The sequence below is a fragment of the Balaenoptera ricei genome, chromosome 12, assembly GCF_028023285.1.
Source record: "Balaenoptera ricei isolate mBalRic1 chromosome 12, mBalRic1.hap2, whole genome shotgun sequence".
Lineage (NCBI taxonomy): Eukaryota > Metazoa > Chordata > Mammalia > Artiodactyla > Balaenopteridae > Balaenoptera > Balaenoptera ricei.
This window is the reverse complement of record NC_082650.1, coordinates 28,743,609-28,811,030: the sequence shown is the minus strand read 5'-3', so window position 1 is coordinate 28,811,030 and position 67,422 is coordinate 28,743,609. Positions and strand designations below refer to the sequence as shown.

At 37.5% G+C, this 67,422-nt stretch overlaps 1 non-coding gene across 1 annotated transcript; it reads left to right on the top strand.

Moving 5' to 3' along the window:
- The first annotated feature begins 47,883 nt into the window (after nucleotides 1–47,883).
- Nucleotides 47,884–47,990, top strand: LOC132376469 (U6 spliceosomal RNA). Its single transcript, XR_009506307.1, has one exon. It is a non-coding gene; the product is annotated as a U6 spliceosomal RNA (small nuclear RNA).
- Nucleotides 47,991–67,422: the final 19,432 nt, after the last annotated feature.

Sequence of the window (67,422 nt, the reverse complement as noted above, 5' to 3'; positions counted from 1 at the left end):
AGCGAAGAGTAGCCACCACTCGCCGCAACTAGAGAAAGCCCGCACACAGCAACGAAGACCCAAGACAGCCAAAAATAAAAAAAGAAATAAAAATCCTTCTATTTAAAAAAAAAGATTAAAACATGATAGTGTTGTGACTTCAGCACTATAACTTTCTGCTGTTCAGAGTCCATATGCACTTTCAAGTCTTTCAACAGAACGTTACACTAAGTTCTACAACCCCATCTTTATTACCTTCTGATTCCTAGTTCTAGATTATAGAACCATCAAATTATCTTGGGAAGTATGGGCACATATTCACTTTTTTTTTTTTTTTTGCTAAATGAAAATTCTTAGTAATGAAATAAAAATGTACATCTCTGTATACGTATTCAAGACCAAAAAAAAAGAATTGTGTTTTTTTAATGCTGTGGAATGCCTCTTTTCGTGGTGCCTAACATAATACATTGACCTCTAACGCTGTCAGAAGTCCAGCTGAGGTCACTAATATTTAAGAGCAATGATCAAAACTGTGTGTGCCAATTATAAAGGGTTGCAGCCCCAAACCCACCCTTTATACTTGGGTTCGTGTTACTGGGGCTGAGACTCTGCAAAGCACATTCCTCTTTTGCCATCTGGCTCCCTGCTGGGCTCAACCAACAGAAGATGTTAGAGGAAGGCAGGAAGGCTGGGGCTGAAGAAAGGGCTTGCTCCTTCCTGTCGGCTTCCTGTTTCATTGGTGTTGTCTCAGCAAAGGGCTCTCATCCTGGCAGAGGCAATGATTCATCTCCTGTCAGCCTCGTGGTGTCCCACACTGGTACAACCAGGGCCCAGTCAGGAAAACAAAAACAACACCAAGTTAACGAAATGAAAGATCAAATACGTATTTGAAAACTGAAAAAGCGAGAGGGGGACACTGAGGTAAAACAGATAAGCAATCCCAGGGAGCAGCTGCCACCCAAAGGCTAAAAGAAAGAAGGAGGAGTTATCAGAACCTGGAAGCCTCGGACATCCCTGGCGGTCCAGTGGTTAAGACTCCGCGCTTCCAACGCAGGGGGGCGCAGGTTCAACCCCTGCTCCGGGAACTAAGATCCCACATGCCATGTGGCGCTGCCAAAAGATTTAAAAGAAAAAAAAAAGAACCTGGAAGCCTAGAGGAAGGACCCAGCAGAGCCTCTGAGGAGGAGCCATGGCTTGTTGGTGCTGAAACTCCAGGAACTCAGAGGAAGAGGTTCATGGAACTGGGACTTAGCCCTGAAGTTGGAGCTGCTGCCTGGCTGGTACAACATGTAGAAGAAAAAAAAGTCAGTTTGAGCCTAGACTATGTCCACTGTTGTGATTCAGGGATACCTAAGTATCTTTACTGAGCTTTTGAGATTTGCCTAAGAGAAGTTAATTTATATCAGTTGATATATTTGTTAGTTTGCTTCTTTGTCTATTTCTTTGTTTGGGCTCAAGGAGGAGGAAATAGATTTTAATGATCAAGTGCCTATGGAGAGAGATTGGAGAATAAAGAGTATGCGTGGCATTCAAGTCCCAGCTTGGTCTCTTTGACGAATTTGGAATCCTATAAGGAGACAGAGAGAGAAAATGTAAACAGGCTTAAGAGAGCATATCCATGAAGTCTTCATAAAACACAAGGCACTAGGGATACCTCTTAGATTTCCACATGACAAAGTGTATCACAAACTGCAGGGAATGAGTGCTCTGCACCCCAGTTTCTGGCAAAAACACAGTGCCACACTGGCGTGATAAGAGCTAAATTACATATGGTGGTGTTCAGCACACAGTGGTACCATTGCAATGCTGAAAATCAGAAAATCAGAAAATGTGTCTAATAGGGAACAGAGTTAAAGATGTAACTCAGAAGAGAAGTTCTTCCACAAATCTTAGATTCTTCCCTCATTATTCTCTACTGTACAAACAGCTTTTGAAGTAACATTTTGATATCTCAGCGAGGCATTCATTAAATAGCTATTGATATTTTCAGTTTAAAGCACAAACTCTTGTATGAGATTCAGAAACCTCTGTAGGTTCCCATTGATAATACATATCCCTGGTGTGAAATTTTGATGCAGTTAAAATGTGCCAATTAAACTAGACATTACTAATTATGTGAAACATGGGAAACACAAATCACAAATATTTAGGCTAATTTAATATCATGCTTGTACTTATGATATGCTTCATTTTGGGGGTTCTTTCTCTCACTTAGTCTCTCATATATAGAACCCCCAAAGTCAGCAGCTTCTGTGCATTAAGCATATGTTTTACTATGAAAAGTAGTGTGCTAAAATGTTTGAAAAGGAACATGGAAGCTGTGCCACCAAATTCTAACCATGAATTTCCTTAAGAACCCTTTAATCTTAAATTAGACAGAGCAAGCCTTTACAGATGCTTTTCATAGTGTCTTCTTCAGAATTTTTATTAATTTAAAGAACATTAAATGTCTAATCATGCTTTGGGGTATACACGAAAAGATATCAAATGCAACAGAACATTTTAAAACATTCTGAAACATCACCATTCCATATGCTGGAGGGCATATTGCAGAATTACAGTGAATTCTTGGGATCGTGGTTTCACTGAAACACTTTTTATACTAACAATGGTATTTAAGCAGACAATCTGTTCAAGACTTCTGCTTGCCCAATTATTTACACTCTAAGTCTAATGTAAGCCTGACACATTTATTTCTGTGAACAGCAAGTATTTTGCTATAGAAAGAAGGTGTTTGTAAGCATTGCCACATGGTTCTAGGGATGTCTGAGTACAGTAAGAAAGTCATTTTTTTAAATTAGAAAACAAAGGCAACGTATAGACTAGAAAGAAGCAGTGTTGATTTTTGTTGTTTAAAAATGTTTTAGGAATTTTTACATTGCTTTTAACTTAAGACACAGAAGATGTATAGTATAAAAAGTAATTCATTTTTTACATAATAAAAACTTTCTGCCTGAGGTTGAAAGTATACCTCAACCCATAGGCATACACACATGCACGTGCACACACACACACACACACACACACACACACAGCCCCTCAGCAAAGGTCAAAAGATTTACTAGTTAAAGGCATTTAAGGAAATCTCTAATTCCTAACTGATCACTAAGCCACCCGAGCAGAGACTTTAGTGGCCACACCCAACAAAACATACAGACCTTATAGAATTAGTTTGGAAAGTCACTAAATAAACAGACAGCAATAGCGAAAACAACAAATCCTTGGATTTCTAGATTTCCAGAGTGGCCTTGTTATATTATTTTAAATGTCCAATTTTCAACATAAAAATTACAATACACACAAAGAAACAGGAAAGTATGGCTATTACAGGGAAAAGGTAGTAAATAAAAACTGTCCTGAAGAAACAGACTTCGGATTGCCTAGACAAAGACTTAGATCAGCTATTACATATATGTTTAAAGAACTAAAGGAACCCATACTAAAGAATTACAGAAAAGTATGAGAATGATGTTTCATCAAATAAAGAATATCAACAAAGAAGTAGAAATTATAATAGATAAACCAAATAAAAGTTCTGGAGTTGATAATTACAATAACTGAAATAAAAATTTCACCAGAAGGGCTCAATATCAAATTTGAACTGACAGAGGAAAGAATCAATGAACTTGAAGATAAACAGATTGAGATTATCCAGCCTAAAGAGCAGAGAAGTTGAGAGAATGAAAAAAAATAAACAGAATCTTAGAGACCTGTGTGACAACATCAATTGTACCAAGATAAATATAGTGGAAGTCCCAGAAGGAAAGGAGACAGAGAAAGGAGCAGGAGGAATATTTGAACAAATAATTGTTAAAAACTTTCCAAATTTGACGAAAAACATTAATCTGCACATTCAAAAAACTCAGTAGATCCCAAATATGATAAACTGAAAGAGATCAAGACCTAGACAAATCATTGCCAAACTGTAGAAAAACAAAGATAAAGAATCTTGGAAAACCAAGAGAAATGTGACTCAACATGTACAAAGGATCTTCAGTAACTATAACATTCTGACCTCTAATCAGAATCTAATAAGGCCAGAAGGCAGTGTGATAACATATTCAAACACTGAAAGAAAAAGACAGTCAACCAAGAATTTTATGTCCAGCCAGAAATGAAGAGGGGGAACTTCCCTGGTGGTCCAGTGGGTATGACTCCATGGTCCCAAAACAGGGGGCCTGATTCAATCCCTGGTCAGGAAACGAGATCCTGCAGGCATGCGGCAACTAAAAGTTCACATGCCACAAATAAGAGCCTGCATGCCACCACTAAAAGATTCCGCATGCCACAACTAAAAGATCCTGCATGCCGCAACAAAGATCCCATGTGCTGCAACTAAGACCCAGCGCAGCCAAAATAAATAAATAAATAAACAAATTTTTTTTTTAAATGAAGAGGAAATTAAGACATTAAAAAATAAACAAAATACAAAAAATATTAAACGTAGGCCTTCAAGCTGAAATGAAAGAACACTAGATAATAATTTGAATCCACATGAAGCAGTAAAAACACCAGTAATGAAAAATATACAGGTCAATATAAAAGACTACATACATGCATTTTTTTGGTAATTCTTTCCTTCTCCTATTTGATTTAAAAGACAATTGTAAAAACAACAATCATATGACTGTATTGATGGGCTTATAATCTATAAAGATGTAATTAGTATGACAACACTAACACAATGGAGAGGGAGGAAGCAGAGCAATATTGGAGCAAAATGTTTGCATACTATTGAAATTGTCACTCAATACAAATAGATGGTCTTAAAACTTACATGTTAACAATAATCCCAAGAAAACCACTAAGGAAATAACAAATATTTATATATATGTATGTATATATACACAACAAGGGAATTAAAATCTTAACACAAGACTATACCAATTTAACATAAAGGCAGGTGATTATTATCAAATTTCATTCAACTCTTTGGCTTAATGTGGTAAAATTAAACCACTGAGTTCTTACTTGTCAAGATGACCATAAAATTTATCATGGAAATCAAAGCAGTTTTGAGAGTAACACAGGACATTATTAATAATTATGTCAGGACAAAAGGCATAAATAGGAAAATCTCTGGTTAACCAGTATGTAAGATCACCCTACTTCCCTACTTTTAAGAGAAATGTTTAGGTATTTTGAACGATCAGTTTAATTATACTGTATCAAAAATTGTTTTGGCTACTAACTCCTAGGGTAAATTGGGCACGATGTTTTAACATTCTGGTAATCTGGTTATGAAAAATTACTTTTAATGATTTAAATATGGCCACTACCACCAAGTAAATATTTTGCTTGGGATTGTGTTGGTTCTATAGATCAATTTGAGGAAAATTGTTTTGTAAGTTTTCATTGTACAGGTCTTGCAATATATATTGTTAACCTTACCCCTAAGTATTTCGTGCTTTTTATGCTATTGTAATCTGTATGTTTTCAACTTGTTTACTGCTATTGTAGAATGGATTTTTGTATCTTGACCTTGTATTCTGCAACCTTGATAAATTCACTTATTAGTTCTAGTAATTTTTTATAGATTCATTTTACCCTGTCATAAGGCTAAAATTTTAAATTATTGATATTAATGCTTGCTACTGGTAGGGATACCGGAAAATGGTATTTGAAAAAGCAAATATTAACAGCTTTTTGGAAAGCATTTTGATAGCATCTATTAAAATTTAAATTAAAATATACATATATTTTTAGCTCAGCAATCTCACTGCCAGGAATCTATTTCATAACCTGTATAAGGATACATGTACAAAGATGTTGATTGCAGCTCTCATTTGTAATGACAGGAAATTAAGTGGATATAACCAATAGGTGAGTGGTTATGTAGTGGTATATCCACCCTTTTTTTTAAGCTAGCTTAAATGGGTTTCTCAGACTAATGGGAAAAACCTGTTTCAGCAAAGGACTGTATAGTACACCAATAATATTTCATTTCCACATCCCATTATGTATTTGCTGAAAACTATTTTAAAGATCTATTACTGTTCAGTGAAATCTTTTTTATTCTTTATAAAGCATTGCCTTGCTGTGAGAAGAGGTATCCACAAGTATATATTCCTTCTGAATTTGCATACTGAACTTGCAATTTTTTATTCAATTGACAGTGAATATTCATAACTTATTCAATAGAACTTACTCAAATACAGAAATATGCTTATTTACACTACGACTAACTTTTTTTAAAACTCTGGTATTTATCACTCCTCCATCATTAATTACTTAAAAAGAAAAACAAACAAACCAAAGAAAACTTTATTCTGACAAGTGATGAGATGACCATGATTTCCACATACCTCCTTCATGCACACTTTTAGTGTTCATATGCAATCTGAAATCATTCATTATATCACTATGTATCATATTAAGTGCTGATTGTTATTGCTCTATAGATTTTATTGCTCTTTGAAGAAAAACACAAATACTTTTCTAATAAAAGTAAAAGTAAAGAAGTAAAGTAAAGAGGTGTTATGGTCAGATCTTATGCAAGAGCATCAACAGCAGACCATGGTTATCTTCCCAAGGCTTGACATACGAGAGGACTGATTTATAGCAGATTCTTGGAACAACTACTATCTGGACGACTTAGCAGAGAAAGTGAAATACAAAGACATAAAGAAACTCAAAAATAAGCCACTTTTGCATAGTCATTAACTGCAGAGAATATGGTTTGTGCTCTTATGAAGAAATTATTTGAAACATCCGATGAAGAGAGGAAGCCAGAAGCAGTGACAAATGTTTCAAATGGGGTCTTACAGAGGGTCACACAGAACGGACTGGGGAAAACAGGCTGATTATTTATTTCTTTTTCTGTGTCTTAAAGAACGATAATTACAACAAAATCTCTTTTTCCTTTTTCCTTTACCTAACATCCCCTTGCCTAAAATGTCCTTATTCTGCTGTAGTGCCCTGAATTTCTACAGTTAAACTCAGTTCTCAGAAATATTATATTTCCTCATCTTTTGCCATGAACCAACGAGTTCATATAAGAATAAATTGAAAATTAATGCTAAGTACATTCTTTAGAGATAAATAACTTCATCAGCAATCCCACACTACAGCACAGTCTTATAAGAGCTCAAAATTCTTGGAACCAACTATTGGTCTAATAGTTAAGGAAACCCTCCAGCTTACTCAACAAAAATATTAGCTTGGTTCCTGCTCTGAAGGAAATATACAGTAATAATTTTATTGAGTATTTTCATTCATTTGATTAGCATAGCCAGCTAATTTCAATAAATATAATGGCTTAGAATGAATATTTCCTTCAATCTTTTGCAGGTTTTATTTACAGTTGCTCAACCCTTCATCTATTCAGAGGGAAGATGCCAAATAAATATTTACTGAAAATCAATACATTCTAACTGTGATGTAATAGCCATGAAAACGTCCTAATTAGAAGTAGTGTTTATAGTATTAGTCAAATATAGGAAACCATAATTTTATGAAGAGTGGCAAAAATAAATGAATGAATAAATAAATAGATGGATAGATAGATAGACAGACAGACAGACAGATAGTAGTTTCTGAAATTCAATCTTCACTCTAACCTGCTGAGAATTGAATTCATGCTGCAAATTTAAAGCATGGACCAAAAAGAAAAAAAAAATCAAAATTAATGAAAAATCTTGTAAACTTGGTGGAGATGCTGCAATCATCAAAATAAGTAGCAGTAAAATCACCGTAACTTAGAGCTGCCTTTTACTAAAAATTATATGTAGGAAATATTTCATCAAGAAAATCGTAAGAAAGAAAAAGAATCTATGTGATAGACTTTGGGTTGTCAAAGCAAAAATTATCCACGATAAATAAGAGGTGGAGGATGATGATTACAATCCATTTTTTAAAATAAATTTATTTATTTTATTAAATTTATTTTTGGCTGTGTTGGGTCTTTGTTGCTGCGCGGCCTTTCTCTAGTGGCGAGCAGGGACTACTCTTCGTTGAGGTGCACAGGCTTCTCATTGCGGTGACTTCTCTTGTTGTGGAGCACGGGCTCTAGAGCGCAGGCTCAGTAGTTGTGGCGCACAGGCTTAGTTGCTCCGTGGCATGTGGGATCTACTTGGACCAGGGCTCGAACCCATGTCCCCTGCATTGGCGGGCGGATTCTTAACAACTGCGCCACCAGGGAAGCCCACAACCCATTTTTTTAAAACAGTGACATTGGTATACATCTTTGAGTCAAACCTGGGACTCCTCTTCCCTTACAAATAGATAAAGTAGGCTGTAAAATTACCTCCAGTTAAGCTCTAGGCTTAGGCCTGGGGCTTAATTTCAGAAGATTTGTTTTACACTACCTTGGGGCCTGTAGGGGAGCCCCTCAGCAGAGGGGGTGTCTGGGGTGGTGCATGCTGATTTGACATCCCTGGCACATCCATGTCTACAGACAGACAAAAATGCTGCTGCGGATTGACTCTGAGGATGGCCTGATCAAGATCACCTAATTCAGGCTGATGTTTTAATGTGTTTTACATATGCAATTATACAGTAGAGAGACAAATTCACCTGCTTTCACTTTGCTTTCACAGAGGTAGTTCTCTTAATGCATTTTCTCTTTTTGTTTATGTAATAATTTCCTCTGGGTTGGCTGGGTTCTAAATTTATTATGATTTTGGCAAAGTTTCTGAACTTTGTATTTCTATATTACACACCTTGTGTCTGTTACTACTGTTGTGGTTCTACACCCTGGACTTTAAAGTCTCAAAGATAATCACGGTAAGTCAACATCAGCGGCTCTGTTTAAAATATTTCATCAGCAGGAACTCAGCACAGATAACCTTCCCTTGAACACCCCAGGCTCTCAGAAACCCTTAAAGATCTTTATATTTAAAAGAGGTGTTTAAAAAAAAAAACCCACCTATTTTTACTTAACTTCAGCAGCATTTGAAAGAAGATAAGGAAATTTACTCTGGACCCCATCACTTGAATAGTATGGTTACTTCATTGTTAAAACTAGGAAAAATTAGTCTGAGATTTAGAAAGAGCAACTAAATAATTTAGTCCAAATTCTTACCCATAATGACTAGAGTATGGGAAAAAAAAAAGAGAGAAACAAAAATACTGTTTTAACATAGTAGAAAGAGTGTAGGCTTTAGAGCCACATATAGTCACAAATCCCTGCGTAAGTGCATTTTGTGAAGCTATTTAATATCATTACGCTTCAGTTTCCTTATCTATGGAATGGAGATGATACCTCCTCCATGGCATTGCTGTGAAGATTACAGCATGATAGGTGAACTCTAATAATTGGCGCTCAGTATACACTCAATATACGGATGCTGTTAGTATTAGGAGGGGCTCTTTCTGTTCATGGTATAGACAGTGGTTAAGAGCTGGATCAGGGTGTTTATAATGATTATGTGGAAAGACTGTGTTCTGTGGTGATGTCATGGATATAGGAATTAAGACAGAACTTTCTAAACCTTTTATGAGACTCAATGAAAAAGAAAGAGCTGGGAGTGTTGAGGGCTAAGTGTCAGGACAGCGATGGTTAAATTAATGCAGTGCCTGATGGTTGAGCACACCTATCTTCTTCCCCTTCCCAGCCCACAAATCTTAGACTACTGTGTGAGCTTTGTACCTTCCCGCATGAGGCAACTAAGATCTCCCACCACAGGTCCCAGTTGGCATATCTCACCAATGACTCTCACCAAATAATACTTGTGTCCTGCCTACCTTCCACACCTCCTAGCCCTTTCACCACCAAAAAATATATATTATATGTTTTCTTTCTTTCAGCAAAATATTCTGACAGTCCACATACAATTGCATTCCAAACCTAAGTTCCGCTACTTTAATAATGATAGTGTGTGTGTGTGTGTGTGTGTGTGTGTGTGTGTGTGTTTCCGTGAGGGAATTTTACCTCTATAAACCATATGGCAAAGGGACAAGACAGAACATGAGCCACAGTGCACATGGGAACAAACAGCCAGACATGAAGACAGACGGCGTCACAACAACTCAAGAAGCTGGCAGTTTCTGGGCTTCTAAAGTAGAATAATTTTTTTTTAACTAGGCAAACCACAGCTACCTGTGTGGTTGGTGTGTACCTAAAGGCCATGGCTTTCCTATCATCTGATCTCACACAGAGCTGGAGTGCTTCCAGTGAGCAGGTGCCAACGGTCCCTGAAAGCCAGTTTTTAAGAGACCAAAGAGGGGTCAGAAAGACACCTCCAGCTGTTGTCTCAGAGTGATACGCTTTTGAAATCGAAAGAAACCCAGGTTTCCCGAGAAATTGCTATCAAGGTTGAACAGAGATTCCAGTACACAAGCAGGAAATTTACCTGCCATTTATCTTTATTGAGCACCTTCTTTGTACTGTGCGCCTCCCCATCTTTGTCTATTTAAATCCCGCTGTTTCTTTAAATCTCAAGGAATCATCATTTAGTACGGACTTTCCTTCCTTCCCTGAAGAGTTCAAATCCTCCTTTTATACACGCTGGAAATACTATTTATCTCTCCTTCACAGCTCTTACTACAGCTGAGTTTTACACTTATATTCTTCTTGGATTAACATCAGTCTCCTTCACCAGTTGTAAGCACCTCGGGAGCAAGGGACCGTCCCTGACTTTGGTCACCTCCATGTATATCCACAGTGTGTAACAGGCACTCAATATAAATTTGTTAACAATTGAGGATCTTTTTGTTGCCTGCAGTCTTACATACTCTTAAGGTAATAGCTCAGCTGACCTGGCGTGGCGTCAGCTGGGATAAAGTGAGTAAGTATTGAGAGACAGTGTGTATTTCTTTCTTTGGGAGACAGAAATTACCCACACCGGTGGTGAGCTGGTAGGCCAGCTCCCAATAAATAAATAAATAAACAAACAAACAAATGAAGCTGATTTGCATTGTTTGCCATTTTCCATGGTATAAAGACTCCTACCGTATCCAATTTCAGGTTACCGTCAAGAAGTCACTGAAGCTAAGTTGGGAAGAAATGTACACAATCAGTTCTCAGGAGCCAGTCTGAACCAGCACTAGCCTACTGCTGCCTCACACCCAGGGATACTCTTGATATTCCTACATATTGCATTGTTGCTATGGTTTACCATATCTATAGACAAAAGGGCAACCTACAATAACTTTTGTCCTCTGGTAGCATCTAATTAGAGAGCTCATGAAATACGGTCACATGCAAATGATTCACCAGGAAAAGCCAACGCCATTAGGAATGGCATGTTAATTTTTTAATCTGCGTAGGATTGAAAATGTAGTTAGGATGCTGTGTGATGGAACATAGATTCACATTTGCACTCTGGGGAAATAGTGACTTGGGAACACGGATTCTCATTTTAGAATGTTGCTAATTTGATACTAGGAAAATAATGTTTACTCTATAAACAAGCTCTGTGGGCCTCAATAGATGGGAGCAATAGATGGAAGTATTGAAAGGGGAATTGAAAATTTGCATAAACAGGTTATCTGTTTCAAATTTCTTATTTATTTATGCAGAATCTAGCCAGCTACTTCTCTTTAGGTTTTGGTAGTGCTTAATATTTTACTTTTAAGTCACATATTTAAGCTAACATTTATTGAGCGATCACATGTGTTGAGAAAATCTATAGGAGCTAGGGCTTTAGATCCAAAAGGTTGTTAGTTTTAACCACTTGCAACCCTCACACGTATATGACTGAAAATTAACACTGATTTTTGCTAAATAAAAGTAGCAGAAACCACTTATCTAAATAACTATTATTTTCTTAAAAGCAGTTGTCTTGCCTATGTATTGTAATATTTCTAAAATCTACCAGAGCCTTTGGAGCTTTCAATAGCCTCCACATTAGCAAATCTTTGATATCGGAGGAAGAGTGATTACTGTAGTCAATAATATATGGAGCCAAGGCCAGGCTATATGTTGGTGAGTGGTAACATGGGGAACACTGTTGGGAACAAACGAGGCCCAGCTCCCAGTAATGGGCTATATACCTTCTGGACACACTCTGAGGATTAAATGTGATATGCTGACACATGTTGAAGCCTCTAGCACAGTTTTGGCCCAGGTAGGTACTCAAAAAGCCTCCATTTAATTAACTATAAACAAATATGTGAAACAAGACCTCTGTAAAAGATCTTAAGGTTGAGAACATATTTTATAAGAGGCACAAGACTGAAGCCGTAAATGGGGGAAGATATGACAATAGAGTCTTTGATGTTGATAGAAAGTCAAACTGGAAAATATTCATCTTTCAGAAGCTCAAATCCACCCACACTGGAAATTGTCACTAACGTACTCTTGCCCAGGAATAACACATACTCTGACTTATAAAGCTAGTCTTGTTCTTTTACTCTTATACAGAAAGAGGTCAAGAAGCAAAGAGAGGACAATTTATAGTTCTACCAAAGCCAGTTTTATATACATTTGGAACTTAACTGGGCAAAAAAGGCTGAGCTAATTTAGACACTAAAAAATGGGGAAGTTATGTGGCTCAGATTTTTTTTTTTTAATGCTGAATATTTTTTTAAAGATTTATTAATTATTTATTTATTTATTTTTGGCTGCATCAGGCCTTAGTTGTGGCGCCCCGGATCTTCGTTGAGGCACGCAAGATCTTTCGTTGTGGCACACGGCCTCTCCATTGCAGTATGTGGGCTTCTCTCTTATTGTGACATGCGGGTTTTCTCTCTCTAGTTGTGGTGCGCAAGCTCCAGGGCGCGTGGGCTCTATAGTTGTGGCACGCGAGTTCCAGAGCACGTGGGCTCTGTAGTTTGCGGCACTCAGGCTCTCTAGTTGAGGTGCGCGAGTTCAGTAGTGTGGTGATTGGGCTTAATTGCCCCACGGCATGTGGGATCTTAGTTCCCTGACCAGGGATCGAACCCACATCCCCTGCATTGTAAGGTGAATTCTTTAACACTGGACCACCAGGGAAGTCCCACGTGGCTCAGGTTTTACACAGTCTAGAAAATCATTATCCTTCTGATACTCTAAATCTCTCTCAGGAAAGCCTCTCAGCATTGAAATATCATATCCATTCTGGCGGACTGGACAATTTCCCCTTCACCTAGTTGCATTGTTTGGCTTGTGATAAAATCTCCTGCATACATCTCAATAATAAAACATAATATAGCTGCATCTGCTTTGTGATAACTTCCTTTTGGGGGTGCTATAAAGTATTGGTTGTTGCTTTGCAAGAAATATGGAGCTGTGGTCATTTCTCAAAAGACAAATTTTTGCTTTACCCAGTGTGGTAAGCAGAATAATAATTTTCATGGACATCCAAGTCCTAATTCCTGGAAGCTATGACTATGTTAGATTACATGGAAACAAAGGGGACTTTACAGATGTAAAGATTAAGAAGTAAAAGTGAAAAGATTAAGGTTAAGGACCTTGAGATGAGGAGATTATCCCAGACTATGTAGGTAGACCCAACATACTCACATGAGTCTTTAAAATCAGAGAACATTTCCCAGCTTAAGGTCAGGTTCAGAGGGAGATGTGAATATAGAAGGTTAGAGAGATGTGATTTGAGGAATCAACCCGCTGTTGCTGGCATTGAAGATGGAGGAAGAGGCCCAGGAGCCAAGGAATGGGAGCGGCCCCAGGAACCTGGAAACAGCTTCTCCCCTAGAGTCTCCAGAAAGGAATGCAGCCCAACCAACATCTTAATTTCAGCCTGGTGAAACCTGTGTCAGACTTATGATCTATAGAACCATAAGATAATAAATATTTGTTGCTTTAGGCCACTGAGTTTGTGTAAACTTGTTACGGAAGTAGTAGAAAACTAATACAGCAAATATCAAAGGTAGGCCCCACTGCCTTGTTTAAATGCCTTTTTTTGTAAACAGTCACTTTTAATTTCAATGCCAAATAATAGTATACTCTTTTAAAAGACATCTTATATGACAATTAAACTCAATACATGTAGTATCAACATGCATGTAATTAAATTGAATCGACCAGAACATAAACAGCTATGACAAGTTCATGTATGCTCAGGCAAGGACAACTACATTACAACTGCCACCCCATTGACAAAGACTATATGATTGTAAGATGCATCCCAATTTCAAAAATGTTAAAATGTAAACAAATAGAATCTCTACAATATGGAAGATAGGGATCATGCTTGGAAGATAGGGATCATGCTTTCGAGTTCTTCACATCCCCACCACTCCCCACTGCCAACTCCCTGTGCTCAGAGGCATTACTTGCCTGGGGCCTAGGGACCCTGGTATAACCTCTGTTTCCTCCTTTGTAGACAGGAAAAATGATATCCACTCCATAGGTTCATCATAAGGGGGAAGGGTGAAATAACATCATAAATGTGAAGAGCGGTGGATATTACCGAATATCATGCAGATGACCAAGATGCTCTCAGTCTTCTTGTCACCAGACCAGACTCCATTTTTCTCTTTGCCCTCTCCTCAATTCATGTCCAATAGGTCCTGAGGTCTTTCCATCTATTTTTTCCTTTTCCACTGCCCATTCCACATGTTAATGCTTAATTATTTTAATAGCCTCCTAATAGTTCTAACTGGAGCTGCTGTTTCTTTCTTCCTTTAGTCGGTTTTACAAAAACAAAGTCTTATCTCTGTCTGTCTTTCTTGACAGGCAATTGTAAACTTTCAATGGTTTGAAATTTTGACTGAAAAAGCACAAACCCTTTAGCATGGACTCCAAGGCCCATAGCAGTGTTGCTCTCCACCAAAACATACCATAAACCCAGCATGCCTTTATTGAGAGCATTCTCCTGGTCTCTCTTTCCTCCTCTATGCATATCTAAATTCTAAGATTTTACAAGAATTGAGTTGAAGATCCAGATCTGCCATGAAGGCTTTCTCAACTAACCCAGGCCTTGACTGCCCTCTCTGATCCCTCATATCACATGTCAGATGCCTCTGAATTTTCTGACATATCCAGCATCATGCCCTAAATCATGTAAGATGATAGCTGTTAATGGTCATGAAACTCCTCCCAGGTTTTTTATTGTCCTTTGACTCTGTTATGTTCATCCCTGTATTGACAATTTACTGATGCATTTCACTTTGTCTGAAACACCTTTCCCTTACAGGTAACTAAATCCTGCCCACCTATCAAGGGTCAACTCAAGTTTTCCACCTCTCCTAGGAACTTCATCCTTCTAGCTCATGCCATATGCACTATTTGAACAACTGAGTTTGTTCTGTGCTGTATCTCTACTTATTCAGTTGATGCATGTAACTCATGGTTTTTCCTCCAACCAAATTTCAAGCTCTTTAAGACAGAAACCTTTATCATTCTTTCTGGATGTTAAAATTCCACGCCTGCCATGTATTTGCCGTGCGGCCTTGTGAAAGTCACTCAATCTCTAAAAACCTCAATTTCCTCATTTGTAAAATGGAGAAAATGTATGAGAAGGGACCTATCAAAGTGCCTGGCACATAGTAAGCCCTCATTAAATGTTTATTGTTTGCATAATATTAATTTATAAGCTTCTATTCCATTCCATTCCTTGTCACCCTGTCCACATATACATAAAGCTACTCGTTAGACTAATTATTTCATCCCTAAACTGGTGTAACTCTAATCTTTGGGATGGTTTGTTGCTCACCACAATGACCACAACTAATGATATGCTATCCAGAAGATAGACACTCCCGGAGGTCGGTGCTTTGTTAGTGAGATATTGAAGAAAAACACTGTCATCTTTTGATCCTGAACCTTATATTTTCCACCTATAATAACACTTGCCTCCTTTACAAGAGTTTTCTGAGGTTCAAATGAGATAAATTATGTGAAAGTGTTTTACATGTACTATAAAGCACTATTAACATACATTATTATTCCAATGTCCTTATTCACAATTTTGTTTTATTCAAATTGCTTTCCAGAATACAATAAAAGAGGCTACAAAATGCAAACTATTATATATAGGAAGAATAAACAGCAAGGTCCTACTGTATAGCACAGGGAACTGGATTCAATATCCTGTGATAAACCATAATGGAAAAGAATATATATGTATAACTGAGTCACTTTGCTGTACAGCAGAAATTAAACACAACATTGTAAATCAACTATACTTCAATAAAATTTAAAAAATAAAAATTAAAAAATTTTTAAAAAGAGGCTACAAACAATTCTCAATGATTACTCATTTATCCATTCATTCTCTTTGTCAACCAATATTTACTGATGTCCTATTACGGGCGGAGTAACTGTGCTAGTCACAAGGAGCGAATACAAAGATGTAATATATCTACCCTCAAAAAAATTCACATTATCCTTTTTTTCTTCTCACCTTTCACCTTAAACCATCCTGTTTATCAACTGAACATTTTACTTGTCTGCACATGAGACAGGGTGGGGTGGAGAAAAAAGCTGAGCAGGTGACACTGAAGGGGACTCATCTGCATGATCAACTCTGTTGTACCATGTGAACCACAAGCACTGTATTTATAGTGTAGTGAATCTTCTAGAGATGAAAAGTCTCAACCCCAGAAAGCAATGTCAAATTATGAAAAATCCGGAGGCAGGAGAAAACCACCAAAGGGTATTCTTTAAAAAAAAAAAAAAAAAACAGTCTACCCACTAAAAACTCTGATCACGTATCATTATGACTCATAGTAAAATGGTCCTTGGTGATTCACTGCTACTTATATTTTTTTAAGCGTGATAATTATCTTTACTGCTTAAATTAAGCTTTTCTTATTTCCCAAAACAATTTTTTAAACACTTGAGGCTTTGTTGGATTTTTATTGCATTGTTTAATGTAAATAAGATTAAATACTCTGAGCCTTTCAAGTCTAACATGAGACTTGGTTATACTTTTGTAATACAGGATGTATTTTGAGTTTCTATTCTAGATAATTTTTTTGAAAAAATAAAAAGATTTTTCAAATTGCAAGTTAGCTATAAAGTAGAATTTTTAAAGCTATATTATAAGATGTTATTTCAATGTATTTCACAGTGGGCATTTCAAGATAAGCAAAGGAAGACAGAGAGGTCAGTAGGGAAAAGTCTATGAGATATTTCACTGGCTATACTTAAACAAGTATTAACCTATTTCAAAACCAATATCAGTTTCATAGTAAATGAGTTTTGACATGTGCATGATTATGGTTATATTTTAAGTGAAAATGGCCTGGCCCGAGGCTGAGAATCTTCTGAGATACTAACCACTTCAGATATTCTCACTACTCCATTTGTTCGTTAGTGAGTGAGTTCATTTGATTGGCAGATTGGTCGCAGTTGAACTCTCCATTTAGTAATTGAGTTTTTTTTCTTAATGCCTGATAATTCATGAATAAGGAAATAACCTTAAATACTCTAAAGAATAGCAAAAGCATATTTTCCAAAGACCGGATCATCTCCTGAGTGTGGTCAGTCCTTGTTCTTTGTTATTCTTTGAACTGCAATGAAGTCATAGAAAAATAAACCAGATTAAGAAAGAAAGTGTGCATTTCTGTATTTATAGTTTAACAGTCTCATCTGACTTAGTGGACAGAAAACTGTTCCTTGCCAAGAGTTTCATTATGTAGCTAATTAGCACTGCTACTAATTTACATCATGTGCTTAACCAAGTCACTTACTCCCCTGTTTCTTCATGTTTGTTCAAATAACTCTCTTATTATTTATGAAATAGAACTGTCTTTTCTGACTTTATCAATGTATGAATATTATATTCTTGGTACCTGCCAACCTTGGCGAGGATGCATACTCAGAACTTTGTATGATATCACAAACTCATTAAAAGACTAGTGTTCAAGCCTATTAAAGTATTAAAACAAGACTTACCCCCGATACCTACTCACAGAATCCTGTGAAATTTTAGAAAAACATCTATTCACAATGTCTGGCATGTCTGGAACATATTTAAAAGAAGCAATACCTCAAACACTTAGAAACTACCTTGTTGTGAGAGTTCATTCTAGATTTGACCCTAATTATGATTTTTAGTGAAATTTTATCTTCTCTTAAACCGCTGTATTTAAAAAAACCTGCTGAGAAGACAACTGACTGATACATACCAATAATAAATACACATTTTGAATACAATTTTTTTCAAATATCTTGTATTATTTAACCTAGCCAGTGGACTGGTGAATTTAGTAATATTACTGATTCTATTTTTCAGATACTATAGTCAAGCAGAGGACCAGGTAGTAAAAAGGCATAAATTAGTTCAATGCGTAGATATATACACACACACAGGGCCATTGCTCAAGAGAAATGTGGATGCGGCTTGAAGGAATTACAAATTCAAAGAAGTAGACCAGTAGTTCTATCAATGAACACTATCAATATTATATAATTCACCACAATAAATACATATTAGCACCTTAATAAGTACCAAACACTATTCTAAACACATTATATATAACTCTTTTAATCCTCCTAAATAGGTTTCAGGTAGGTATTATTATTGTTCTCATTTTATGGATAAAGAACTGGGACACAGAGAAGTCAAAGGTCCACATAGCTAGTAAGTGAAGGACCTGGGATCCAAACCCAGCACTCTGCATTTTAAACTTCTACAGAGCAAGGATCATTTTCAATAAACATGTGCTCCTGCCATAATGAATGTAGTACATTGTATTTAGAAGCATTTATTAAGTATTTGCTGAATAGAATTATGACAGTAGTGAAAGTTTTTTGGCCAGGATAATTTATTGAGCCTTTCTTTGTAAGCCACTGCATCTAAAGTAAACTAAAGCTACTGCCTTTAATAGGTGTTTATTGGGGCAATCAGGGCTTTAGTGAACGAAACAAACTGGAAATATTGTCACACCTTTTTCTGAAACTAGGAAGGTAGCTAACAGTCAGCAAGCTTTCTAAACCTCAGTTTCTTCAGCAGTAAAATTGGGATACTTAATATCCTGAGAAAGAGTTTGTGAGAATTAGCGATAATATAATAAAGTGCTGTAGAAAGTAATATATAGTAATCAAGACGTTAATAATAATAATGCCTGTAATTATTATTCTTTTTCTCATTAGCTGCAAAGCACTCTTTTAGCTGATGGACCAAATGGAACTAGAAGCTGGGTCTTCAGATTTCTAATCCAGTCTGCCCAGACACTTTTGTTATTCTTCTCCTCTATGGCTATTAGGGGCAAATTAAATAACTTTTACATTCACCTAACACCACCACCATGGTTTCGGTGCACACCATTTTTAAGTTCTGTTTTTTAAGCCTGATTGTGAAAATAATTTTGCGACATTGCAGGAGAACAAAGCAATTTGGTCTTTCTGATTAAGGAGTTCTACTGTCACTACATCAGGATTAAATTCACTCTAGAAAGCAGATGTTACTATATCAAAACCACAAAATGTTATCAGGGCGGTTCCCTCAGAAGACACTTACTGGCAAAAACTTCTGACACTTACTATCAAAAAATTTAACATTTTTCTCTTTATAAGACTTTATGGTAGAAAATTTAGAAAGTACAAAGGAAAAAAGAAGAATAAAATAAAAATGTCCAGAAATGCCATCTCTGGGAAAAGCACAGGCCTGTGTGTGTGTGTGTGTGTGTGTGTGTGTGTGTGTGTGGTATGGCGGGGTAGGGAACTGTTCTGAAGTGTATGCAATGTTTATAATTTGCATTTTACTTTTACAGTAGATATTTTTTCACGTCATTAAATATTCCTGTACACCATCACCTTAAAAGGCTATGTGGGGGGCTTCCCTGGTGGCGCAGTGGTTGAGAATCTGCCTGCCAACGCAGGGCACACGGGTTCGAGCCCTGGTCTGGGAAGATCCCACATGCCGCGGAGCAACTAGACCCGTGAGCCACAATTACTGAGCCTGCGCGTCTGGAGCCTGTGCTCCGCAAGAAGAGAGGCTGTGACAGTGAGAGGCCCGCGCACCGCGATGAAGAGTGGCCCCCGTTCGCCACAACTAGAGAAAGCCCATGCACAGCAACGAAGACCCAACACAGCCATAAATAAATAAATAAAATAAAATTAAAAAAAAAAAAAAAAGGCTATGTGGGATTCTATTGCATGGATACACAATAATTTAGTTAACTGAACATACAGTTGTTTACAATTTATTCACTACTATAAGCACTATTGCTATGAAGATTCCTATGCACAGATATAGTTCAATTATTAGAATAAAATTCTGGAAGTGGAATCACCTGGTCAAAATTTTAAATATTTTGAATTCTCACCAAAGTACTTCCAGCAGTGAATAAAACTTTCCAACAACAAATATTATCACTAAAAACAATCTTTGTCTATCTGTTGTTGTTTTTCTTTAAATGATACCTTGCTAGGTTTTTAAACCCCTGTATTTCTTTGGTTACTAATAATACCCAATTTTTAAAATATATTTATCTCTCTTTTATATTCTTCTTTTGTGAAATGCTTATTCATGTTCTTTGTCACTTTCATATTGGATATTTTTATTATTTATTTCTGTGAACTCTTTATGCAGTAATCCTTTGTTATATATGTAGCAATACTTTCATCAGTCTCTTTCCTTTTGATTTTTAATCTTTGATGTTGTTATCAAAAAAACTCAAGGTTTTCACTTTTATGTAATTTAATCTGTTACCTTTGGCATCAAACTTGGAAATTTTCACTCTACCCAGAGATTGTAAAAATATCAACAGTTATTCTCTGGAAGTTAAAGATTTGGGTTTTAACTTTTTTGGGGGGGGGGGGTTAACATTTAAGAACACAGTATCTCTGGCATCTGTTTTTGGACATTACTTGAAGTAGGAATACACATATACATTAGAGACTCCTGCATAAAAAGATAGGTATACTATATATTATATTTTTTCCCTCAGATGATTAGCCATTTGTTATAATACCATTTATTGAATAACTTTGTCTTTCCCCATTGGTTTGAAATGCCACTTTGTTCACATGCTACACCCTTGTTTCCGTATGTGTGTGTGTGTTATATGTATCCAGTCTCTCTACAGCAGATTGCTCTACACGCCACTAGCCCCATGCTCCAGAGAGAGTACACAGTCAAAATGTGTTCTTCGTGGGTCATTTCCAATCCTGTGATCCATGTTTCTTTTTTTGAATTTCCCCAAGATTATGCTACCTATTCAATCATAATCATAACTTTATTATGGTTTCACACCAGTATTTAAGTATTATAACACTTATTTGATTTAAAATTTCATAGCTTTCAAAATTAATAACACTGATTGGCATTAGGTTGGTGTAGATCATATAAGAATTTTTATTTTGGAGATATATTTTTCTAAAGATTTCTGGGGAAAAATTGTAGAATAAAGCAGGATCACAGAATCTCCCTTCCAAGCATACCAGCAAAAGTAAATAAACTTGGACTATAAAATTAGAAAAGGGGTGAATAGGAGGGAAAAATTTTTGATGGGGCACAATTTGGCATTGTATAGTTTCCAATTCTTTCCCCAGACATAATCAGTAAGGAGTAAAACAGATGAGCTAAACATTTTGTAGAGTAGGCTCAAGGAGCCTATTGTTAGCAGTGGGAAAAGTCAAGAGAAATTCTTCAAGAGTAGAATCACCTAAAATTAACTTAGAAGCTTGTCTGAAGCAGAAGGCTAGCAGTACTTACCATCTTATAGGGGCGGTGGTATCTTGGGGTGGTAAGCCAAAGCCCATAGGTGAGATATACCTCTGGCTAACTGGAGTGGGCCATGGGACAGGACATGTAACACCCTAGGAAGACTCTGCAAAATAAGATTTCCCAGCATGGACTGTACCAGCCCAGGTTAAGCTCACTCTCTTTCTCTTCCTTCATCTCCGTTGTTAGGTTACAGAAAAAGCAAATTGAAAGAATAAAACTGCCCTCAAACGTTAGCCCAGAAGGGAAAGAACAAATAGGTCCCAGGGATAAGTGGGAAGAGAATTAGGGAGAACACACCCACACTTTATTATAGAAGACAGAGTGTTTGAACTAAGCCGTCTAAGTAAACCTGGACAAGAGGAAAAGAAATGTCACAGCAACTAGACAAACACACTAGAGAAGAAAGAAAGAAAGAAAGAAAGAAAGAAAGAAAGAAAGAAGGAAGGAAAGATGTAAGAAAGAAAGAAAGAAAGAAAGAAAGAAAGAAAGAAAGAAAGGTAGGAAGGAAGGAAGGAAGAAAGAAAGAAAGAAAGAAAGAAAGAAAGAAAGAAAGGAAGAAAGAAAGCTGTAATTCAACAAAATTTTTCTGAAATGAAGGAAAAACTGATTCAACAGGTCAAATGGACACACCTGTCTACTAGGAAAGATTGATACTGATTGCCAACATTGGGCATATACTGGTCAAGTTATTGAGCTTCAAGGTCAAAGAAAGAATTCTTCTGAAATCCAGGCAGACAGAAAAGTGAAGTTATCTACAGGTGAGGGGGTAGGGGTGTATCAGGGAGGCCTCACATATCTTCATAGCAATGTTCAATACCATAAGACAGTAGAGCAATGTTTACAGTGCTCTGAAGGAGAGAAAATATGACTCAAAAATATTGTTCCCTGCCAATTTTACGTTCAAATATACAGGTACAGGCATTCTTCAGTGTGAAAGCATTCAGGGAAAAAAGCTCTTCTTGAAAAAACTTATGTTTAACAATGAAAGCTAACCAACTTAGAGGTGAATCAAAACTAAAGTCTCAACAAAAGAGACTGTAGGAGAAAAGACCGATGATCATTAAATCCAATTAAACATAAAATTAAGACTAAAAAAATTTGACAGACTGTCTTTTCGGAATAGGATATAAATACTATACACTCTAACAAAGTGAAAATAATATAAGCAACAAAGAATTGCGAGACTGGAACAGAGATGAAAGTGTAAGAGTACTGATCACCTTTCTTTCATTGCGTGAAGTCAATCTATACATTGTCCAAAATTGAAACATGTAGCTTTAAAAAAAAAATTCCAACCTCTTTTCTTAACCAGTGTGTCTTCTTGTGGTAAAGAGAAATATTTCTCTGAATTTCAATAATTCCTTCAGTTTCATTTTCATTTTTTTCTTGTGTTATATTTGGGTCAAATTAAAAATAACATTTCTATTTTAAAAGTAGTGTGTATAGTATGATCTCATTCTTATTAAATTGTTTATTTATGTTCTACATTTTAGTCCAAACAACTGCCAATCCATTTATCCATTCATTCAAACATCTTAAATAAATGCAGAGACATGTCTGAAATGATGTTCACCATGATGTGAAGCAATTATGAGACTTGTTGCTTTATACTTGGTACTTTTCTCTTTTGCCTAAAATTCATATGCCTATCTTATCATTTTTTAAAAACCTAATAAAGTCATTACCTTTTTCTGCTTAAATGGTTTCTTTTCTTTTTTTTTTTAAGTGTGGTAAAATATACGTAACACAAAATTCACCATTTTAACCATGTCTAAGTGTACAGCTTTGTGGCATTAAGTACATTCACAATGTTGTGCAACCATCAATATTATCCATCCCCAGAATTTTTTCATCATTCCAAATGGAAACTTTGTACCCATTAAACAATAACTCCCCATTCCCCACTCCTCCAGCCCGTAGTAACCACTATTTTCCTTTCTGTCTCTATGAATTTGCCTATTCTAGGTCCTTTCTTTCAGGGGAGTCATACAGTATTTGTCCTTTTATATCTGGCTTATTTCGATTAGCATAATATTTTCAAAGTTCATCCATGTGGGGACTTCCCTGGCGGTGCAGTGGTTAAGAATCTGCCTGCCAATAAAGGGGACACGGGTTCGAGCCCTGGTCCGGGAAGATCCCACATGCCACAGAGCAGCTAAGCCCATGCGCCACAACTACTGAGCCTGAGCTCTAGAGCCTGTGAGCCACAACTACTGAGCCCGTGTGCCACAACTATTGAAGCCCGTGTGCCTAGAGCCCATGCTCCCCAACAACAGAAGCCACCATAATGAGAAGCCCACACACCGCAATGAAGAGGAGCTCCCCTCGCCGCAACTAGAGAAAGCCCATGCAGAGCAACGAAGACCCAATGCAGCCAAAACTAAATAAATAAAAAAAAAATAAATTTTTTTAAAAAGTTCATCCATGTGTAGCATATGTCAGCTTCATTCCTTTTTAAGGCTGAATATAATACTCCACTGTACGTATGTATATATATATATGAACATTGGTGTACAAATATCTGTTAGAGTCCCCGTTTTCAATTCTTTTGATCATATTCTCAGAAGTAGAATTGCTGGATTACATGATAATTTTTTGAGGAACCGCCATAATGTTTTCCACAGTTGGCTACACCATTTTACATTGCCACCAAGAATACACAACCATTCCAATTTGTCCCGTCCCTTGACAACACGTGTTATTTTTTTTGTTTTTTGATAACATCCATCCCAGTGGGTATGAAGGGAGATGTCCTTGTGGTTTTGACTTGCATTTCCCTAATGATCATTATGTTGACTACCTTTCCATGTGTTTATTGGCCATTTATACATCTTCTTTGGAGAAATATCTGTTCATGTCCTTTGCCCATTTTTTATTTGAGTTTTTGTTGTTGTTGTTGCTGTTGAGTTGGAGGAGTTCTTTATGTATTTTGGTTATTAATCCCTTATCAGATATGTAGTTTGCAAATGCTTTCTCTAATTGGTGGGTTGCCTTTTCACTCTGTTGTGTCCTTTGATGGATAAAACTTTTCAATTTTGATGAAGTCCAATTTATCTATTTTTTCCTTTGTAGCCTATGTTTTTGGTGTCTTATCTAAGAAATCATTGTCAAGGCCGATGTCATGAAGTTTTTCCTCATTCTCTTCTAAGAGTTTTATAGTTTTATCTCTTACATTTAGGTCTTTCATCTATTTTGAGCTAGTTTTTGTGTACGATGTAAGGTAAGAGTTCAACTTCGTTCTCTTGCACTTTTAAAAAGGTGCAAAAGTCATTACTTTTTAATAAATGTTATCATCCAGCAATGTAGCTTCTGACTTTGAAAGCTCACTCAGGAGAAAGTACAATGAGAACCCAAGTGCCCTGATGTACCTTCCTGACATAGTGACCCAGAGCTGCCGCTGAGCTAGTCTTCCCATTGCTCCCACTCATCACTTCCTGAAGGCTGCTATAGACTGGTACAAGAGCTGCTTTTTCTTTTTTAAACATCTAGAGGCACCTGTTCTTTGAAGTGGGTGTCAGCTGCAAATGTAACACCCATCATCACATGACATCTGTTTTTAGTTAGTGGAAAATGCTGCAGTATATTACTTCTTGCCACTCTGCTTGAAAATCCACAAACCAAAATTTCCTATAAAGGATAATTGTTTTTTTCTCAATTTTTTTTTCTTTTTCATATCAAAAGACATTTTTAGTATTTAAATGTACCATTTAAAATCTCCACTATTTTAAATGGAAATAAACAAAATGGTATATATTTTTAAATTTTATTTAATTTTATTTATTTATTTTTTATACAGGAGGTTCTTATTCGTTATCTATTTTATACATATTAGTGTATATATGTCAATTCCAATCTCCCAATTCATCCCACCACCACCGTTCCCCCCGCCCACTTTCCCCCCTTGGTGTCCATATGTTTGTTCTCTGCATCTGTGTCTCTATTCTGCCTTGCAAACAAAATGGTATATTTTTTAAAATAGCATCTTACATGCCAGTTGTCAGACTGGAAACATCAAAAATTCTTGGCAGAACTGGAAAGTCAAATGAATGATCAATTAAAAAGTCACCAGCAGCAAATAGGGCACATGCCTCAAGAACAGAATATTGCAGGTTAATGAAGATGGCAAGTGTGCCTTTTTTGTAAGTGTTCCATCATAGTTTTTCTAGTTAGTATCAACTGTATTATTTTCTCTGAACAAATCAAACTATAAACTAAGAATACATATCACATCCGTCCAAAAGTGTCTTAATGATTTATACCAAGTAATTAATGTCATGAAATATTGCTAGATCACTTATTTCTGCTTCTAGAACAAGTATAACTATATGAAATAAGAAACAAGCACTCTGAAGTAAGTCAGAAAGAGAAAAAATACCATACGGTAACGCATATATATGGAATCTAGAAAAATGGTACTGATGAACCTAGTCGCAGGGCAGGAATAAAGACACAGATGTAGAGAACGGACTTGAGGACACAGTGGGGGAAGGGCAAGCTGGGACGAAGTGAGAGAGTAGCATTGACATATATACACTACCAAATGTAAAATAGATAGCTAGTGGGAAGCAGCCGCATAGCACAGGGAGATCAGCTTGGTGCTTTGTGTCGACCTAGAGGGGTGGGATAGGGAGGGTGGGGCCGAGGCTCAAGAGGGAGGGGATATGGGGGTATACGTATACATATAATTGATTCACTTTGTTGTACAGCAGAAACTAACACAACACTGTAAAGCAGTTATACTCTAATAAAGATGTATAAAAAATAAATAAAAATAAAAAAGAAACAAGCACTCTTCATTAGACTATAGGAAGAACCTAAGGATTTTTTAGTGACCTACCATCTAGCTCTATATAATCTATTTCTTTCATTCCAAATCCTTGATATTCTATTCATCTTCCTCAACTGTAATGAGAAATTATGACGTGCCTTGTGTTGTCTACATTATTTGTGGGACCCAGTACAAAATGAAAATGCAAGACTCCTTGATAAAAAAGATATTGTTAAGAATTTCAAGACGGCAACAGCAGAGCATTAAGCCAAGTCCAGGGTCATTCTGAGCATGGGGTTCTGTGCAACTGCCCAGGTTTCACATGAGAAGTCAGTGTTATGTGTCCCTGTTTCTGTGTTCAGCCTTATAGATTTCTGAGGACTCAATTCCAGATACTGACTCTCAGTTGCTGGCAAGAGTTCATATTCATTTTTTTCATATTGTAACCATCTTGTCTCCTCCCTAGGATGTGGAAGCCCCTTTTCTTGGTTGCTGAACTAACTTTCCACCTTCCATGAAACTATGCTGCACTGTCTCCTCTTCAGCCTTTTTTCTAAACATGTATCCAGAATCCACTGAACTGAGTAGTTCCTTCAACAAAAGCAAGTATTTATTATCTTGGTTTGGGTTGCCCCAAACAGATCCTGAGATGAGAATCTGAGGCAAAATCTTTACTTGAGAGTTGCAAGTTGGTAGCAGACCAGAGAATTGATACTGGGAAGGAAAGGGATGGTAGCTGAACAGGGTATTGTTAAGACAGTGACCTCGGTCTCCGAAGTACTCCCCCCATCTCCTTACTCCCACCCCCCTCCACTCAAGGACAAGAGAGCTGTAGTATTTATGCAGCAAATGTTGAAAATCATCAATTGAAGGTGGCTCTTTGGCAGTGGGGGCGAGGGGGAGTTATAAATCCTCAAGTCAGACGCATAGGTGGACGAAATGGCCTAGTTTCTGAAAAGCGTCCTCAAGTTTGGAGATGCAGATATTGGCAGCTGGAATTTGGCCAGAGCACACTCAAATGGTACAATCCAAAGGAGGAGCACTGATGGTGGTGTCTCTTTGGTATGAATGCCTACTTTGTCCCAGGTACCATTCTAAGTGCTAGGGATATGGCCATAAACAAAATCCAAGCTCATGAAGTTTGTATCTGAACTGAGGAGACAGACCCATAAACAACCATATAACAAAAGATGGTAAGTGCTATAGAAAAATAAATAAAACTGGTTATGGGACTAGGAAAGGGGAACTAGTTTAGAAAGGATGGCTGGGGAAAGTCTCTCTGTAAAGTGATGTCTGAGCAGCAATCTTAGTAAGTGAAGGAGAAAGCCTAGTGGGTATCTAGGAGAAGGGAGATCCAGGCAGCAGGAAGCGTAAGTAGAAAGACTCTGAGATAAGCATATAACAGCATGTCCAGGAAAGAGCAAGGAGACCAATGTTGCTGGCTAGATTCTTGGGAGAATATAACATACATAACAAATAGATGGTAGCTAAAAACCCAAATATATAAATAATTATGTTAAATGTAAGTGGACTAAATATACCAATTAATGATCAAGTTAATAGATATAGATATAGAAATACACACATATGTATACGCGTACACACACACAAGAGACGTACCTTAAAGAGCACAGGAAGGCTGAACATAAAGCATAAAACACTCTTTAGAATGAAACGTCCCTGGAGAATAGACACAGCCAAGGAGGGAATAAGACAGACTATATCACTGTACTGGAGGCAGAGAGAACACATCATGGAAAGAACTGTCGTGAGCCTGAGAACAAAAGCAAATTTTAGGGAAAGGAATAGGACTGAGGGTGGTAACGGCAGTGCGGAGAGGGCGGGAAAAAAAAGCTAGGTTCTTGGCTACTTATAATCTAACTTCAGAAACACAACACTAAAAATAGTAAAGTAAACACATGGTCACCCATCCATTCATCCATACATTGAGGAAGCCTTTCAGACTTGAGTAGCTCCTACTCCCCGGTCCCCCCTGCCATCTGGGACAAGCTGCTGCCGAGGCGTGGCAACCGGGAGAGAGCACGTATGAAGGAACATAAGGCAAAATGAGAAAGACAAAGATGTTTTCCAACCTCATCACTGCTGCTTTCCATTTTTTTCCTTTTTTCCCCTTTTTCTTTTCTTTCCTTTTCCTTATCTTTTCTTTGAATATCTACCATAAAGCGTGCCAATATAACACACCACAGTTCCTGACACATAGAAAGTATTCAATAAACACTGATGGATTACAAAAATCGATGTTAATATGGGGGCGGTGGAAGCAGTAATTACATTAAATGCACATTAGCATAAGTACAAGTTGGCCCAAAAATCACACAAGGGATTTGCTTGTGCCCTGGGAGGCTAAGACCAGAGGCCCGGGTCACCACGGTGAGTAAGTTGATTTATCCTTTAGGCTACTGTGATTGTTGAAAATGATGGTGGGGAATCAGGAGAGAGAATGGAGGCTCCTCCTGTTGTTCCTTCCAACTGAACAAGCAGTAGATCAGAAAGAACAAGAAGCACCTGGGCCAGAAGATCCACATCCTGGCAAGCTAAATATCCACATCCTGGCAAGTTCGGATTTCCATGGGACAGAATGGAAGAGATGGAAAAACTGACTCCAGTCCTCTGTTCTATCTGTGAGAAGACAGCAGATAAGTTTAAAGTGTGTGCCCTTGAGACAGATTTTTTTTTCCTTTTCTTTATCATTCTAGTAAAGGCAGAAAAGCAGAAGAGTCCTCTCTACATCACCGAAGGAAATCATCCATTATGGCCATAACAAAGGGCAGTTTTGTCCATAGTAAAGATGGGCATTGAGGGCTGCACTTTTGGCAAAGGAGAAGGGAGATGCCCCAGAGAGCTTCGTGGCAGTGCCGTGTCTACGATGCTGGGCAGCTGCCATGGCTGGGGTCTGGAAACGGGACTGGAGGACCTCAGGTGTCCCTGTCAAGACTTAGATTGAAGGGAGCAATGTGGGCACTTGAGCAGCCAGGACAACAGCAGTGAGAGAGAAGGAGGCCTTGCCTGTTGATTGTTTAGGATTCACAGAGGGAGCTATTTGGGGGATAGCACTCTCCCCAAGTAGCCTGCAAAATGTGGGCTTTAGAGAAGATTGCCCTCTGTCCAGAATAACTAAGGAGTCACACTGAAGTGAGTATCAAGCCTCAAAATCCAGGAAAGAGAACAATTCTTTTGAATTTAGGACCCAACTTGTCACCAAATTAACAGAAGGAGCAGTGACGCTCCCTTTGAACCTCCCTAGAATCTTCTTTCACCACTAAAAGGTGTAAAGACACAGTCTTGTCATGAAAAAATATTGAATCAATAGAATCTTCTCTTTTTTTTTTAATTTACTTTTCTTAGTCTCATTCAGAAACTGCACACTTGGTGTATTTTTCCTGGGTTGTAATCTATCTGGTTTCGCTGACTTTAGCAAACTTTGCTCTACAGAAAACAGTCCTGCATATCTAGTCCTCAGATTGAGATCCTAATTGAAGATCCAATTGAAGATCATTCTTTGAGCAAAACTGCAAGCATAATTTCTTATTTAGAAATTGCAGTTATAGCACACAGAGATTATGAATATTCTTTACCTATACAACTATCTACCTCTATTTTCATAGATATTAAGGTGGAGGTAGAAGTGGAGAGAAATAAAATAAATATTGCTTTGACAACCTTTGTAGAGAGTAGAATTTCTACTAGTAACAATAAAATCCTGGTTAGCAATACATTTTAAAAGGTACTGATCATGATTTAATATAGGAAGATCATTTCTGAAACTGCCCTGGCTAAGCTGTGTGTACAAGTAACAACTCATTTATATCATAGACGTTTAGAATTTTTCCTTTTATTTTCATTCTTATAGATGAAAAGCTAAATTATTTTCATGCTTTAATAAAGTCCTCTGTTTCTTTCCCCCATCAAGTTCTAAAGTAAAAATAGGAACTCAACAAAGAAACATAGAGGGGAAAATCTTCAAATGCACTCTTCATATTCAAACATAATAAAACTTCCTCATAAAAGCCAACTTCCCTCTGAGTTTATATCATTATTTGTAAAGGATCTCAGATAGGTATAAAACATTTTCCTTCCATCAACTAGCCGGAACAATAAATAAGATCTTTATACAAATGCAAACAAGAAAACATAAGCAGCATTTGTTTAATAAAGGGCTGAACATTCACCTTGAATTTGTAGTCATTTTGCTCATTGTCTTCACCATCTTGGAACTACTAGTTTTACTGGGAATAAGGAAAAGGGATTAGGGGGAAAAAATCATTGATTCCCCCCTCGAAATAGTGTGCATGACCTGAAAAAATAAGAAAACTAGGAAATGTTATACATATTGACTCAATTGTATGCATCTTTAGCATAGTGATCCTGTCCTATTCAATTTGTTCTCCGTAGTTTCTTCCAGGGTAGATTAGAGCTAATGGTTTACCAAATAGCAAGTCTTCATTATCACGGGATAATCTGTCCTGGAAAAAGCTCATTTAAAGTGAATCTACATAAAATAGGAAATAAAATGTCATTTTGTCTAGAGTAAATGAAAGATTTAGTTATCTTATTTTGAAAAATAAAACCAAAACTTATAAAACGATTTCATCTCTATTTAACAGTATACATGTTAAAATTGTAGCTGTGCAGTAATTATTAGAACAAAGAATGAATTGAGTTGATTCTTTTTAAGGTAATTTTCCTGACAAAGATGCAGGCTAGCAAGGTGTACAATCTGCCATATTTGCAAAAAGATCATAGTAAGACTCATTGAAAATTATTCGAGAGTTTTAATTTCCCAAAGTGCTCTCTTAGCATATTGATATGCAAATAAGTTTCTTTGAAATGCCTATTATGTTATCATTCTTGTCAATTATTTCTTCTTTGGTTATTAATTGATCCAATTCTACCAGGTCCTCATTTGTCAATAGCTTTGTCTATAAATCGAAAGTTTTCCATCATTGCTTTCACTGAGTTTATTTACTTTATTGTATGATTTCCAATTTCACTTCATAATCAACATGCATTGTATTTGATTTATCCTATTAGATATTTACAACATCCAGATAGTGATTAAGAAACTTACCACCAAAAATATTGATGTGATGTAGCTTTATGCTGATTTAAGGGGAGCAGGTGTCCATAGAGAATATACTAGGTTTTGACAACTTCAGCATCCTTAGGCAACACTCCTTGCTTTGGAGGGTCAGATACCAAAAATATGAAAAGAAAACCCCTTTTATGTTCTCAATAAATGTCTATTAGATTTACAAACAACAATAAGCAAATATGGAATAAATAAGCACACATTGATACAGAACATGTACTAGTTTATGGGAGTTGGTGTATACGGACTGAATTGTGAAAAATTTCAAGACTTAGCCATTGAAAGCTCTTTGCATTGAAACTTTATCATCAAAAAATATACTTAAAATATGACACAAAACTGCTAAAATTATGTGGGCTATGGGAAAGAGCCTGTAGCATTTAGTCAAATGAATGCTTTACTTTTATTATGGCTATTTTCTCCCAATGGTTAGTCCATTTTATCTTTACTCTGAAGAAGATAGACAATCATTCTGAATATTTTAATGTCCCAGTAGGAGAGCAGTCTGGGACTGACTATTGGTTTAACTACAACAAACATTTACACATCTCTGAATCTCAGAAAATACTCAGGCTGTTTGGAAACGGAGCAGACCATTTGTATGCTAGCCATGGGCACTCTAGCTATACGAGAATGCACAAAAAATCAAATTATATCCGAGGAATTAGATCCTAAAGGAGCATTCTTGATCCATGATGTGCTGTGACTCTAAGCGATTGCTATATTTTACAAGACAAGCAATGTATTAGAGAACCTACCATAAGGAGATGCTCCTGCTTAGACCGAAGGCTAGAGACAGTAAAAGATGACTTAAATGATGAGCAAAGGGTATCACCTTTTCTGAACATATTTATATAGACAATATTACCTCGTGCTGGGCATTGCGAGAAGAAGGTAAAGAGTATTTATTGAGGGCCTATTATGTGCCCAGTTCTTAACATATCCCATTTTAATTTATTAAGTAGGCAAGTTGGAAATCATCTAACTTCTACTTCCTAGTTTTTGTTTATGTATAGCTCCGCTTCCATCTGAAATTTGAATGTGTTTTTGTATATGAATTGAGGTAGGGTGTCTAGTCTCACTTCTTCCGAATCATTTGCTAAATTTTCCAATAATGTTTATTAACATTCCCCTTTAGATTCAAATTACCACATAATATCTATATACCAATAGAGTTGACTTCTGGGCTATTTATTCTGTTCTATTGATCTTTATGTCCCCTTTAACACTAATATCATACTATTTTCATTAGTAAAGCTTCAGGTTTTCGTATATAGTAATAGAAGTTCCAGTGACTGTGATTTTCCCCTAATCTTTTATTAAACATTTTTGCATATTTTTCTCTTTGAATTTTAGAATTATCTTCCAGAGAAATTTAAAAATTAAACTTCATTTAAAATTCTGGTAATATTGCATTTGGGATTGCATTAAACTTACAAATTAATTGGGTTAGAATTAAAGTTTTTTTTATAATATTGTCTTCCCATTGAAGAACAAGGCTTATCTCTCCATTTTTTTCAAGTCTTCTTTGACAACCTTAAGAAAAGTTTGATTGCATTCTTCATATGGATCTCACTCATTTATTATTATTGTTGTTATTATTATTATCTTAATAATTTTTTATTATTGTTGATATTGTAAGACTTTTTTTCCTTTTACATTATTTTATCAGTTATTGCTGTTATATAGAATACTATTTTTGTATCTTAATTTTGTATCTGGCCACCTTAATGGACTCATATTAGATATTACAGTTTATCTATTGGCTCTTTTTTAATTTCCTGTATAGGTATCATATTTCCCGTAAGTGGCAATTTTACCTTTTCCCTTTTTGTATTTATATTTTCAATTTCTTTTTCTCGGTGTATTTTTCAGGGCCTTCAATACATACTAAATGGTAGTAGTTTAGCAGAAATTCTTGTCTTTGTAAGAATTCTCCTAATATTTCCCCATAAGAATGTTGGCTATAAGTTCTTGGTAAAGTCCTAGTTTATTAAGATTTCTATTTTTGTGAGTTTTTCTTTACCAGCAAATTGCTTTTTACATCTGTTGAGATAACTATATGTGTTTTCTCTTTATAGGTTAGGTCTTACAGCTAAGAGGTTGTTAACATTACTACCAAAGAAATTTATAACTGATGCTTTTTCTTTGCCACAGCTCTAAGTTTAGAAAAATAATTGGAATAGGATGTGTATCTTGAAGAGGCCGAGGTGGATAAGTATACTGAATAAAGCACACTGTCTTATACTGTGCCAGGTAGTCTAGTATGTATTAGGTTCCACCAAGACTGATGATATACCTGACGCTGATGACACGGTTCCTGACAAATATCCACTCTGGTCTGCAGGAAAATTGCTGCAGCCACAGGAATATGAGGCTGGACATGGAGGGTGTCAGTTGAACTTCTAGGAGTTCTCATGGGGCTCTAACTCTTTTGGACTTACTATCTGCAATTGTACATCTGCCAGTGTCCTCTGTCTGTTATTGGAGAATGCTGCTGGCCTCTTTGCTGTGTATACTGATTGCAATGACTTCCTTCTGTAGCTTCCAGATAACTAAATTTTCTTGATTTATCAGGAGGTGTCTTTGTCTGGTTCCTCAGTCAATTTGATCTTACTATTGACATTTATCACCATGGTGGGTGGAACATCTCCTAATCTAATAAGTTACATAAATACATTGTCTAATATTAAGTGATTCCTGCATTGCTGGAACACATCCTACTGGTTTATGAGATTTTAATTTTTTTTCATATACTACTGGAACCAAATATATTCAAGAATTTATTACATGATAAAGGTTACTTCTCAATCCAGTGTGGAAAAGATGGGCTTTTCCAATATATGGTGTTGTGAAAAGTGGGTAGGATATAGAAAAATATTAAATTGGATTAATCTTTTACACTGTACACAAAGGTACTCTACAAATGTGCCAATGATTAAATGTAAACCATGGTATAAGAAGGTAATCGTACAAGAAGAAAATTTCAGTGCATTCCTTTACAACTATGGGATAGAAAAAGCCTTTCTAAACCAAGTCTCAAAATGCAAAAACCAGGATAAGAAAAAGGTTGATAAAGCAGACTACATAAAAGTGGAAAAGTTCTACATGGCAAAAGACACCAGGAGCAAATCTAAAATCAAATGACAAATTGAGATAAAGCATTTGTAATTCACAGCAGGAACAATACTTTAAAGGCCCCTATGTACTTTCTCTAATCCTCTAAAAACCCCTAGAAATTGAGAAGAAAAAGATCAACAATCTAAAAGAAAAACTACAGTTCACAGAAAAGGAAATACAAAGGGTCCTCACATATGAAGAGATGTTCAACCTCACTCATAACAAGAGAAATGCACATTTAAACTACTCTAGGATAATACTGCTCACCTACCAGATTAGCAAAGCTCCCAGCAATAACTTTTGGAAGAAAGTCTGTTCATGTACCTTGGGCAGGCATGCAAAGCGGAGCAAACTCCATGAAGGGCAGTGTGGCCAGACTTGACAAACTGCAATTTGCATGCCATTTCTACAATTTTCCCCTACAATTATACCTGCTTGTACATAAAACGCTGTTATTTATGAGGTAATTCATTGTTATTGTTTATTATAGGAAAAATTTTAAATGGGGCAAAGGGAACCCAAGTGTCTATCAAAGGAGAACTACTAAAATAAATTATGGTAAATCCAGACAATGGAATAGTAGGCTGTTACAAAAGCAAGTTAAGAAGCTTTCCTTGCATTGATGTGGATACATCTTTGGTGATAGATCTTTAGAACACATTGTTAAGTGAAAAACAAGCAAGGTAAAGATGAAGTGCATAGTATGCTACCCATAATGCTATTAATCAACTAAGGAGATAATCACTGTCAAAGAAATGATTCTCAAAGTATTATCTGGGGACCACAGGATCCTTTTGAGGGTCCACAAGATCAAACTATTTTCATGATAATACTAAGCATTTATTTGCTCAATTTTTGCTACTTTCTAAAATTTATAAAAACACATTAGTGAAAACTCCAGGAATAAAAGCAGGCTTGGACTTACTGATTCAGATTAATCTGATTGACATTTTTCTTGCTCTGTCACATATGCCTGTGCCATTATCAATGGCATTTAGGTCTGGCTATGAAGAAATGAATAGACACTGCCTGGCAAGACTACAGAAACAGACCACTAAAGCAGACCACTTGCTTCTTAAGGCTGTCCTTTCTGCAAAGAAACTTACACACATGCAAAAAAGAGGATCACAAAATAAATATTCCCAGAAGTCAAGTCCAAAAATGTCTGTCAATATTATACTCTTCTTTCCTCATCAGACTTGTAAGGTAAAAGTAAGACAGATAATTGAGGTAAGTTCTAGGTCATAATAAATAAAAATTTAAATGGACAATTTATTTCTGTTTAACAAGTAAGTATAGACCTACTAAATACAGGGTTTGTGGTCGTTGCTGTATGCAGCTGGGGACCAGATGCTTGGTCACAAGGGAAATTGAATGAGAGTGGAAAGCTATCTCTACTATTAAAACAATTCAAAAGTATATGGCATTTGATGTTTACGTTTCTCCCTTGTGTAAAATGTTTCTGAACCATGGTCTCCAGAGCACACACTTTGGGCTGTTTCTTCCTGGAGTAGTGTTTCATCTGCACAAACTAACCCACATTTTCTTCTGATTCCCCATATGACTAATGAAGCATAGCTCTGAGGTTATGATTTAGGGGAATATATGTGACCATGGAGTGCATAGTGGTGACTGGACCTATGCCCTCATTATAAACATGCTCTCACATAACTGGCTGTCCAGCCTCCATTTTCCTCTTTTCTTTTTCATTTTGATTTTTAAAGATGATCTATTCAACTCTAACGGTGTGGTTAAGCAAAACTGTGTTTTCTATTCTAGCTCTTGGACTTACACCTTCAATAAAAATGTATAGGCCATAAGTTCTTCAGATTCTGTGCAGACTTTTTCTCCAAGGGTTAGCTCCAAGCTTCATCACTTCAAGTTGGGCCAGTTTATCAGCTACCTGCATGGCCCAGATATCTGAGGCTTCAAAATTAAAGAGATACTGTTGTATGTGCCCTGAGAATGTTTTTCCCTTCCTTTTCACATTCATCTAACCTATCCATCCTTGTATAATAGTTCCTTAAGTAGATATATCTATTTACTTGCATATACCAGTAAGATGAGTGCATGTGTGTGTAAGTAATTTAGGTTCTGAGTATGGTTATCTGCAATATAGTGAAACAACTTGAAGGGTAAATGTATTTCAAACTCAGAAATTCATATATAACACTTTTTAAGGGAATATTAAAATCTTATTTGGGACTTCCCTGGTGGTGCAGTGGTTAAGAATCCGCCTGCCAATGCAGGGGACATGGGTTCAAGCTCTGGTCCGGGAAGATCCCGCATGATGCGGAGAAACTAAGCCCGTGTGCCACAACTACTGAGCCTGCATGCCACAACTACTGAAGCCTGCATGCCTAGAGCCTGTGCTCCACCACAAGAGAAGCCACCGCAATGAGAAGCCCGCACACCACAACAAAGAGTAGCTCCCGCTAGCCGCAACTAGAGAAAAAGCCCACGTGCAGCAACGAAGACCCAATGCAGCCAAAATAAATAAATAAATAAATAAATAAAATTTAATCGGTTATTGTATTAAAAAAATAAAATCTTATTTGTATTTCTTCATCTAAAAGACTAATAAGTGCAATAAACACCAAAGCTAATGGTTTCCTAAAATGGTAGCCTCAGTTAGTTTCTTACACAAGTAGAATGATTATATTATTGCAAAGACCTAAGAATTGATTTCACCAAAGGTCACCTATCAGATTGAAATAATGTTTCAATTTCCAGAATCCTTCCACTTTTTAGCTCCTTTGTGGAGTCTAGGATTTAGTGTTCTTTGTAGAATTTCTTTTTAGGCATGGTTCTAGAAAAAGTATTCGAACTGCCAACACATCTTGAATGTTTGTCTGAATAGTTTAGTCAAGATTCAGTTTATAATCTGTGACCAAACGATGGAAGTTTCTAAATGACTCTGAAGTTTGCTGAGGGTGATCAAATTTCCAGGATGAATATGAACACCTCATTTACAAAATGTGTCATTTGATTACAGAGAATCCAAAAGACTCAAGAACAAGAAAATATAAGACAAAAATAAAATCATCAAATGTGCTAAAGCTTATTTAATCTCATACAGTAATCCTGCCTCTTTACCAGAATGATATTATCCTGAAACTCTCACATCTATAGTTTACTCCTACTATCTTTGGATGTCACCTTCTCCAGTAAGTCATCTGTAAATCTTCCAGTTGTTTTTTTTTAAGCCCCTTACTCATCAGTAAACTGAAGGTAGAGAGTGCTGGTAGAATGTGTGCATATCAAGATGTGAAATAAAAACAGCTGAGTTAATTCTGTGAAACATTTCCACTGTTCTGGTAAGAATGAAAAGCATACAGATGAACTACAAAATACGAACTATGCAATTTCAGTAGTTATGCATACACAGTCAACGCTCTTAAATTTGCATTTAAGATTGACCATGAACAAAATGAAGACGAGCAGTAAGATTCATGCTACTAGGACTTCTCTGGTGGCGCAGTGATTAAGAATCCACCTGCCAATACAGGGGACACAGGATCGAGCCCTGGTCTGGGAAGATCCCACATACCACGGAGCAACTAAGCCCATGCTCCACAACTACTGAACCTGTGCTCTAGAGCCCTTGAGCCACAACTACTGAAGCCCATGCACCCTAGAGCCCGTGCTCCACAACAAGAGAAGCCACCACAATGAGAAGCCCGCGCACCGCAATGAAGAGTAGCTCCCGCTCGCCACAACTCGAGAAAGCCCGCGCAGCAACGAAGACTCAACGCAGCCAAAAAAAAGTTTTTTTAATAAAAATAAAAGATTCATGCTAATAATTTCAATTTTTAATTTTTCTTTACTTAAAATGACGTTAAGTAGGAAATTTAAAAACACAGTAAGTGGAGACAGAGACCCCAGAAGAATGAAAGAGCCTTATATGTAATACCTTTAACAGCATTTCTTCCTGAATTTTGAACAAGTTTTCTGCATTTTCATTTTGTACTGAGCCCCACAGATTATGTGGTGTTGGTTATAATGACACATCAAACAGGATCCTTTGAAGCCTGAAAAAGTACAATATCTTCCAGAATGTCTACTTTATAGAAAGATGATAAACAGAGAGAGAGAGACAGACAGACAGACAGATAAGATAGATATTGTTTATTCAATTTGTTAAAGCATCTACTATGTATTTCTGAAGTCTGAATAGCTGGTACATCACTTGCTTAGAATCTGCTTACCACCATTCATTCCCTCCATGTTGTTTATAGTTTTATGACTATGAGGTGTGACTTTCAATACACCACCTATGCTGGGCTTTCTCAGGGGCTCGGGAGCATTTCTCCCCGGCATGTGGTATGTTTGATGACCTTTAGAGGAAGATCAGGTGGTTCCTCTGTTCTTCACACTTGGGAAGGAAAGACCTGTTTGTAAAATGCAGCAAATGTTTCCTGGATGGAAGCCAATTTATTTTTGATCTTCATTTGATCTTTATTTCGACTAATCCTCTTCTTTGTGTGATTTCCTTTTGTTGATATGCCAAAATTCTGCCAACTTGTTTCCTTTCTCAAAAAAACCCCCCTCTTTTCTGTTAAGTTTAATATTTAGATATATTTGCCAAAACTAAATTAAATCCCCTCTGCTCTAGCACCAATCCCTTATCAGATCAGAAGCATATCTTATAAAATGTCTTGGTGATTGGCTCACCTATAGGCTTATTGTGACTTTATATTAAAGAACTGTCATAGATTGCTCTTTGTGGATCTGTTTAATTGGGGTGGGGGGCGGTGAGCAGGATTTTCTTTCCGGTTATTCATTCTCATAAGTAAGAGAATATTTTCATGTCACTGTGGTCAAATCTATAGTGTAGCAACTATTTAGGTAATGCTTGTAATACACTCAGATTTCACTTGAATTGCCTAGATAAACTGAATTGCTCCCAAATGCTTTTAGTCCCAATTCAGGAATGTGATATTAGGACTTGTCTGATCCAGTCGACTGTTCTTTTTAATCTAGCATTATGGCAATTTGTGCATTCTCCTTGTTGCATATAATCTGTCAGCAAGACCAAAGTCCTCTTGCAGATCTTTACTAAACTCTAGACCTGCTAAGAGAAATTTTTTTTTTCCAGATGAAACTCTATTCAGAGGGTTGGGCAAAGCAAACTAAAGCACCAATTAGCACTGTTAACTCAGCATTTTCAACATGCAAGTTTGCTTCCAAAAACCTCCCTTTGAGCCTGAGTTTGCAAGAGGTTCAGATCTCCTGAGTTTCACTTTGAGTGTCAAGTTCAAGCAGAACCCCAAAGAAACTCAAAGCAAAACCCACTTTGGACCCTTTGAGTTTCACCTGGCTTCTACCTGAAAGAACTAAACAATGTTCCCTTAAAACTTGGCCCAAGTTTGCATGCAATTCAACTGAAATCCAATTCATCATTGCTGAAAGATTTGCAAACCTCCGTAAAATGGGCTGTGAACCTAGTATGACCTTTGGATATCTAAGGAAGTTTACCAAAGTTTCCAACAAACTTAAACAGGACTGTTAAAACCTGGTGAAGAATCTACATGTTATATTTTAAGCTATAATTCACCTCTAAGAAATCTATGAATCACATATAATTGGCCCCAAGAGATGAGTTATTTTCTGCTTTGTAAAATTATTATTTTTCATCTCTGCATACTCTTTTTAATAAGAAAGATTCTGGCTAACTGATGAGAAATTAGGTGGCTACCATCACATGCTATTTTCATCTCCTCACTGCATACAGTATATACCACAAGCTTAGGCACGTTATTAAGCATTGGCTATAAAGTGGCCCCGGGAATCTACACTTTTCTAATGGCAAACAGTTGAGATAATTCAATATCTTAGCACAACACAATGGGTTGGAACAACCTGTCACCGAAGACAAATTTCCATTTTTTCTAATGGAGATAAAACTGTGCTTATTCTTTTCTCTGTTCTCTAGGCAAATTTTCTTCCCCCTCTCATCTCTGCCTTGCCCTCCACCCTCTCCTCTCACCACAAAGCCCTACTTGTGTCTTCCTGATAATCTTCATTCATTCTCCCTTCTCTAACCATTTCCTCTCTTCACCTTTGAGCCACATTCTCTTTCTTTATTCTACCCACCCGCCCTCCAGCCCCACCAGTTCTTCATCTGCCTCTTTTCTTAACCTTCCTGATGGGACTTTTCTACCAGCTTTCCACTGCACCTCTTTTACAACAGTGTTGTAAATGGGTCTCTGATATCCCCTTCCATCATTCCTGTGCCTGGGGAGGCTTTCTATACCTAATCCTGTGCCTTTTGTTCTTTGGACTACAGTAGGGTTTTAGGAACTCCTCAAGAGGGGAGGTTGTAAGGCTGTCCTCAGTCCCTGCCAGTGAGCAACACTTTGCAGCAACTATGGATGACAGGGTGACTTTATTCCTTCAACTTAAACACAAACAGGAGAAAAAAACGTAATGTATAGTGGGAAAAAGCATGGATTTGGGAGTCAAACAAAGCTAGGTATGAACAGCATCTCTGCCGCGGTGACCTTGAACAACAAATCTACCCTTTTGGAGCTCTCACCAGTGCAATGGAAACACTAATATCTACATCAAAACGAAAAGGGAATAGATGAAATAATGCATGTCATAGAGATTCTGTTCGTATTAAGTCTTTACCGTCAAGAGGTTCCTTAAGAGAAGATACTGCATCTTCATCTTAGGCATAAACCAGGATGGTTTAGTGAGAAATTAGAAGACTGCTTATTTTCAGCCTTTTCATATAACTTCCCTGTTTAATGTCCTAAGCAATGTGGTGTTTTTGCATTGAGGTACAAATGACACCAGACTCAAAGAAGTCTACTATTTTTTCATTTGGGTTGCATATTCCAAAATGCTCATTTTACTACAGCCAGGGTGATTTCTCTTCCATTACTTCAACACACACAGCTTTGAAAAACTTATTTTTCTGCAAATGTGTGCATTTTGAGATAAGGCAGATTCCTTGTGGACTTAATATCTTTCATGTAGTTTTTCCACATTTTGATAAACACACACAACCACCAAATAATAATTGGGGGAAATGTACATATTACTGAATTCTTATTGCATCTATCTAAGGCTTAGGCTCTAAGCAAAACCAAAATGTCTGAACCAAAAATGAAGAACTCTGTCAATCTTTCAGGAATTTTGTTTGTTTCTTTAATTTTATAAGGACATCATATTTAGAGCCAATAAACGAGATGAGTAAGTGTTTGGTGCCACATGGATTATACTTGAAAATGTCTGTTGGGTTAAATTTTGTGCAGAAATCAATTATTCAGTATTATTTGTAGGAGGCCAGTTGAAATGTATAACAATATTTGCTTTCTTAGATTCAACAGAATTTATAGTGGGAAACTAAAAAAAAACAAACAAACAAAAACACTCAATAGGTAAAAAGAGCAAAGGCCTGTTGCTCTTAACTTTATTATTATGTATAGGGCTCAGTAAATACTTGTTGAATGAATGAATAAGGCTTCCTTAGCAAAGGTCAGGGAAGGCGTGAGCTTGGGAGATGGCTGTGCCCACCTTGAAGTAGGTTGGGCAGGCCCAGTGAAGGGCTCACCATAGGACAGCTAGGTTGATGCATGACACAGAAGGTGATACAGAGCAGAACTCAGCAGTTTACTAGTAAAAAAGAGTGAGATCACATAAAGATGCAGAGTATAAATGGGTAGGGCCAGGAACAGGATTGTAAATGCAAGAGTAAACCAACAGCTAAAAGCTATGCTGTAACTGAATCCTTATGGAAATAGGACAAGCAAGCAAGGACAGAAAGATTACCTGAACAAATGTTTTAGCCTTAGTCCCTTAGTCTTTTAAGTAGCAGTTTGCCTTTTGGATTTACAAACTGCCACAGAATTGCCTACATGGAAATAGATAATGGAGAGAAGAAGACAGGATGGAAGGGTGAAGGGAAGGGAAAAATGGAGAGATGATAGAAGCCAAGAAGAAGAGAGTAAAGAAATTGACAATATCAAAGGAAAAGGAAATAGACAAGGGAGGTAAAAATGGAGGAAGGAGACAAGGGCAGGAAGTGGGAAGGAAAGAAATTCCCAAGGATTGGGAGGAATCTTGACTATTGCTCCACTGGTCTTAGAGAACACCACAGTCCATTGGCTCAGTTATTCACACCAACTTCCCAGTGTACACAGCCAGGCATCTTTGAAGTCTGTAGCTTTGTCATAGAAATGGCTCCAGTCGCAGAAGATAGCTCTGAATTAAATATGAGGGATGTTTCATTATAACCACAAATCCATAAGAGTGAAATTCAAAGAAAAAGGAAAATGAAAATATTACATTTTGTTTGAAAAACTTTGTCCTGAGTTCATTACCCAGTAATGATTCATTCTACCCAGCAAGGAAAGTTAGGGGTACCCCTTTCATGAGTCAAAATCTTTTTCTTGTAGACTTCTTTGTTTTGAATATTCTATTTCTTGATTTGTTAAATAATATTAATGTCAAGTAACATAACAAATGGAAAAGTAGTTGAAGCTATCACCACAAAGTAAGGTTAACACAGAGGCATGAATCCTGTAAGGTACACTTGATAAAGACAACTAAAATTTTTATCTTCTCTAATTAATAAATTGTTAACTGGTAGTCAGGAGCAATAACCTGCTTTTTAAACTACAACTAGATCCTTATTTGCTCTACATTTGAACTTATGGTACTTAGGTTCCAGATGTCACCCAAAACATACACTTGGGGGAAAAAAATTCTACGTTTATATAACAGAGAGTAAAATCAGGGACATTATCAGCTCTAACAGGGGACTGTAATAATATAAATGGGGTTAACAAAGATTTAAGAGAAAATAAGGGATGAAAGATTCCAAATGAATTCTCAGAGATAGCTGGCTACACAGATAACCTTTTTCTCCTTGGTGCCACTATCTAAAATGCAATACTGTCCAGAGAAGATCATTGTTCAGGGCTATTAGCATTTATGTTAATAATAACAATGATAATAGTAATAGTTTACATTTACTGAATATTGCTATGGACCAGGAGCCATTCTAAGCATTTCACAAATTAATATAGTCAATCCTGAGAACAACGTTAAGTGATAGATACTTATTATTATTTTCCCTTATTTTGGTGAATTGATGAGCCGAGACTGATTAGTGGTGAATTAATTATTTAAATTCAAGTCACCAAATCACAAAAATTGATAGCAATAATAACAGCAATTCAACAAGGTGGTAAAAAGTTATGGTTGGACTTCCCTGGTGGCACAGTGGTTAAGAATCCGCCTCCCAATGCAGGGGACGTGGGTTCAAACCCTGGTCCAGGAAGATCCCACATGCTGCAGAGCAACTAAGCCCGTGCACCACAACTATTGAGCCTGCACTCTAGAGCCCGTGAGCCACAACTACTGAGCCCACGTGTCTAGAACCCGTGCTCTGCAACAACAGAAGCCCCACAGCAATGAGAAGCCCGTGCACCGCAACAAAGAGTAGCCCCTGCTCGCCGCAACTAGAGAAAGCCTGCGCGCAGCAACGAAGACCCAACGCAACCAAAAATTAATTAATTAATTAATTAATTTTAAAAGTTATGGTTACTAAGTTACAAAACTTTCCTCTAACTGTTAAAGAAAGATCGCTCCTGGAGATCAGGATATAAACAGTTAATTGTTTCAGAAATTCAAAACACAGTATAGGATTACTTTGAGACGTTTTAGCAAGTATTCTTATAGAATTTCAATGGTTTACACTTATACATCTGACCTAGGAAATCTCAACCGGAAATTCAATATTTGTTATATGCATGATAACACTGGATTCTATAGCTTGTTCCCTAAGGTGTATGCTCCTGTTGAAAGACTTTGGGTCAGACACCCAATCACTAGTGCTATGGAAATACTGGACTAGGAACAGGAGCCCTGATCTTCATCTCTACTCTTCCAGCATTGGCTGTGTCATCTTCCTCTTAAAAATGGAGGATAGTAATGTTTACAACCCACTATATGATTTGTTGTAAGAATCAAATGAGTTATAGATGCAAAAGTACTACTCAAATCTTTATTATTTTTAACAATGCTAAGCATGAGCATATTAGATGATGGAAGAAATAGAGGACATATGTTTGCACAAGAGTATTATAGATTTTGATCACCTTTCTTTAGTATTTAATCATGTGTTCATCTTTGAAAAATGGGATAACTACTTATCTTATAACTATGTTAATCAATGGATCCTGAGTTATCTCTAAGGTGCTGTGTACATGGTAGTTAAGAATACATTTAAGCCAGACTTGCCTGGGTTCAAATCGAAACTCTACATTTACTAGCTGTGCAACCCTAAGCAATATTCTAATCTTCACAGTGTCCTCACCTATAAAATGAGCATAATACTGGTATCTATCTTACAGGGTTGTTATAAGGATTAAATGAGGCAATAGAACGAAAGCACTTAGAATTCATGTCTATCATATAAAATATACTATATAAGTTTTTGCTGTAATTAGGAATTGTTACATAGACGAGTGACATTATTGTTTTTCTAAATTACCCCATACTTATAATCATGACTTTCAAAGGCATCATTTTTCAAATCCTTTAAGCAAATTAGTATCACACACATACTACTAAGCACTATGCTAGGAACTGTACTGTAACAGTAACAGCAACAACAACAAAAACTATGTGATATTCTCCCAGCCCTTAAGGGGATTATAGTCCAATTGGGATCAGGGAAGGAGACAGTAAAAAATTATTGAATACCAGAATAAATTATTTGGGTACTAAAATAAGAAATCAGTATCTGTTCCAAGGATGCAGTAGAAGGTCATTATGGATTCTTGATAATAACATGATGAGAATGGTGTTTGAAGAATACAATGCTCAAAGACCTGAAGATTTTTCTCCCATATTCCCAGACTGAGTCAGTGGCAACATCATGTACCTGGGCACCCAGCCAGAATATTGGGAGTCCAGTCAATCTTCAAATCCTGTGAGTGTGAGAGCCTAAAGATCTTTGCAAGGCGCTTTCTACACGGAAGGCAGTGCCCTCTCTTCTGTAATCTAGGAGCATGGCCCTCCGTGTCCCCATCACCATGCACCCCACCACCCCACCAAACTATATCATCTCTTATCTGGGCTATTGCAATTGCCTCCTAGTCTCCCTGCTGCTTTGGAACTCCTCAGATCAAACTAGTTGTAAAATGCTTATCTGACCATTCACTCACTCATTCTCAAATGTTTATTTCGTGCTTACTCTAAACAAACTATTGTTGAGCAAAAAGTAGACAGTCTCCAAACATCATGAAGACATCATGGTGACAGACAATAACCAAACGATCCTCACAAACTAATGTTGAGTTTAAAGTAATGTTGAACATAACTTTCTAAGCCTCAGTATCCCTATATTTGAACAGGAGTAACCAAACCTACCTCACAATATTTTTTTTTTTTTTTTTATTTACTTATGGCTGTGTTGGGTCTTCGTTTCTGTGCGAGGGCTTTCTCTAGTTGTGGCAAGCGGGGGCCACTCTTCATCGCGGTGCGCGGGCCTCTCACTATCGCGGCCTCTCTTGTTCCAGACGCGCAGGCTCAGTAATTGCGGCTCACGGGCCCAGTTGCTCTGCGGCATGTGGGATCTTCCCAGACCAGGGCACGAACCCGTGTCTCCTGCATCGGCAGGCAGACTCTCAACCACTGCGCCACCAGGGAAGCCCCACAATATTTTTATGAAAATAAAATAACTATTAGGAAAGGACCACAGAGTAGATGCTTGATAAACATTTACTTTGTTTTTGAAATCAAATGGCAGCAACTGGCCCAGAAGATGGAGCTAGAGATAGGGATCAGGAAGTCACTGGCAGAGGGTAATCACAGAAAAAGCCATGAGGGTGAATGAATGCGCCAAGAGAAAGAGAGCTAGTCAGAGAAAGCTCAAGCGCCAGTTCAGAGAGTGGTAGGAGGAAGAGGAACCATGGGAAGGAGACTAAGAATTCGTAAGAGAGGGAGCAGAAAAACCAGGGTCTACTGTCATTAAATATTAAATGACTTTGTGGGAAAGATTTACAAATTGTCTTGCATTTGTTTTATTTTCAGAAGTACCTGCTCTACCAGGTTATTTAGAAATAACTACCAAGTTACAATATGAAGGACAAAGATGTAAACATCTTCAGTTATATCAAGAAAATGATCAACCCTTAGCTGGTCTACCAAGCAGTCAACTTTTATTCAACTCAAACAAGTGGGGGAGGAGACCAGTCTAAACTAATGAAAACTGTGAATTATATTCTTCAAATAAATGTAATTTTGTTCTTTCATATCTATACGATGAGATTCTCTTAGACCAAAAAGAGCATTGGCAAGTAGATACTTTTACAGACTTGCTTTCATAAATAAGAAAAATTACTTTAGTAACATATAAAGAATATTTAAATAGATGATATCAGACTACATGCTTGAAAAATGTGTTCTCTCAAGTAGGTTAATTATATCCTTGCAATCTTTTATACTATTTTTTGCTTACTGAATCCACTTAACATAAATAGGTCGAAGACATCTTTATCTTAACCCCGTGTCAACTACCAAAAATTCCAAATTGGCAGTCCAGAGTAATGAGCTTTTACCATACATAGTGCTCAAGCTATCGTAAGAATATTCTTCTCTTTGAAAATCCAGCTATATTTAAGCTATTTCTTTCTAGATCAAAATTTCAAAGGCTAACTGATCTTCTTGAACGAAATAAATGTATTTAATTTCATTAATGTTTTCTCTTACAAGAATACAGTTTCTGTGCTAAGAGAAGCCCTACCTCCCACCACTGCAGGGCACACCTGGAGCATTACATTCAGTTTTGAGCATCACATTTTAGGACAAACTCCATTAAAATGAAGCACACTTCAAAGAGAATGAGACTTGGAACCATTTCATATGAGAGATAATTGAAAAAACTCGGAGGCTTGGTCTGGAGAACAGATGAGATGGAGAAACAGAGATAATAATACCTCTTTCCAACTATCTGAAAAGCTAGGTGCATAAAAGACACTGACCTTGCTATTTTCTTCAGCTTCAGAGCACTGATCTTTAAACTTATGTGTGCAGGGGGAGCTTATGAAAGCATATGAAAGCAGGGATCAGAGCTCCATAGCCACCAGCTGCCATTCAAATGGCCCTGGGTGGAGGAGAATCAAGAAACTACATTTCCACAAGAACCACAGGTGACTCTGATGCAGGTGGTCTACAGAGCACACTTTGTGAAACACTGCTTTGTAGGGTGAACAAGAATCAGTGGGCCAATATCACAAGGAGACAGATTGCAGCTCAATATACAAAAAAGACCTTCCTAAGGATTACAGCTTCTCTGAAATGAAAAGACTTGTCCCATATGGTTGTACATTCCCATCACTGGTGGGTTCCAACCAGATCCTGGGTGACCGTGGTAAAGATGTCACAGAGTGCTTGCTTCGACAGCACATATACAAAAATTGGAACAATACAGAGAAGATTAGCATGGCCCCTGCACAAGGATGACACGCAAATTCGTGAAGAGTTCCATATTTTTAATCTGGGACTAGCCTGTTCATACGTGAGGAAGAAGGCCAATGATATTCTAGATTACAACCCTTCCTTTCATTATTAGTAGACAAATTAACTAGTGTTATTTTAAAAAAAAATTTGAAAAGAATGTTTTCTTTTCTACTCTGCACCTCTCACATACTCTGTATCTAACATTTAGCCACAGATGCAGACATTCTGTGGGCTACATTTATACTTCTGTATCAAAATGCTAAGCAAAGCGAGTTACATCAAGCTCTCAGCTCACATGTTTTAAAGGAAATAATGTTCTCAAGACATAGTCAGATTTACAATTAACATTATAGTTTACTAAGATCCTATAATACATACCATCTTCTAAAATAAAATTTCAAGAAATGTATGGAAAAGTAAAACTACTAATAAATTTATTCATGATAAACTAAGACATGAAAAAATTTAGCAATATGAATTCAGTTATCCCCAAAAAAGGCATGTAGAACACTGAATCTAGATATGTGTTTTTAAAGTGGCTCTTGAGCATTTGCCCCATATTTATGCAAACATATAAGCTTTTAAAGTAAATACCAAACATTTCAGTCAAATATTACTTAATGATTTTAACCTCCCCTCTATCTAGTTATTTGAAGATATTTCCTAGTGCCTTCTACTACCAAAAAAAAAAACTGTTAATCTTTTTTTTTTTTTTTTACTTAAAAACTCTTGATAAATGCTTTCGGCTCTTAAAGGACAGTTATCATGAAAACATTTCGTTTCCTACACTGTATACTGCCATGATGATCTATTCCTGTTTCTGTATTAAAGAGGCTGCTAAACGTTATTGAAAGTACAATTTGGGTAAATAATACTGAAATGTTGATGTTCTGCAAACAAAGAATCTTCAACGCTCTGTCACTGTAATTGCAGCTGATTTTTTTTAACCAGTGGGTTTCCCAGTCCTATCCCAAGTCTACCAGCAATCAAATCGATTAAAAATCTCACATCACCTGCACCTTTGTCAGCTTACCAACTATTTATAGCCAAGTACCTTTAACTGTAAGCAAATAACATCTATCTCGATACATTGTCTTGTATTATATCTAAATGAAATAAAGAGGGAGGCATAATATCCTAGAGAGTAAACATGGTATTTTGAGGGGAAATAAAGTACTATGTTCTTTAATTTAAAAAAAAAAAAAAAAAGATGTCACAGAAATGAGCATTCAACAAACAGATAGTTGTCTGCATGGAAGCAGAGAGTTTCAATTGCTGATGAGATTGTTTAATTGTGGATTTGTTAGATAAAGATGCCAGTTCTGACGATTATCTTTTATATAGAAGTTACTTGGCAGTGGGATAAACAAGAAAGCAGAGGCTGGAATGACTCCTGTTAATTTTGAAATAGGGAGAGTAACTGGTCAATTAACTGTTTTTCCTTGAAGGACCCTAAATTAAACTCTAATTAGAGGGGAAATGTTAGAACATTTTATTCTAATTTTTTAATGATGCATTATCTTTGCTACAAGATGAATTCTCAAGACTTGAGAATTTAGCATTGTGTGGACCAAAGATGGTAAGAAACCATGAGTGACCCAAGTATCTGGAATAAAGAACTAGGATGTGGTAGCAGGGGGTGTATCAGACACATGTTCCATGGGGAGGGGGAAGCAAAGAGATGGAAGGGAAGGAAACAAGGTAAAAAAGTATCTTTTATATTTGTGTTTCACTGACTTTTCTTTCCAAATTTCCATTGCCAGCCTTAAATTTACTACAAGCCAAGAGTTCAAAGTCAAAATTAATTGCTCTAAAAAGAATGAAAAAGAAACAGGAAGAGAAATGACATCTTTTCACATCCTGAACAAGCCAATTGTGATATTGATAGGGAAAGGGGACTGATTCATATTAGGTCAGATGTGATGGGAAGCCAATAATGAGACATTAGTTCCATTTGTGGTTTGGCTGTGGGAACTGCCAAGCTACAGGGTGTGAGAGCAAGCTGACGGCCCAGATTCACGCCCTTTCCTTTTATGACGTAAAATGTCCTTCATCTGTAGGGCAAAAGTACATCCTGTTTTACAAATAGAAATAAAAGTCTAAAAGAAGAAGGGCATCCATGTATCTCTTCATCTGAGATTGAGGAAAGTTGTGCTGGTCAACTGAAGGCCTTTCTGTGGAGGTAACATTTGAGTTGAGCTCTAAATGACCGAAAGAATCCTGGTATTTGAAGACCGCAAGAACCACTTATGAGGCAGAGGGACCAGTCCATGCAAAAAACAAGGGCTTGCCTCAAACATACAAAAAATTAGTTTGCTGAGGGAGCAGCAGCTAGTTTCCAGGGTTGGGAACATTGGGAAGAATCCAGATTCCAAAAATATGGCTCTTATTGTCCCGGTGGCTATAAAGCGATAGCCAGAGTGGCCACTAAAGATGAAAGAGCCACCATGTTAGGTTCTGAGTGACACAGAGAGACCACTGGACCAGCACACTGACTGGAGGGGACCCATGGAGATTCTTGCCTTCCTAACAGCTGCCTGGAGGGCCAGCTAATATAATTCAGACATGAGGTGGAGTTACAACCCCACTGGTCGACACTGACCAGTGAAAGACAGGAGATAGGAAGGGGCCAGCAGATAAATTGCTTGCTCGTCCCTCTCTCTGAGATCCTGTTTCTAGATGCTTTCCTACAGCTCTTGGAGAGGTCCTGTGAGACCATGGTACCTGTAAACTGTGGGCCGCCCACTAGCACACTTGGATTTCTCTCCCTATTTTCCTGCCTTTTACTAAATTCCTTTTCCTCTCACCCCTCTTTCCTGGGGTTTCACTTCCTAATAGAGTTAATCCCGAAGCTTTTGCCTCAGGCAGTTTCCTAGAGGATGTAGTCTAAAATGCATATATGAGTTCATTTAATCCTCACAGAAATCTCATGAGTCAGGTACTATTAATGTCCCCACGATACAGATTTTAAAAAACTGATTGCAGAAGTTATGTAACTTGCCCAGAGTCATGAAGCTGGTGAGTGGACCAGCTGAGCTGATCTGGCTCTACAACCCCTGTGTTCTACTGTCATGTAGATGCCGGTCACATTCAAGGGACATTCGAGATGGGTCTGCAACAGGCTCATGTAGAGAAGGAGGCTGCTACTCTCACGAAAGGATGCCTGGGGCCCACCTCGCTGGATTCGTTGTACTGGAAAAGACGAGGTTTGACCGATTAGCTAGTCTTCATCAGCAGTATCATTAACCACTTACCAGACATCTATTCTGTGAGAGCACTGTTCCAGGTACCAAGCAACCCAAGTAATCAGAGATGACCTCGACACTCTAGAGGCTGGGGAAAACGGAGCCCAAACAGAAAAGCTGCGCGCAGACCAGAATAAAGCGGGGTGAGGCATTTGCCTTGGGCGCAAAATTTAAGGAGGCCCCCAAAACTCAGTAATCTAGAGAAATCATGTTTTAATGAAATAATTTTTTTAAATCTTAATTAAGGTAAAAAATGTCATGATGAACAAAATATCAAAATTTTAAATGAAAACAAGATCAGTACCAGAGCCATGTTGGAGCCTGAGGCAAAAGACATAATCAGTAATACTGATCCTTCTCCCCAGTCCAGTCCTGTAGAGAAGGATAAATTATTCAAGGTGTATATGTTCATTTCTTTGGCCCTCAGGGCCATACTCAACCCCAGAGTAGAATCAGGATTCTTTTTTAATAACTTCAGTGTACAGACCTAACTAATACACACACTTGAATGTTTTATACAAGGACTAAGATGAACAATCACAATCCTTGCCCAGTATTGCACTCTCCTACAGCCAACCGAGGGACATTAAATAATATTATTTAGAATTAAAATTATTTTTAATTATTCCTATCTTTGAAAATGGGAAAAAAACCACTGTTTTCTTATTAAACATTTTTTTAAATCTTACAGTTAAATAAGAAATATGATTGCAGGTGATGGAAAATGCCAATATTCAATAACTATTCAGTAATGTGCCGTAAATGAGGAAACTAAAAATAGATTATAAGCGCTAGTTTATAATCTTTATATTTTTATTCTATTATAATGAATGATAATAGTTAATATGCAATCATTTAAACTTTCAAATTACAAAACTAATTTAAATTTACAGAACTAGAAATTCCTAACTGAAAATTACAAAATTATATTCCTTTATATGTGCTAACTTTGAGATAATCAGGTGAGAAAATGTTCTTCTCTGCCTATGGTGCCTACGAAGAATTGTCTTCTGGGGTGGGAAAAAAAAGATTCTTTGAAGGATAAAATTCTACCTGAATTGTTGTACTGTATTCAAATAGATCAAAAACCTTTCTCTTTAGGCATGGATTTCCTAAAAGGGAGCAGAACGAGGAAAAGGCTTATCTGCAAGCTGCTCCACTGATGAGCTGGGGGTGGGAGCACACATGGAGAAAGGGAGGGAAATTCCCAGCTCTGGAGGAGAGCAGAAGGGAATACCCGCAAAAATCAGAGATACCTTGGCATGGATTTAACTTCCTCTTCCTAAACTTGCTGAAACACTTCTTCAAATCAAAACAAAATATAACAACAACAAAAAACCCTTCTTTCTTTTACAACTGAACAACAGTGATAATTGTGAGACTGCTAACCGTACTTTCCCAGCAGGTCAGGCTGTAACTTGATTTAACTGCTTTTGCACTGGGACAAACGAAAAGAAGGCAACTCTCCTTTCCATCCCCAGCCTCAGTCTGGGATTTGCCAATTTTTATAAATATGTCACATTGTTAGCACTTTCTTATTACTCCTGTAGCCTACAGTCATTCTGAAGTCCTTTGGCTTTTCTTCTTAACCCCTTTATTTATATGCCATGTAACTAATACAAGCCTTGAAATCACCAAAGAGATAAACTCTCCTCTCATAATAAATAATGGTTGGGGGGAAAGTACTTCCTAATGATCATTCAAAATGAGTTAAGCAGTAAAATTTCTATTATGGTTCCTGTGTATACATATTATAAAGCTTTGCTAGTCAAAAACCCATAGCACAAAAAAAAACAATAAAATAAAAGACCTTTGGTCTCTTTAGCTATTATGTCTTCAATTAGGAGTTTAGTCAATGTAATGATTTCCTTAGGTAATCACCAGTATGCGATTTTACACACACACCACACACACACACACACACACACACACACACATTTTTCAGGGTTCAAGAAAACCTCCAAATTCAATTCAGTGTAACATTCTAATATTTAGTCTAATATTATTTGTCCAAGGAGAACAAACTGGAAATTTCACAAGCATTGATTTAGTTGTAAACTTTTAGATTTTTTCCCCTGCTCCAGTTATATAAATATAGTGCTCGAAAAACCCTGGGACACAAAATTTCAATGCTTTTGTTCCAGTACTTTTAGTGTCTTGAAACAGAATGTTACAAAAAAACAACATCATAAATCTTAATACTCTAATGAGGATATGTTTAAAAGCCTAGTCTAGATATAAAGTCTAATTCTTCATACCTCTGATTTGGACACAGAGGTTCTTCTGGAATTTATATTTGAGCCAAGCTTCCACGTAGAGGGCGAGGGCAGTGGTGTGTGTTCCATCATGTGTTCAAGCGCCATGAAAGTTCTGCTCTGTTCAGTCTCAGATACAATTTAACAAAACCCCCAAAACAATAATACCTGTATAGTAAGTAGGAAATCCTCTAGATATTCCAAGCTAAAAAAAGTGATATCATTTTTCAGATGTCAAATACCTGGCAGAAATTGACCAGTTCAGTTTTGAATACTGTCATTAGCCATTCCCCCCAGCCAGGGGAAAATTTCTTCATGCTCTAAAAACAGGAACAACAAATTGTCAGTTAATCTCATTTTAGAATCTATAAATTTTATGTCTCCAGATGTGAGATTAGATATAGAACAAATGGAGTGGATGAAGAAGGCAAAGGAACAAAATATTTAGGATAATTTACCCCCTCAGAAAAAGATGACAGTTTAACTCATTGGAAAACAGACTTCTCAGCTATGAATAGGGACATTATTTGGCCTGATAAATGCTATAATCTCTGAAACTTTAAGTATGTGTGGTCAGTGAATATTTCTCTTTTATTTTCATTCTCATTTGTTTGAAGGGTAAGAATTAGCTACTATAAATTTGAAGACCATTCATATACTAAATAAAGTCAATTAAGCCCAAGGGTTCATAGGATTTATAAAAAATATCGAGTAAACAGCTACCCTTAAAATTATGTTTATATTTATTAACTTTAACTTTCCATACATATTTACTTCACAGTTATATCTCTGTGGGAAAACAGAGAATGATGTCTGCGTTCAACCAACTATTCAGACATGTCTATTATTCTAGACTGTTTGCCTGCCACAAATCATTTGCATGAAATTGTGAGGTTCTCCTAGGAGAAAACCCTTCCTTAAAAAAGAGAGACATGGCTTCCCTGGTGGCGCAGTGGTTGAGAATCTGCCTGCCAATGCAGGGGACACAGGTTTGAGCCCTGGTCTGGAAAGATCCCACATGCCACGGAGCAGCTGGGCCCGTGAGCCACAATTACTGAGCCTGCGCGTCTGGAGCCTGTGCTCCGCAACAAGAGAGGCCGCGATAATGAGAGGCCTGCGCACCGCGATGAAGAGTGGCCCCCACTCGCCACAACTAGAGAAAGCCCTCGCACAGAAAACGAAGACCCAACACAGCCATAAATAAATAAAATAAATAAATAAAGAAAACCCAAAGTTTAAAAAAAAAAAAAAAAAGGTTGACCAGTAAAACAGACTATTTAAAAAAAAAAAAAAAAAAGACAGACAGACAGACAGATTCAGACAAGTGTGGTAGTTACGATACAGTTTGAGAAAATGAAACCTTAGTGGTCAGAGGAAAAGGGGTTCTAAGTACAGAACAGTAACTGTCCTTCAATTTTTCTCCCCTGATCCAGACCCCAAGTGCTGTATTCTTCTGGAAGCTGTTATCCTAAAAGGACACAGGAGGGAAAGCCATGGGGAAAGGCATAACCCAGCCAAGGTGGACAGAGCCCCCCACTCTAGTGCAGGGCACAGCTTGGCTGTGGCAGTTTGAAAATTCCAGAGAACTCAGTGCCCCTCAGGCTCCACGAGGAACCCAGAGCACCAACTGCAGTGGTGGCCATGCCCAATGCATATCGACTGGGCTTTGTGGCAATGACTTCTCGTGGGCACCATCAGGAGCTACGGGAGACACAGAGAGGTGAAGAGAAAAGCTTGGAAAGGAAGAAAAAGACAGTTCCCTAGTCACTAGTAGGATTTGCTTTATTAGGAGCACAGTTGAGACTGTCTGAGTGAGGATCATGAAATAATGGATGGAAGAATCAAAGACACAAATTTACTGTGTTAAAATCATCTAAAATCTACTGTAAATATAATGGTGGACTATTTTGATTGCATATTTTGAAATGAATCTAGATAATAAAGTTGAATGATTTATCAACTTTTGAATTTGTATTTATGAATTTCAACCTCATGGTTATAGACTTTACGCTTTAGGATATTAATTTGATTAGACTATTTCATCACATGCCATAACTTGAAAATGCATTATTTCATCTAATCCAGCAGACTTGTGGGGAACACACTTCTAATATAACCCTGTTTTAAAGAAGAAAAACTAATTCCAGAAAGCCCAATAACTTGTCCAACATCTCACATTTAGTGTAGAAAGGGGCAGACTCGGGGCCTCTGACTCAGAATCCTTACCCACTGCACTCCTGTCATAGCCCTGCATGACCTGCCAGTTCCCCCAACAGCTACCTGGTGGTCCCAGAGTCAGCAGGTGAAAGCTCTGGGCCGACAATTGGGAAACCCCAAATGGAATCTTCCTGGCCCTTGTTCAACTTCTCTTTGACCTTGGGAAAGTCACTTAACTTTCTGTTTTATTTCTCCATCTGCAGAATGGGTTGGGTAACAATAACACCTGCCCTACCCAAACTTACATGAATGTTACGAGGAAGAATTAGATAATGTCTGCACTGAGCTTTGCTCTCCTTAGAAGAAAGTCCCTGTAAAACTCAAGGCAGGGGCTTCCCTGGTGGCTCAGTGGTTGAGAATCTGCCTGCTAATGCAGGGGACACGGGTTCGAGCCCTAGTCTGGGAAGATCCCACGGAGCCACGGAGGATGCCGCGGAGCAACTAGGCCCGTGAGCCACAACTACTGAGCCTGCACGTCTGGAGCCTGTGCTCCGCAACAAGAGAGGCCGCGATAGTGAGAGGCCCGCGCACCGCGATGAAGAGTGGCCCCCGCTTGCCACAACTAGAGAAAGCCCTTGCACAGAAATGAAGACCCAACACAGAGAAAAATTAATTAATTAATTAAAAAAAAACTCCAGGCAGAAATTCATTATGGGGGCTGATGAGATCAAAGCCTGTTGCCATGAGCTGGGGAAGCTTTCCCCTGCACAGAGAGCATTTACTGCTCTCCACTCTAATAACATTCCCCCCTTAAGATTCTAAAATGATTTGCAGATAGTCATTAAGTAAATCTTGCTGCCCTTAAGCAAGGTGCAATTTGCACTATAAGAGCCTAAAGTTTTATGAAAACAAAATCTTAAGAGGAGCAAGGGCGGTGCTTAAAAATATAATCCAGGAATTACGATCCGTATGTCTATTTTCTAATCCCCTACTCTCTCTATCCACAAAATATAATTTTTATTTAACTCTTTCGTTTTCCTTTCATAGCAGCTAGGCAGTGTCATTACAAGCAGACCTCATGGTAGGAGACCTTATGCAAAAATAAAGGGAAACAAATACTCCTAAATATTAGTAACTTTAAAAACTTTGGGCAACTCTAAAACTTTGTATGAATCCCTGGTTTTCATATTTGCCTGAACCAAAAGTACTGTCTTCTCTCCAGTTCGTTGTGCAGGTCCTTTCTGTCAGAAAGTGGATAAGGCACTCAAACCACGAAAGAACCCACTGGTCAGCTTTAAGGAATTCATCTTCCCAAAGTGCCAGGATCCATTAACCAAGTCTTGAGCTGTTTGCATAATATTGCCTAACCTCGTTTTCTGATGTCTCAACTTGACTGCATTTCATCTTAATTTATTAAACTCCACTGGCAAAGACTCAGAGTAAAATGCTGTGCTATCTTATTTTTGAATCTACATGTTAATATGTCTAATTGGCCTTCATTTCCATCTGCACAGATCTCTAGTCTTCATTTCTGGAATTAGTAGATCAAATTGCCAAATCCAACCCAGTCATGACCTCGTGACGTTCATTTGACTTTCCCTCAATATGCTGTCAAAGCCTTAAAATGTACATTACCAGTGTGAGCAAGGACCTGGCATTGAAAACGGTTTCAGCTTTTATAATATTTCTTGTTTGATTTAGATCTGCTGAAAGACAAGAGTTAAAAGCACAGAGAAGACCCCTTATTCTCAGAGTAAGGCTGACATAAGCTTTAAATGTTTTCTTTCCTTTCTAGACCTATTCTACAGTTTACTGAGATGAGCATTGGGGCCAGTGTTGACGGGCAATACGCATTTATAAGAGATTAAATAGAAGCCACTAACTCCTTTCTCTCAACCTCCCCAAGATTTTTGCCTCAAAAAAAAAAAAAAAAAAACAAGACCTATTCAATCTAATTCTAAAAAGGGAGGACTAACTTCACATATCAGTGCTGAATTGATTATAACAGGACCTCCCCATCCAAAAAACATAAACTTTCTATTTCTCCTCATGTTGGTCTCAAGGAATAACCCTTAAACTGGGACAAATAATTTTGAAGGTGTCACAAAGGTGCCCTTTCGCGAAATAGTTTTTCTCCATCCTGTAAACAGTGTGTTTCCTTTGGCTACATGTTTTTCTCCTGATGAAATGCAAATAACTCTAAAAGCAATAACATATCAAGTCTTATCAGCCATTTATACCTTAGTGTGAAGGAATTGGACAGATTCTATGTGTGTGGGGAAAGGTCTGGAAAGGAAAACTTAAAGGAAGTCTGAGGAGAAGGGACAAACCTTTTTTTTGTTTTTTAACATCCTTATTGGAGTATAATTGCTTTACAATGGTGTGTTAGTTTCTGCTGTATAACATAGTGAATCAGCTATACGTATACATATATCCCCATATCTCCTCCCTCTTGCGTCTCCCTCCCTCCCACCCTCCCTATCCCACCCCTCTAGGTGGTCACAAAGCACCGAGCTGATCTCCCTGTGCTATGCGACTGCTTCCCACTAGCTATCTATTTCACATTCGATACTGTATATATGTCCATGTCACTCTCTCACTTCGTCCCAGCTTACCCTTCCCCCTCCCCGTGTCCTCAAGTCCATTCTCTACGTCTGCATCTTTATTCCTGAAGGACAAAATTTGCTCAATTTTACCTGGCCAGGTATTTTCTTAATAATAATGCAGGTTCCATTCTATTCTCCTGTGACAGCTTCTTTCTTCTCGGGCTGAAATGGCACATAGAATCTTTTCTTTAAAGTCTACCTAGGCATTCTGTGTTAGGAGAGTAAGAAGGTGAGGAGGTGGAGGAGGCAGACCCTGAGGGTCACTCCTCCTCTGCGCCCAGGAGGGCGGCTGCTGGGAGCAGGCAGGCTGGTCGAGGTGGCCTTGAGGGCCTGCGGCAACAAGCCGGCGTCCAGGGTTCCAGACTGAGGGAGGAGGAGGAGGAGTGCAGACCATTTCATCCTAATTATGCCAGAGCCTGAACTGAAAAATCAAATCAAACCTCAATAACACGGGAAGATTTTTTATTGCAGTCTAAAGTGAATTGGGGCTACTAAGATTTAAAGAGGACATGGCGTTTCCGGTTCTCCAGCTCTAACAAATTTTCGAAGGTAAAGGAAAATTAACGTTCCTGTAAAATGAAGAATAAAAACCCAAGACCCTTGATTGGTGAAGAAGTGAACTCTGCTTAAAAGTAAAGAAAAAAAATCATTTCACACGTATTGTTAGCTCTTTCTTCTACCGAGGGTGAGTCTGGTTGATTGTTCTTTGGTTTAGCAAAGAGTATGATGAGCTTTCTGGATATGCAAAGATATTGAGCCTAGCCTAGGATAGAGATTGCAAATTAAAATTTTCCAAATAATATTACAAGAAGGAGGCAGTGGGAGTGGGGGAGTGAGCAGTGAAGGAGATACAGTAGAGCTTTGGGAGCCCAGGGGGAGGCCACTCAAGGCAGGCACTTTAGGGCAGGAAGATCTAATCCTGAAGTTCAAGGGGATTTCTTTTTTGCATCTTGTGTTGGTGCTACTTTGGGCAATGAAAGATGGGTGATGGCCTTGTGATGAGTGATGACTTTGTGAAGGTAAAGCAGTACTGACAGCCACTAGCAGACAGAGGCAGCAGGATGAAGAGAGCATATAGGGAACTCTGCAAGAGGTCAAGGTGAGAGGTGGCCGGAAGGAACAAGGCACCCATCCTGGGAATCCTTAAGAATCTCAGGGAGAGTACTAGGATTTCCTCAGTATTTGGCATGGATGTTTGAGCCATTTTATTTGTAAAAACAGAAAGAACAGAACAGAAGAGAAAAAAGAAAAGAAAAGAACAAGGAAAGGAAAAGTTAAAGCCAGAATGCTAGAGGACATTCCTTGTACCAATTAGTCTGCTCTTGCTGCATGAGGCGTGATAATCATTGGAAGTCACAATCTCTTTCTCTTTCCCAAGACATGTCTCTTGGCTGCTTTAGTTCTCAGATTAAGAACCATCTGGAATGGTTGGATTCTGAATCTGGGCATAGCTCCACATAATTCAATCCAGTGATGTGCTGGTAACCCAGCTCTCTGGGGGCAAAAAAGAGTTGGCAGTTTTTATGTGTAGATACACCCACTATGGCCAATTTCAAGCTACAAACTTTACGTCACTGAATGTGAAGTTGGGAAGAGGTGTGTGGAATCAGCTCACATTTGCTGGTGTAAATGAGCTCTAGCACACTGATAGCTCCATCCATGTGACAGCAATTCATTCCACTCTGTCACAGGACCAGCCACCTGGCCTTCTTTCAATTCCCTTTACTTGCTCTGCTTCCTCCTGCCTCAGGACTTCTGTGCTTTCTGTTCCTCTGCCTAGGATGCACTTTCCTTCCTTTTCACCTAGTCAATATTTACTCATCCATCTGTTCTCAGCACAACTGTGACTTCTTCAGGCAAACTTTCTCTGACCTCCCTGCCAGGTCAAGTATCTTAAGTTTAGACTCTCATTGCGCCATGCACCTTTCCTGCCTAAAATATATTACAGGTATAATTTTTTTTTTTTTTTTTTTTTTTTGGCCGCACCACCCAGCATGTGGGATCTTAGTTCCCTGACCAGGGATCGAACCCGCGCCCCCTCCGTTGGAAGCGTGGAGTCTTAACCACTGGACCGCCAGGGAAGTCCCACAGGTATAATTTTATACTTGTTCAATTGATTATTTGATTTATATTTATCCCCCCTCCTTGATGGTAAACTCCAGGAGTCAGGCCTCATCTGCTTTTGTTCACATTGCATGGCCTAGCGAGTAACAGGTGTGCGATGGCAATTTGTCGAATGACTGAGCATCACACATCATCCCCCAATCTTAGTAAATCAGCAGCTGGTCACTTTTCATTTGAAGGTGGAAAGTGTAGAGCACAAAGAGGTCATCTCTCTTCTTATCAGCACCATACCTGGAGTTGCTTCAGACCAAGAAGACCTCACTAGATCAGACTCACTTGAGCATGCATCTACACTAACTTCTTCATCTCTGAGGAACCACACGGCAAACCAGCAGAGGCAAACCAGGCAAACTGGCAAACCAGTTTAGAAATCATTTTGTGTAATCTGGAGCTATACAACGGTGTCTTATGCGGTTGCCTGATAGAACCTTCATCAAATAACCATATTTTTTTGTTCTTTTCTATCTATACATACCTGCTCAATACACTTGGATATATCCAATTAAAATAAATTTAATCTGGAAAATAGTAAGAAGAGAAACTGGAGTGTTTAAGGGTATATGTAATTTCCACTCCTCAAAATACTAACATTTCATCAGTGAAAAATGACATTGGCATTTAAATAATGGAAATAGTTAGCAAGTTGAAAGGGTTTACAAAGAAACTATTAAATAATAGTTGAAATGTATAGAGTAGCGGTGTGCTAACTCCTCATAGCAACTCTCTGAGACTCAGAGACCTTCAAGTGCTCAATGTCATACAGCCAGTGGTGGAGATGGGGAAGGTAAGGACTCTGACACTGGAGCCCATACTTCTAATGACTAAGCTCTGTGGCCTGCGGGGAAAAGATCAAGTGCAAAAGTGATAGAGTAACCTTCAGTCAAGGAAGACATGATATAGGTTCAGACATGTAAATAGAATTGGAAGAAGGTAAGAAATTTAAACACCCATGCTGGGGTAATAAGAGGATAGGGTAAGAGGTAGACTATTTTTACTTTTAAAACTTCATTTAAGATTGTTGTAAAGCATTTTTTTAAAGGCTAAAAACCCTACTTACATCTTTTGACCTATAGAGCATACCCACACACTGTCATTGGCGTCTTGCTAAGGATTCTAAGAGGAAAAGTAGACTTCAGTTTATTCCTCTACAGCCATATGAGCTGTGCCCTAGTCTAGTCACTGTAGTAGGAACATATTTTGGCAGTAAAATCATAGTTAAATTTAGTTGAACTGCTTAGCTATGCATCAGAAGTCAAGAGTTGCCTATATGCAGTTTAATATTACTTTCTGTAAAGAATCCATGAGGGTCTAAAGCCAGACTTAAGCAAAAATTTAAAAGACACTTTTAGAGAACAAGATACATCGCTCACTACAAGTTGCTTCTCAGTACAATTCCCTTTACCAATAATTCTAACTTTCACTGAGAAGTTTCTATGTGCCAGGCACTAGGCTCAGTGCTAGGGTAGACCATGCGTTATTTCATTTAATCTTTACCAACCCCTGTGATCTACCTACTATTACTATCCTCATCTTAGAGTTAGAAAAGTGAAGTAATTAGCTCAAGTTGACACATTCAGTGAAAGATGGAGCAGAATTTTCAACAAAATTCTATCTTATTCACTCTACACATACTGTCAAAAAATACAAAAAGTTAAAAAGGAAATTTTCACTTGAAAGCTCTGACTGGCAGTTCATGGGATTTGATCATTTGGCCATGTCAATGCAGGAGCTTCTTTTTGGAAACTTTTCAGAAACATATTCCACGAGGGAGCTTCTGCTTTGTAAGAAGCCTGACGTTTTGTCACACAGCCACTTTGCTCACTGGAAAAAAACCCAGCTTCAAGAAATAAGAAGCAACAAAATCATAGCAGTAGTTTTTAACTCTGACATATTCAAATTATCTGGGCAGTTTTGAAAAAAATACTGATATTTGGGCCCCATCCCAGACCAATTAAATCATAATTTCTTGGGGATGGAGCCTGGGCCTTGGTGATTTTTAAATACTTCCTAAGCCCGTCATCTGCCTTCTCTACCGGCTCCATCCCGACCATGCAGGTGAAAAAAATGGTTATTGTATAACTAAGGTAATGGCAAAAAATGTCAATGTTTTAAATTTTTTTTTGTTAATAGGCCTAATTTGTAAATTTATGTGACTGCTTATAATTGTTGTTTATAAGATTATCTAAGCTCTGCCACTAGAATTTTCTAGTTTCAAAAGTCATACCAAAAGGCAACAGTAGATGGCTCACTTCTCTCAGAAAGATCCAAGAACCAGCACTGGATACTAAATGGAAGAACCAAAACTCTCCTTGTAAATTAGCTTGAGGTAGGGGGTAGGTAAGAAGATAAAAAAGTGATGGGGAAAATAAGAATTCAGAGTCTTTTCTAGAATAATTGAAGACTAGGTTAAAAGAGTCACCAAAAAAAAAAAAATACTAGGAATGGAAATGAGCAAAAAGTGATTCCAGAGTATATACTGTCTTTGACACTGATAATGAAAGTAGTGAAAGTTTGAACAAGGAAGTTGACAAACCATAAAACTGAGTCCCAAAGTTCCCTCTAATCATGGATATCTTTTTTTCCCCTTTTTCGGTGAAAGTGAGAATGGAAGATTTGGGTTTTATATGGACAACATCTGTGAGGAAACTTGGTCTGTCTTTCCCCTGAATGTCAACACGCACCATACAGAAGGGCCCAAAAGGCCAGGAATTTTCTCTTGCATCATCTGTTCTTAAAATTGTTTTCATTTTCACTTTTGCCAATTATACTGTACTTCAGAGACATGAAGTAATGATACCACTTGTTAGAAATTAATGAAAGTAAAAGTCTAGTTAAAGACTAACCTCTATATGGTAAGTCTCCTAATATGAAATATTTGTCACAATTGAGATAGAGTGTAAGGGAATTGTCTTTTCTTTTTTTATACAAGTGTAATTTTTAACTAAAAAAAATAATATATTCTTTCACGAACTTTTGCACATCTCAATACATACTCAAGGGATACTCATTTCTGTCAAGTAGGACCAATATTATTTCTATTTTACAACTGGACCAACTGAGAAATGAAGAAAAAACTGATTTGACACAGACCTTCAAATGGGGCTAATCTCATCACTCCCGATCCAGAGTTCTACTGTCAAATGACTTTTCTCACTTTATTACCTCTGGGTTGATAGAGGTTTGAGGTTACATTTTCACTGTTAAGGATACTAGTGTCCTAGTTCTAGGGCCTAACATGACTAAGAGCTCAGAGCCCAACTTTAGTCATTAGTTTCCGCTTGTGAGCCCACACTCACTCTGGACCCACGTAAACCCAGAGACCCTACTTAGAGCTGTAAGGGGGCAGCCAAGAGAACACATCTTTCCCACAGTGCTTATAACCCAACCCAGGACTAGATGTCAAGAACACTAACTCACAGTCACAGTCAGATTTCTCCATACACGTGACTACCTCATCAGAGACCCGTTTCAGTATGCCTAAAAAAGTACTGAGCTTTAATTTCGATCTACAATCTGGCAGTGTGTTCAGGAATGGCAATGCATTGACCTTGCCCTGAAGCTCTGCTAGAAAACACAGATGTCTTTCCTTCAAGCCCATTCATTAACAGGCCTCAGTGAGCAAAGAGAGGGGAGTCACGGAGGTGGCCTAGGGTAGACAGCTGTGGCTAAAGCAACACCAGTAGCCATGGCCATGAGGGCAGGTGAAGAGTGGAGTACAGCTTAACCACATCCTTCTGGCATGAGGTCACCCGAACCTTGGCCCAGCTCTGCATACAAATAAGTAAATGTCTACCTGTTTATTCTACCTGTGCATGTCAAGTTATTTTTAGCGAGATGGATTCCTATTTAATGTTCAGAATGGGAGGGTGCTGACAACCCTTTTTAACAGTGCAGAAAGTTCCAGCCAAGCACCCAGTTTCCACAATTGCATCTGCAAACAGAAGTGGTGATGGTGGTAATAGAGTTGTCCTATGGTTCACTTAATTCCAGAGTACTTGATTAATCCCAGTTGGAACTACATACAAGTACTGGATCTACTACTATGCACACTACCTCTGTGAACAGACCACGTAAACCTACTTTCCGAATTTGTTTTAAATTTTTTTAAAATGTAAATTATTGTGAACATCTTCAGGAAGTTACAATAAATCCAATTATCATGGCATTTTTCTACATAAAATTATTTTATTTTTCTCTATTACCTCTAGAATGAAACCCAAACTGCCAAGATAAGGAACAGAAGGTCTTTGAAACACTATCTCCAACCCATCTCTCCATCTTTATCTCTCGCCACTCTCTACCATCTCTCCCATCCCCCAGAGCATATGCCCTGTTTTGACCCAGAACTAACCATTTTTGGAGTGTGTTATTGGCCAAGATTGCCAGCCAGAGGTCTGTGGACCCAATCATCCTACAGACATGTTTTGTTCAGGTCTTACAGTGTTTAAAAAGATTTTTGTTTGAACATTTCACAGGACTTCTATCTTCTTGTGAAAAATAGAAAATTTGTCAACATTGGGCCTACATTCCTACATGGCAACCAGCCAAAGCTAAAAAATGACTTTCTGCTGTAGATGTGGGCTGCAGTCTCGAATTCTCCACAATCCCCACCCCTTTCCATTGCATCATTCCTAGCCTAGTCATTCATTTTCTTTATCTGCCTGTCCCCTATAGGGCCATGCACCTTTCAATTCCATATTATTCCCTCATACTTGCTGCTATTTGGGAAATGCTTTTCTGAGCTTCTTTCTGGTAGACCTCTACCAGTCCCAATTCAACATCTCCTCCACTGTGAAGTCCTTCATTTGTCTGTTTCATCTGTAATCCCTTACATATATTGTTATCATAATAATATCATAATATATTAGAGTTCATTATAAGCATTAACTCCCTGACTACCTGTTCCCTCAAATTCAAGAATCTGGATCTATTTACTTCTTCATTGCCAATATTTAGCACAGGTGCCAGTGAATGGATAAGTTTCCAAGAGAGTCATGATATAATATAGAAAAGGGTGAACTAATTCCCACAACATTGAAGGAGGTGTGGGTTTTTTCTGAGACAGGCATTGGATGTGTTAACAGTGGTTGAAAGTGGGGCGAAAAAGTAGGGTAGTAAGAAAGTTAAGAATATAAGCAGAATTTTCGCTTAAGAACAAATTCAGAAAATAGGACACATAATTGTACATACCCTGCAGATAGGTAAAAAATAAGTACACATGAGGAAAACTGTGAAGAAAACATATGGATACAAAAGTATTCGTATTAATATTTATAGTTTCCAGCTAAGAACATTTTCAAATGTAATCATATTGCTCTTACAATTAAGGAAGGCCAGTTTCTGGAGTTGTTTATAAACCTATTCTTCTACATTATATAGGTAAGAGGTTCAAACGCCCAAATGTGTGTTGTGGAAGAAAAAACAAAAATAAGAAGAAAGTAACTCTCATTTTTCTGAACCTTTCACTAAAGAAGGAAGGAGAAGGGGAGGAAATTACTGAATTCATTAACATCTTAAGGTTTGACTGGTAGGTGACCAGAGGTCAGCTGTATATTTCCAAAGCAACACTTACCACTAAATGGTTGTTAGATCTTTTATGCTTGCATCTTAAATTAATTCCAGTAAACAATAAAAATATGGGAAAACAGTTGAACAGTTGTTTACTGAATGAGGTATATGAAAAGTAAAAATGATTGCACACATCATAACAACAAAACTAATACTCTGCGCTAATAAATAACAATAGTCTGGTTTGTGTAATGGATTCTTCTTTATCACTCTAAGGGGTACACATGTCCTCTTGTATAATTCTAGATCACTTCCTTTAAAGCTTCTAACTAAAGTATTCTGACAAATGTGTGCTTGCATACATTTAAATTTATCTTTTTTATTACCTACTCTTAATTTACTCCTACTTCTTTTCCATTAGCTGCTTAAAAAGAAGGCGCATGCAGTAATTGACTTAGAAAGACAAATTGCCAAGTTTTTAAATGAAAGAAAAGAAATGTAGTGTTTGTAAGGTGACAAGTTTATGTGGGAGTGTTATTTCAATGACTTCAAGGAACCCTCTTATTTTTCTTGTATAACGTCAAGTTAATGGTGTGCTATTAATTTTTTTTTTTAAAAAGTGTTCTCTCTCTTACAAAATCCTGTTGAAGAAATAAAACATACACATCTAAGTATAAGATACTAATTTCCTCAAGTATCTTCTATGAAGTTACAAAACTCATGATGAAATAACAGCCTCTTTAAGCACTGTGTTCAATATCTCTGACTTCAGTTTATGCCGTTAGAAGATCCCTGGCATCAGAACATTCGTTCTCAATCCCATGCCCCTTAAACTTTTGCTCTATAGGCAAATAAGAGGTAGATATGTTAAGAGGAAGAACTGAAATGTCTTATTCTGAGGGGAAGAAAGTATGTCTCCACATTATCATTCTAAAACATCTATTATCATGATCAAATCCTTTCCTGTCATCAGTTTTTAGAATTAAATGTTTTATTTTACTTGAATGAATAGCAAAATGTATAGGCTTCACAGCCTATAAATATATTTTAAAAACTGCTTTCTTGAATCTATTTTCTTGATCCTAGGAAGCTAAATTGCTTCCTTTGGAAAACTGACTAAAATTTCACCAGGATATTTAAGACAAAATGACACTAGTTACAGTCTTATTTTCTTCTGTTTCTGTTCTTTACCATAGGAGAAATTAACCTTTGACTTTTCAGAATACAAAGTTCATTATCTTTTTTTAAATAAATTAGTCAGCATGAGCTCTTGTCTATCATTTTCCATTGAAATAAATGACCTCCCAAATATAGCAGTGCCTACCATAATTCAACTTACTTAACTGAGCATATACTTTTAAAAGAATGCTTTGTTTTGTTGTTGTAGCTTTATTTTGTGTTTGGGCTCAGTACATTGCCTGTTAACATGCAGTCCAAGCCATTTGCCACAAGCCCTGTTTTTACATGTATATATCAAATATGCAAATATGGATCTAGGGAAATTGGGGTGGGGAGCAGTCTGAGACCTTTTGACTTTGCCACCTACTAACTGTGTGACCTTGGGAAGATTT